Source organism: Ornithodoros turicata, chromosome 1 (genome assembly GCF_037126465.1).
Source record: "Ornithodoros turicata isolate Travis chromosome 1, ASM3712646v1, whole genome shotgun sequence".
NCBI classification, from domain to species: domain Eukaryota; kingdom Metazoa; phylum Arthropoda; class Arachnida; order Ixodida; family Argasidae; genus Ornithodoros; species Ornithodoros turicata.
The window spans coordinates 114,344,170-114,416,258 of record NC_088201.1 but is presented as its reverse complement, the minus strand read 5'-3'; the positions used below and the strand labels follow the sequence as shown (position 1 = coordinate 114,416,258).

At 45.0% G+C, this 72,089-nt stretch overlaps 1 long non-coding RNA gene across 1 annotated transcript; it reads left to right on the top strand.

The window, feature by feature from the left end:
* Positions 1–21,615: 21,615 nt before the first annotated feature.
* LOC135368127 (uncharacterized) lies at positions 21,616–64,361 on the top strand. Its single transcript, XR_010414684.1, has 3 exons — positions 21,616–21,657; positions 23,112–23,174; positions 64,352–64,361. It is a non-coding gene; the product is annotated as an uncharacterized LOC135368127 (long non-coding RNA).
* Positions 64,362–72,089: the final 7,728 nt, after the last annotated feature.

Here is a 72,089-nt window from a genome sequence, read left to right as displayed (position 1 = left end):
TTCGGTAAGTTGATACAAAATGTGAGATGCATGAAAAGGTACGCTTTAGCCTACGACAAAGAAAGCGCGCTCCGAAAAGCTAGCTCCGTTGACAGTCACCATTTTCACATTCTGGGTGATAAGTGCATCTTGTACGAGATGAAACAACGCCGCATCAAATGCACGCACCCCCTTTACGTGGGCTTTGCCATTCTAGAAATATCCAAAGTCCGAATGTACAGTTTCATTACGAGTCGCTCTTTTCTCGCTTGACGTGTCCAGTGCAATTGATCTATAGCGACCCGGACAGCATATTTTTTTCTCTCACGTGTGAAAGCCTGGAAAAGCAGCTGATGAAGATTGAGAGTGAGTTACATCTGCCTTCCTATCCGCCGGACCACCCACTTGTCAACGACGAGCACGCGAATCAGATGGGGTACTTCAAAGACGAGACGGGAGGTGGTGTTATTCAGGAAGTCGTAGCCATCCGAGCGAAAATGTACAGTATTCTCTTGCCTGGCACACACAAACAGATCGCGAGAGCGAAAGGAGTTAAGAAAGACGTGGTGAGGAAACATTTATTGCACGAAGTGTACCGAGATTCTCTGTTCAATGAAAAGTGCACCATCCAGAGTATAAAGCAAACGATGTACACCATTTCACGACTCAAGAAGAGCTTGGTCCCCTACGACGACAAGCGCTATCTCGTGGATGCCGTACACTCCTTCCCTTATGGAAGCTGCGAATACGGTAAGCTTTCCTAGTGTTTTGACGCGTATAGGATTACGATAGTGCTCTCTCTTTGTGCAGCTACGGAAAACCCGGAAGAGAGCCCGAGAGCGTAGTCGTCGTCAGGTATCGAGTAACCACGGAACAAAGAGCTGCACGCGCATGTAATCGAGAATAAAAGTTCTAGTCGAGACATGCTTCTCTCTCTCTCTCTCGCAGACAGGAGAAGCACGGGTCATCGTGGCAGTGTGGTAGCGGAATGGGTGTACGAAAAGAATGACCATTCCGTCATCGTGCTGGTGCAGTGACCCGCGCAATGACGACGCTGCGATGAAGATTCCCCATATCCTTTATGTTGAGGCAAGTCATGGAGGGTGCAGGCATCTATCGACCAAGTCCTTTGTATGAATTCAATAAAGATGTTTCAGTGAAAGAAAAAACAGAGACTCCTCAAAGTTATTTGGACTGTTTAATGCGTTGCATGTCAATAACCAATCGGTATTTCAATAAATCAGGGACAAAGTTGGCGATGTAGGCTGCTTGCAAATGTCGCTGCTTCCGTAGGGCGTGTTTAATATGAGCGATGGCACGATCGAGAAGGTCCACCACGTCTGCAGCGATGTAGTTGAATTCTGCGTTGGACAAGCTCACAAATTCGCTCATCAGTCCCAGGGGTCCGTCAGGAACCGTTATGCAGACGTTTTTGTAACGGGCGTAGATCCGACGCACCATCTCCTGCAGCGGCCCCGGCGAGATCTCTCCTATATTGCCAAAGCCTACCATGTCTATCACGTAGCGAAAAGCAGTGATGACGAGCTCGTTGCGGGAACTTTCGCTGTTGAAACATGCGTGGGTGCGGGAACAATTTTGTAGCGAGTGGTAGCTGAACATCTTCACGTATTGATTACGCGAGCGCGGTGCTCGCTGCCTTTATACAGATAAACGCGCGCACGCAAAGAAAGGAGAGTGAAACCAAAACTCAGAAGCCACCCGTCGCCACTAGGAGCGCGCGCGCAGCGGAGAGTCGAAACCGAAAAGAGCCGCGGGCGGGCGGGATGCGCTAGGAGCGCGCGCGCGCATGCGCGGTCGGGTGGAGCAGAGGGCACTCTGCTCCACTGCTCTGCTCTGAGAGGGTGGAGCAGAGAGCAGAGGAGCCCGCGCGCATCCATAGCTGCCGTGGCGCGTCGCCTCAGTCAGTTTCTCTCTGGCTGTCGCGGAAAGCAGACGTGCGCACCCTGCGCTCGCTCAGTTTCTGGCTGGCTGTCGCAGAAAGCAGACGTATGCTCGGGTGTTCCGCGCTCGCTCAGTTTCTGCCTGGCTGATGAGCAGTCGCCGCGGGGGAAAAGGTGAGTATTTGACGCGCTCCTTTTCTCGCATGTTTGACATGTTTAGCGGCGACCAACGAGTTATTTGACCAGTGTTAAGCCTTTTCTCGCATGTTTAGACTTGTTTTGCGGTGAGCAAGCCTTTTGTTCATGTTGACGCATGTTTAGCGATGTGTGCTCAGTTTGGCCCACCTTGTGCTAGCTGCATAGTGTTGTGACGCTGTGGTTAGGCCTAAGCAATCACCCCCGTAAGCCTTTTTCCCCGATGTGTACTGTTTTCTCCGTGCTGTTTTAGCAGTAGCGGTTAGACCTTTTCTCTCGCATGCCTAGACTTATTTAGCAGTGCTGCCATTTTTACCTGCCGCTAGTATCTTGTTCTCTGTCTTTCTCGTCTAGAGCTATGATGGTGGCGCCATCTGGTGTGATGCCTTGCAACTAAGTGGCCACCTGTCGTCGATCTCTGCAACTGCCCGTCGCCAGCTACCAACATGGCGGGCGCTGGTCACTCGGGTGTTGCGGAGCGGCTTCTTCGCCGCGGCATCGTTGATTTTCGAATAAATTGTTTCTCTCCACTCTATTTCTATCTTTTTATTTTATTTTCTACCTATTTTTCATTTTTTATGGACATAGATTGTCGGCAACGCACAGGGTGGTCTGGACACGTCTTAGATGCTCCACAATTAGTGTAATGACTCCCTGGAGGGTCCTGATTAATGTGGAGGGTCCCAATTAGCTCTAATTGCTAATTAAACGTGTCCAGAAGCCTTGTAGCCTTGCGGACAGTCTGTGTCCAGTAACTACTACTGCTGTCACGGTGCAAAATATTTTCGCTTTCCGGCGAATTATTGCTGCGCAATCGTATTTACAAAAGCAGTCCCAGAAAGCAGCCGCGGACGGCCGACACCATCCTCGCGTAACGCGGAAAAGGCGACGAGCCCCTTTTGCTTCGTTTTTTTCCTCTCATCTCAGCTGTCGCTTATACATGTTTCAACTGTGCCGCTATACGTCACGAATCACGTTCTGGGGATCGCGTTACATGGGGACGACATCTCGTTTCGCTATGCGCTCTTTTCAATAGGGGATAACTTTTGAAAGGTGGGCGGAACATAGGCCTCGCGCGCTCCCTGTAGGTTCCGCGCTCATCGTTCTTTCGCAGGAGCTCATTTTATTCGTTCCAGAACACGCCGCAGCGAAAAACAGAAAACATTTTGGGGGTCACCTCAGCGCTTCTTCAAAGTTCGCGCGTTATAACCACAAAGACGAAGCCGCGAATACCTCATGGAGAAGTGTCGTTCGGAGAAGCATTCCACACACGGTGACAGTGATTAGTTCAATCCGGTGTAGCTACATATCCGAGTTGCGCTTTTTGATGTAGCGTGCACAATACACGCGGTCCTGGCTGTGCATGTGATATTGCATGCATATGATATTCATAATTTCCGATACACGCACAGGCAGGTTAACATCAACACTTCGGGGCCCCTTCTGAGTCGTGCATCACATTGGAGCCGTGCTGTGTATACGCTTCTTTTCTTCGTTTGAACTCGCCTGCTGTTGATACGCTCAAAGTGGGCTCAGTATACACTGAGTCTTCGTCGCCAGTAGGAGAAAATTTAACGTTCTGAGTTACGTCGCAAGGACAGAGTTGCGGCGGGGGAAGCAGCGGATTTCGCACTGAAGGCCCGAAACACAAGATAAAGCGGTTAAGAAACCATATGCAACCCAATAACTGTGATTTGACACTATGGCTCCGCTGATGGACTCGGCAGCAAAGCAAAGACCCACTTCTTCACTTGAACGTTTTTTTTCTTTTTTTATATTTGAGGCTTCCTAACTTAACGGAAAATGTGTGGTGCTGTGGTGTAGCGGTTAGCAATATCTGCCCGGAGATCAGAAGACCCAGGTTCGCTTTCTCGCGTCAGCATTGGGGAAAGTTCGTCGCATTTGGGAACGTTGCAGTTTAAACTGCCAAACGACGTCAGACACAAGCTCAGTCGCTTGCAAAACACTCGGAGAACACACCAGACGTATCTAAATACGTCCAGAGACGAGACGCAACTTACAACGGCTCCAGCTTCAGCTGATGCGCTCCGCGAAGGCTGCGCCGCCGCTCCGTGCTTCCACGTGACAGAGAAGAGCGGAACAGCTTGCGGGTGGCAGCTTGATTCGCACTTCTCCATCACGGGCCGCGCTGTACACGGACATCAGTCACCCCGCCACGACGCCGGCTTTTCTTCGAAATGGGGCTTCTAATGCTGACACATTAAAACGGGCGAACAGGGGTGTCACGTTGTGATTATTTTAATTTCGTCACTTCCCCGAACATGTAACCGATTCCACGCGTTGCTGTATGCCACCACTTAGCCAAGCTCAGGTTCCGTGAATACCCAATGTAAGAAAGCCAGAGTTAAAGGTCAGCTATGCCGATATCCAAAATAGTCGAAACGTTTGTGATATTCTGAAAGCCCACATCCAGCTCTCCCCAAAATGCACCTTCATTCTCTCACTTCGGTACAGTACCATGTCAAAAAACACACATGGCCGTAGCCATTTTTATGACGTAGATGCACCCGAACAGACATTGAGACGTGTACGCACCTTCGTACTTGTCAGTAGATTCCAGCTACGGCTTCTCGCGGCTTCACGTATCTGTGCTTGAAGATGGCGAGCAGCCGGGTTCCACCGTTCCGCGATAAGTAAACAGTGCAGCAGCTGCGAACTCATTCGCGAACCAACCTCTGTGCGATGTTGTGACTGGAATTCGTCGTTTGTGTTTTGTGAGCACGCGTCTGCGTTAGCCCCTTTACAGAACTTGCCCATTGTAGAGTCTGGCGTTTCGACTGCCGTTTTAGCAAGAAAATGCCGACAGCGTTTTATACTTGTAGGAAAAAATTGTGCTATGTATTTGAGAAACCGCATACTGCTATGGGACAAGTTTTACGTACGATTTATCAATGTGCAACACCGTCGACGATGGTATGTGACGACGACAGACGTAAAACGAAATACAAATCACATTTTAAACTTTTTGAGGAATTCTGTGCATTTTTGAGAAGCTTTCTTTGAATCACACACTCCCATGTCATGCTGCGTCGTATGGCACGCTACAAACTACTGCATTTCATGTCTAACATCTGGATATTGTTTGTAATGAGCACCGTAGCACAAAAACATGCACACGAAAGCTCCAGAAGCCATGTGGTTGCACACTATGGCGCCGCAAAAGAAATGCAAGAGCCCATATTGCCACTTAGAAATGGTGTTTTTAGAAATGTGGGGTATGAAGAGTTATGCCATAGCATAGATGCTAGAAATCAGGTGCACCTTATCCTTCTGTAGAGTGCTGTTTCAATTCACAACTCAGCCCATGGCGTGTAAAAGTGTTAGAGGCAATTATGTGACTTGTCGTCCTGGGTGACATCACTGGCCAGCCTCGGAATTAATTCCGTGCTCAGGAATTATTGTACAAATCACTTTGTATTTAATATTTATCATGTAGGACATGATAAGCAATATGTAAGTTATAACCCTGTCTGCAGCATTCTCGATTGCATCTTACCTTTACAGTTGGAGACACGTCACCAAACCATTTGCAAAGGGCCTCTTACAGGGCCTCTGCACTCTTACGAGGGCCGTGTAACTTGAGTTTTTAATTTATAAAATTTATAAAAAATAAGTATACAATAAGTAATAAAAAATTTATATAAAATAAAAAAACAAAATTTATAAAAACTAATTTATAAAAAAAAATAAAAAGGCTTCATGGAAGCAATTCGTCAGCATACCCATTGCACATGAAGCACAATTATATATGCTTGGACATCATCTAATTAATCTCCTGAACCATATGTGTGGCTGCATACGAAATTTTTTATGCGCATGCTCTACCCTTGTACCCTCTCATTGTGCCCTTTTAACTTTTCCACATTTATGTCTGGTGAACAGGGAATATCGCACTAGAAAAGAAGACATTTGTGCATTGTTTGGCAAGGAAATAACTATATTTATTTACATTTTCCATCAATCAACAATGTTGTGACCTGGTGCAAATATTAATGTCAACAAGGAAAGTACTTAGAAATTATTCCTATGTACTCAAATGCACATATGACAAATCTCTTTTTGTACCTCAGCACAGTGCAGTTTCAAAATTAACAAACGGCACAGCATGAGCAATCTTAAAGTATCTCAAGAGGGGAATCACATAAAGCTCCAATAATAGACTGTGCAAACAAAGCTCCAAAAAACAAAGTACTTCAAGAAAAATGTGAATAATAGGTTGCCGTTGTGATATGTACTACGATGCACAGTTCATGAATGGAACATGTTACCTCATTGCATTGCCTCCATGTGGGCACTAGAACAGACAGCTTTTTAGGTCGCGCTATTCGTGTTTTTTTATGGTCTGTTTTTGTTTTCCGTTTTCGCAATAGCAAGCATTGCCATAGTGAAACACAAGCAGCCAAGGACAGGATGAGACATCTACAATGCGACTGCTAGCTCTCAACTGCTATATTTATTAGCAGACTCTGGAATATACACATATATGCTGCTAAGCAAATGACAATTTAACCAGTAGAATAACAGACAGAAAGAAAGGGTTATATATCTCCCCCTCTCCTCATTCGATTTCACAGGCAGCCCTAGTATCATTCTGAGTGTGCCCGTGCGTCCACTTTAAGATAACGTATCTCGGACAGAAGCAAATCCAACAGCGGACTGCTTACACATACAACTGTCTTGGATTTCTCTAACCACTTGTTGTTTAAACGCAGCCATGACCTCTGTGTTCTGGAAATTTAGGCAGCATCCAGAGTCCCTGCAACGTGTTGCCATGTTTGGCTGCCTGTGTTTCACTATGGCTCTCAGATACAACCTACCCCATTTCAACACAGTACGAAACACAGATTTTTTTTTTAATTCCGTGTTAGCGCCGCGAAGCAACTGTGGCTATGAGCGGCGTATAGACGTGGACAGATGAAGAGAGGACAGCAGGAAGGAGTGGGGGATAGGGGGTTAGTATGCGTCCTGGGCTGACTTCAAGGGGAACTGTGCCGACATTCGTCTGGAAAGTCTTCGGAAAACCCAGGGAAAACCTCAGACAGCACAGCCGGTGACAGGATGAAACACAGATTTGTAAATAGCATCTGTTGATTGCACTGTACATACCCCCATATAAAGGATCATAGTGGATACTACATCTTGTGCGATAATGTCAGGAACACAAGAAAGCTAAATTTGAAACCACTCTTACGTTGTAGTAGTAGTATTTGTGTGAAGCTACGCAATTCCTGTCCTGCAAATAATTTAAAGCGTATGTTTCATCTGCCACCGTGATGGTCCCCTGAAATGCAATTCACACTTGGCCGGAACTACCGGTTCTGAAACCTATCTCTGACATGTGTAGCCATCAGGGAGGAAACCCAAGGGCTGCGGTGGAAAAGACAAACACACGCGGGCTATGTTCTCACTGTGTATCAGCTGCTCTGGCTACTAAGAACATGTTCCAAATTAATGTAGCATGGCTTGACATGATACGCCGGCGAAAGCTAACCAGTAAAATTTGTAGTTAAATGTACAATACATAAACACTTGCCATAACATGACAGTTTCCTTCCTGCATTCATGCGCTACCATTCGACCCACATAAAGAGTGTACTGAATTTTTTATTGCATTACACGCTCGTTTGACAGAACTTGAACAAGATTACATAGCACACGATAAAAGTAGAGTGAACATAATTTGCAGAAAAAATGGTTAGGAAGCAAACGTGAAGATGATGCATGATGTAAAACCCCGAGACTAGGGAACACAAAGGGACGTGTTTGTGTCACTCCCTTCGTGTTCCCTAGTCTTTGGGTTTTACATCGTGCATAATGTGCAGCTTTCCATTCACGCTTAATGGCCGTAGCAGTAATGCATGAAGGCCAATGCTAAGTTGTGTTGAGAAACACCACTTTATGTTTGCCATGTCTAAATGAAACGTACCTGACCTGACCCAAATTAACCATTCTGAGTCTGGAACACACAAAGAAAGAAACGCGACACACGCCACAACATTAACACATAGGCAAATGAGCTGTGGCGAGCTCCACCTTGGGACAAAGTCAACAAGTAATTCACCAAAAGTTAATGAGTGCCTGAAAAGTAACATCTCTAACTAGTAGCAGGGCGGTCCACGTTCAATTCACTGACTGGCTTTTTCATGAATTATTTGTTGAAGTTTCGATGTGCTTGAGAACATGAACCGTTCGTCAACCATTGTATCCTCATGAGGTGATGAGGGTTTGTCATCCCAAAGAGACTCCCTTTCCGGCATGTGTCCTTATGGTTGCTCATCACTGCAGAAAAGAAAAAAGAAAAAGAAAAGAAAACATTTAATGACAAGAAATGGATAGTCATATTTACATTATAATAACTGTGCACAACAGAAAGAAGACTTTCGCACAGAAGACTGTACATCAATTTACAAAATTCCAGAATATATAAGACATGTTGTAAGGTAGAGAACAAGTAGAGTTATTGAGTTTTCGAGTTGAGTTGAGGTGGGAGTTGTACCCCCTTTTTATTTGATTATATATGATTGTATAATTATTTTTATGTCTGTACCAACCCTGGCTGTCTACATTACAACATGTTTTATATATTCTGGGATTTTGTAACTTCATGTTAGATATTAACAAGAGCAGCCTTGTCCACGAAAGTCTCGTCTCATTAAAATTTAGATGCCCTCAACAGTCTTCTTTCTGTTGTGATTCTCTATCGCAGCATACCTGCACATTGCTGTTCTACGTACTGTGATTTTGCAGTAAGAGTATAGATTTTGGGTAACAAGGCTACACAGCACTGCTAAGGTATTTTTGCCTATCGAACAGTATGTATGTATGCAGTATGCACACAGTATTTGTGCACCGGTCCCACTAAAAATGTAATGGATGTGGCATTGCTCACGGTAATGCACCAAGTTCAACACAATTATTGTAGAATCCAGGTATTTTAGCTTACGTGTCAATCCAGTACCACATCCAGTGTGAAGTTGTGACAAATAAATAGTTTCCATTTTTCTTAGCTCTCAGAACACAGACAGTGAATTAATAAGCCTACACAATTTTAACATGACTTCTGGGCTATTCTTCACCTTTTATACGCTCCTTGTACGCCACCACTTTTAGAATGTAGGCGCAGTTCTGTTGTTCTACATGTGACCATTGTCGCCCATGCGCCACAACAAACAACACAAAATCATCATCATGTCCCACACGCGTGCTCACACGCTTCTGTGTGTCAGAGGGCACTCTAGCAGTTGTCACGGCAACTAACGACATGACAGGGACCGGAAGCAGATTAGTGGCGCCGGCGTTAAAGGGGTTGTCAGCTATTTCCAAACTTTTGAAGGAATATTTTTTTTTAAATTCCGTGTTAGCGACGCGAAGCAACCGCGGCTATGAGCGGCGTACAGACGTGCACAGATGGAGAGAGGACAGCAGGAAGGAGTGGGAGACAGGGGTGTGGGTTATTTGCGTCCTGGACCGACATCAAGGGGAACTGTGCCGACATTTGTCTGGAAAGTTTTCGGAAAACCCAGAGAAAACCTCTGACAGCACAGCCGGTGACAGGATTCGAACACGTGTCACCTCCCAGTCTCGTCGTGAAAAGCTATCATCTTAACCACTGTGCCACGGGAGCTCGCAGCAAACCACCGACGGCACACAGACGTGCATAGCATGTCGCAACATGGATATCTGGATATCTCGTGGATTTTCGTGAGCGTCCAGTTTACATCCAATGGGTATCCATGGGAGCTGGACTTTACCCCTGTTTTCAGATCCGAGGAATCTTCAGACAATGTTTTTCATGGGCATGTGGATATGAGGTGGATATTGCACTGTGCAGGTATAATAAACCCCGTAATTCAGTAGGTTTTATACTGTGTGTAGCTTTTATGCATGCATCATAGCCTAAAGGTTATTATTCCAGGCCTTATTATTGTTAAAATTGCCCTCACCCTAAAAAAAAACGAAAACGGGCAGCAGGCTCCCTTTTTACCACGTCCACCACGAACGCGGATTTGAAGGGACACCAGAGCATTCACAATCGCCTCAGTTGGCGGAATGGCCGGCGGCTGGAGCATATACTGAGTTCCAATTGTTGGCGCACGCTCATTATAAGTGTATTGGGCGTAAAACGTTTGCTATGGTGAGTGGGGGTGTATGCAATTAGCTCACTGAGCTGCAGAGTCAAGGTATAACCAATAACGTTTCTGACATACGTTCCAAACTAATACCACGTTTTTAATTCAGGCCATTGTCTATAATGTGATTACCTGCTGAGTGGAGCTGTAAAAGTGATCGAATTCCTGTGTTGCCTGACGAGTGTTACGCACAGCTCAATACTTTGCACGGCCAGCAGCACGCGAACGATGTAAAAATATAAAGCTTCTACTTGTTGTCCGATATCTAGTAAGGTTCACAGAAGTTTTTGCTCGCTGTCAGTAGAAGAAATCTGTTCCTGTCGGAAGATGTCAAACATCACCATATCTGTATATCTCCAGGCGACGTCCTGGCGATGTTCCTCAGACGTTCAATCAGTGCCCAAAATATAGTCTACTGGACCTTCCATGGATATCCCGGGGAACACGCGGCTGCTTCCTTTCAAACATTTAAATCGCGATATCCTGCAGACGTACCAGATACATCTGTTATTCACTTGGTAAAACCGCAACGCTGCTGTCGTTCTTGAACATCCCACAGTATCACATGAATGTCCAGGCCGTCGCACGCCCCTAGTAGAAATGTAGATGAATGGATGGTGATGATGGTGAAGTTGCCTGTAGTGCTCTGATCCTACGATGGTGGGTGGATCCAGATGATGTCAGCAGCAGTTCCGGACCGGTTCGGATGTGGACGTGGTCAAGCGAAGAGTCAGTCGTGGATCGATGAAGACAGCAATTTATTTACAGTAATTACATGATGTCTCATAGAGACCAGACTTCAAATTGAGATCCAGAATCCTTTCACAAAGCCAAGTTTCTTCTTTTAAAGGGGCCATGGCGTCATGTCCCGCCCACAAGTGACATCATACTAATGACCAATAAACACATCACGAATTGGGGACAACTCACTTTCCTAAATTAAATATGAATCACATCGCCAGAAACTGACGTGTGAAGATCCCATCCAATCACGGGTTGTACAACTCCCGCAAATCACACGCAAGTACAAAATTCCAGTGATGGTAGTGAAGTGTTACGGTTTCCAGTGAAGCGGGGAGGATTGACAGACACAAAGGTTGGCCGCGCTTTTCTTTGGCTGGGAAGTAGGCCGCTTGCTCCCTGCTTCGTGAGTCCAGTCCCTAATCCACCAGCTCCTTAACTGTACGGCAAAAGTGACTCCCTATTGACGTCCGCAACTCAACGGGCATTGCGTGTTAAAGGTCAGATATCCCGATTTTGAAGTGCAGCAGAACTGAGCGATACTCGCGCTGTGTGTTCGTTAGCGAAGACTAAATATGTGTGCGAAATATCTTGGTGCAACTGTTCGTAGTTTTTTAGAAAACATTTTTTGTAGTTCTCAAGCCCGCTCGTCAGACCGTCGACAAACCCTGCGCACTGGCGCACCGTCACTGCTCTGGGTTTATCTGTCTTTGGCTTGGCATGAACTCTTCGCTTGGCCGCTTGGCTTCTTTCGTTTCGTCCTCTGTGCACCGTACATAAGCGAACAGCTGTTATGTTATTGCTAAGCCGGAAAGAAAGCATGTGAATATTTTTTTGGCACGGCGTCGTTTGGAAAGTGCACTTCCTTGTTCTGACCTTGCCTTTTATGGGCTGGAGCGATATGATACGTGATATGCCACGGCGAAGTTGTCGAGGTGCGACTGTGCTACGCGGTTAGAACAATTCATCGGAGCATTCAAGTGTTATCTATTATAAGCTGTCAAAAGAACAAGCAGTGCGAAGCTCTTGGCTGACAGTGGTGTCTGCTAATTTCCACTGCGAGGATTTCGTCCACGAATGTTATCATAGGTTACGCGCAACTCCAGAATCAATTTGGAATCTCGGAACGAAATCGTCTGGTGACAACCTGATGTGCCCGACGCACAACATTTTGAACGTGCCACGGAGGAGGATCAAAGCAAAAAACGAGAGCAAAAAAGGTAAGTCAGAGGTTCAGATATAAAAAATAGCAAGCTTAATGAATCGATTGTGCAGCTGTCCTACTGCGCTTACTCTGATATAACCACGATTAACAACAATGTGGTATTGATAATCTAACTTGTGGATTACCACAGGTGCACGCTGAAGGCGGAAATGAAGCAGGATCTGGCTTGCATCTGGTGCATGAACAAATTGCTGACACGTTAGTTGCAGTCTACCTCCACCAACACGTATGACAATGTGATGTTATAATTTGAGTATTCACCTATGTTCAACTTTTCATGTGTGCTCGCATGGAGACATCTTGACACCACTTTTAAATCTGCCCTCAAAGTTATAACCTGTGCTTTCAGGGTTAAAAACAAAGGTCTCCATTCCGATTAGCTGCTATCTCCCAGTTCAAGCACTTTTGCTGTCTGGGCACTAGCTCCTGTGGATGGGGTGTTACAAGCTTCACTGTCTGATATAGAAAGTACGTTACATTAGTTCAGTTAATTTGTCTTTTGCACATTTTTGTTACTGTTAGCTGGATTACTGTTGGACATACAATCCTTTCTGACACGCAGAAGCTGATGCCGTCTCTGATAATGTTTTAGAATTTTCACTGTCATCAACGTCCATTGATGAAGGTGCTTTTACTATCTGTGAATATTTTATTGAATGTTTGATTGTATATTTTGCTGCTGTTGTTAATTGTCTGTATGCCTTAAACGCAACAAAGAGAACGCAATAAGAAAACAAAACAAAAAGCGCTTGACACATGTTCACTGAAAGAAAAGTGTCGTTCTTTTTTTCGTTTTTTTTTCTGTTGTCTGTTGACTGCCTCGCGAAACTGTGTGGCTGATAGGAGCGTTGCAAATACAAAGTTTGCCAAATGTGTATTGTCATCAAGCAAGATAACAACCCACAGAACCAGTAAGCGCCCCTGGACAGCCGACAAGGGTCCGAGCATCCGCAGGCTATAGTGAACATCCACTGAACGTCTCGTGGACGCGTTTGTTGGGATGCTCCAATGAGTATACAGCAGCGGACGTCCCACATATATCACTCTGTGAACACCGTGCGCACCCCATCCGCACTCTGTCCACAAAGAGCCGTTTGAGCACCCCTTTTCGCTCTTCACCTTCCGCCTCGTTCTTCTCTCCCGCTCTGTCGTCTGACTGCGTCGCCGCCAAAGGAGAGATCCGCGCAGAATGCTTGTTTTTTCGCAACGCGCAGAAGACACCAGCTCCGGTGGCGCAGCGGTAACGCGTGCGCTTGGAGACTGGGAGGTCCGCGGTTCGAATCCGCGGGCCGGCTGTGCCGTCTGGGGTTTTTCCTGGGTTTCCCTCAGATGTGTAATAGGCGTATGCCGGCACAGTTCCCCTGAAGTCGGCCCATGAACGCAGCTATCCTCCCCCCTAGCGGATTCCGCTCGGTCTTCCACTTCACCCTTTCCTCTCCACCACCTTTCCCCTCCCGAGAAACATGCCGCCTAATCAGGCAGGCAGACCTCTCGGGTTCCTCCCAACGACCCTCCTCCTCCTCCTCCTCCTCGCAGAAGACAGAGCCATAGCCCGTTGTGCGTATGATTTCAAACGCCGATGGCGAGGCTGGAGAAACATGGCGGCATCTGCAATGGCTTGGAGTAATAAGGTAATTTTCAACGCGAACAGCACCAGTACAGCTTGAATTTTGTGAAGAGTTAGGTGCACATGCCTTGTAGGTAACGGATTCTCCGTCGGGGGCCACTATCTATGACCGAAATACAGGCAAACGGCCGTGGTGCCTTTGTTTGTTAGCGCTCGCGTTTTAGACTCCTTTGTCCTTCAAGTCGCTTTAGCCCACTGGCTAGTGAAAAAAACTGCAAATGCAAAAAAATGCAATCGATCCTAGCTAAGCTTGTAATATAGACATATTAGCACGTGTATGCTATTTTTGTTTTGTGGTCCACTCACTGTGTTCTTGACATTCTTTCTGGCATAAACGGCTATACCGCTCAGCATCGGCCATTCATTGCTGCGTGCGTCTCAGCGTCTTCCAGAGAGTGTTGGATGTTTTCTCTATGAGTAGTCTTGGAATTATTTACTGTCATAAGCGTCACAGGTAAGAATGCTAGGTAAACGGGAGGTATGACCAAACGCTGGTATGCGTATGTGTCATAGGCAGAGACCGATGGTGTCTGTATTATGTCTCTCGTTTTTATCAATGTGCCTCGGCGCCAGAACTTGGCTAGTGATTTCCAGAGGCCGGAAGACACAGAAAGGAACAATTTAAAGAGACCGATAGCCATTCATAAGGCGTGAAGGAGCGTGAAGATACAGTTGCGTCGATTCTATGCAAGATGCCAACTAATTATACGGCGAGTAACATGGATGTTTTTTTGTTTCTTGTTTACATAACGTGGCGATATTGGGACCACGATCTGTATGTACGGGAATGATATATTACACCTTGTCAGGCCCTTTCATTATTTGTACTGCTTATGTGCCGGCAGGCATGTACGAATGCACATGTAAATACTAGTCTACAATGAAATAAAGTATTTTGGGTGCACACTTGCGTCCTTGTATTCATTTCATGATTAAAATTATGATATTTCCATAGGCGCGCGGTACCCATGGGACTGGGATAGAGATCCTCCACAGGCCCCTCGAAGATCCGCATCGGCGGTCCTACGACGTCCATTTCGCATGATTTTCTCTTGATTAGCACGGTAGTACGGGCGTAGTTAAAACGTAGCCGGGAGCAAATGTGTACGTTCGTGAGACGTACTCAGCATCCACAGCCCGACGTTCGCTGGATGTTGATGGGCGGTTAATGGTTCTCTCGCCGAACTTGTCAGTCGGGGCATTCCTTGCCGAGTTGGCATCCGCCGATCAGTAATGAAAGGCCGGTAAGCTACAGGCTGCGCATCGTATACTTGTCCCATCCTACAGCTGGCAATACGAGATGTTCGAACACGTTTACAAAATATTGACTATGTGTAGAATACAACCAGCTCTCGTAGTTGACTGAGAAGAAGAAAAATGAAGGTCAGCGCGTTTATATATGGGTAATTCACCTTCCCGTGATTGCGTTTGTGCGTTATGTCGCACTTTCGTGTAGTTTCCCTCCGTGTGAAACTTTTATTTCTTTCACACTTAACTGGTGACACTGCGTCCTCCAAATGCAGAGGGCAACACTGTGATCTGATCTTTGTATTACGTTGTATATGATATTGTTTGATCTGAAAGTAAGACCGTATTGGCTCGTGTACATGGCGCAGTTCACTATTTTAATTCTTAATAACAAATTAGAACGAGAAACACATGGACATAATAAAAATCACGACGCTAGTAATATGTAGAAGAGTGCGAGCGTGCGAATGAGAGTGTCACGAATTATTCGATTACTTCTACAAATACTTGAACGTGTGCACTCATTGTTTTCGCAAGCCTGGGTGCGAAGAGATTCTTATGCAATACATGGGTGCCTTTTATTGGATTTCGTCTAATGTGGAATCATCTGCAAACTCGCATTGTAATAGATGACACACAGTTTTGACTTCATGTTTCGGCCGACCTAACGAACGCCACCTTAAATTCTCGCCATCCCAAGTGTGCAGTTGACGACTGAACCCTCATGTTGCTGTGTTTTTATAATGCACTAAGAGATATTGTATTCACTGCAGCCCGTCAAAGCGGGGATGGGGTCTTCTCTGCTCAAATTGGTTTTATCGTCGTGACCCTGGTCCCTCAAGTTCAATTCAACTTCAGGGAATTGAATTTAATTGAAGTCCTTGTATGTTGACGCGGGTCATCCACTACTGTATCGATCAAATTCATCAGTAATTGGTGCGCATTGCACAGTGCTATTATATGCTCTAAAACTTCTTTGTTGCGTCAGCAAGTGAACACCATGTTAGAGAAATTGTACAGCTAAATGCCTGTTGCTGTTGCACTTAATGTGCCATCCGGGCAATGCATTTTGATTCAAGCATTAAAAAAAAGGAATAATATCCTTCTGCGTTACATATGTTTTCGCAAAGATCTACCCCAAGAACTGCACGCGCATTGCTCCAATATAGTTCTGTTACGAAAATCCAGTAGCTTCCAGTAGCTTTAAAAAACAACCTACCTGGTCAGAAATACACCCACAGGCTTCATAGGTGCAAAGAGTATTGGTGCTGCACATGCTCTTTATGTCTTATGATCCTATGTCAAAAACGATGTACTGAATTTGCTTTTCATACATCCATGTGAAGGGTGGTGATTCGAGGCACAGCGTATATTTGAAGCAGCGTGTACTGGTTCAAGCGAACAAACCGCGCAGCGCGTAACAGTGGGAGCGTATGAGAGCCGCGGCGTATAAGGTGGAGGCAAACAAGGTGGAGGCGCTGTGGCCGATATATCCGGCCTCAAAGTGAGCGCTATAAATTTTGTAAATAAAACTCAAAATTTGCAAAAAAATAGCGTGTATTTATCTGCAACCGGGTTTAAAGTGTACCAGGGAAGTGTCATATCGTCGTTTGTATTTGTGTGGCATTGTCCACTACGCATCGTCATGAAATGTCGCATTATCCCCAACAACGCCAATGTGCATCGTGTTCCTGTAAAAATCACGAACAGCGTGTAAGTAGCATGAAGCATACCGAGAACCCGCATGTGTGTCACCTCTCCGGTGCTCCCACGGTGGTGGCTCTCACATTTTATTCCTAACCACATTTTATAGACTCTATCTAGTGTCTGTCCACTGCTACTTTCTATCCCCTTAATCTAAAGAAACTATATAGAAGTGTGAATAACATAAGGTTACATTGCCAACGCAAGGAAAGCGTGATTACACTCCGGGCTATCATTAATTAATTCAGAAAGAGTATCACATTTTAGCTATACGTGCCATATCGAACTCCTATAATAAGACTAAATACATTTCTCACGGTTTTGAAAAGGCGGTTACTTTGATGATTACTTCAGTTTCGTATATGATTACAGTCACGTTCCGCACGCTTCATGCGTATACGAGGTGAAACTCGGCGCCTCGCCTCGCCACGAAACAGCCATCGCCACTGATAACAACAGACATACACTATCAGCTTGCCCCTTACGACGTAAAATCGCAACCTCCTTTGTTCGCCAGCCGAGCCATCCGAGCGAGCACCGTTGGAACGCCTGTTGCAACGTCTAATGCATTACACAACTTTCGGGTGTTACCAGTGGCGATGGCTGTTTCGTGGCGAGGCACCGAGTTTCACATCGTATACGGATGAAGCGTGCGGAACCTGGTTGCAATGATATACGAAAGTGAAGTAATAATAAAACAAACCGCATTTTCAAAGCCGTGAGAACACATGCACAACAGGCAAAAATATGGAGTGGGACCATCTCAAAGTGGTTTATTGGACAGGTCCCACTTTGTATGTGGGACCATTTAGTGACTCGGACCAGTTCTAAGAGGAACCAGTTTCACGATGGTACCACTTTGAGAGAACCAGTGGAATTGATCCAGTGGACCCCACTGGCTACATGGTCCGGGATCCGGCCACATAGCAGCTGGGACCACTCAATGAATGACCGAAAATGATGTTTTGAAATGCACATATTGTCCAGGTAAACACTGTTTATTCTGCCAAAAGCATACAATGAGCTGAAAGAAATAATCAGTACATCTCTAGATGTAGCGACTTGCAGCGATGCGTCCAGTTTCTAACTGCCACTCTCGCATCTCGTCCTGTCGACTCGCGCCGTTTGAATTTGTAGCTGCCGTGGCGCCCTCAATGGTTAATGGTGGTTAATGGTTAATGCATCTGCATTCAATCAGCCTCTGCAATTACCCTTTGTTCGATTTTCGTTTTCTTCCTTCTGTTTATTCAGCTTAGTTTTTGCCATTGTTGAGAGGATTATTTGACATTTTGCAGGTACTTCATATCCTATGATGATGCACCCTTCAGGTGAGAATATGCGCACGAATTGAAGTTACAGCATATATTTTATCGCAGACGCGCGCACCTGGATAACAAGCAATAAAAAGAGGCCATGCATGTGCTAAACTAGAGAGAGAAAAAGAAGAGAAAAATCATTTAAGATCAGAAATATATACGGAAAGAGTGGACAAGATGAAATCCGAAAGGAGGAAGTTGCCCAACTTGGAATCTCAAGTGGGTTAATTCACCATTCTGGGAAGAAAATCGTACCTGTGAGGCTCCAGCTGAAACTTCTGGAACTACCTTAGACCAGATTCGTATCTCTGATATGTCACCAAAGTGGAACCAACCATCCCACTTGGGAATCCAGCTAGGACCATCCACATTCAACTTGAACAATCCTGGGACCATCAAACGTTCAACTGGAACCATTCTGTACCATCAAACAACAGGAACAACAACTGTTGAACAGGTGTTCAACAGGAACCCTTCTGATACTAGTCCAGATTTTCGCCCGTGGAAGAAAACGGACTGCAGCAACACCTTCTTGGTAACATAAGGCCTCTTCATGCTTCCCCGTCCCTGGGTGACGTAACGCTCGGAGCCTGATCCCGAGTCCGACGGCCTGATGCATGCTGATGCAAGCGTTGTGCAACTTGTCGGTCATCTCTCCATGCTTCTAGTGTCTGTTTCTTGCGTTTCGTGCGATTTTGGCCTGTGCGTTGATAAATGCCTTGTCACGTTTCTCGGGTGACATGTACGCTCCATGTAAAGACAGGCAGTGTTCATTAACTGAAACGATGTTGGTGATTCAGTTACACATGGGCCGGTGCTTATCTTCCTCGCTGTCGAGGCAACTACGACGAGGTCCCAAAGGTTAATGTGTTCTCGTTCCCAATGGATGATACCCTGAAAGAATCATACCTGAAGGTGATTCCACGCGCAGATTTTAAACCGAGCATTCGCTCCAAGGTACGTAAGTAAACATGAAGCCAGTGCCACTGGAATGCGCTGTGGGATCTTGCTCACATGTTGATTGTAACCTATCCTACATGTCATCTACGCGTGCTCATCACGAACTATCAAACTCCAAACACGCGAGGATGGAGAACACGACCCTTCAGAAAGCCCCAGAAAATTCGCTAGGAAGCAGAAGGGAGGAATTGATGAAGAATTCAGTGTCTTCTTATGACGACTTAAACAAACAAGTTAGGAGGCATCTACAGCACCAATCTTGGACAATGAGTGTGACCGACAAGTGTGTGATGTTCCTTCACATTGAAAGCAACTCATCGTTGCACCTAGGTTTTATGGAACCATTTTATTGTTCCAAATGAGTAGAGTAGTTATGCATTACGTGGCAATGGTGCATCGTATCGCATGTGTACCTCATGCACGAAACAGTGCGCCGTACCTCATATTTTATCAGGTTCGCTGTCTTTCTTCAATCACGAGGTCATTTTTTTTATGTACTTCAGGTTCATGCCGTACCTAAGTATTTCTGTGCGTAGAGTGTACAAGCAGAGTTACACAGCCTCTTTTCCTGGTGCTCGATATGGCTAACGGAAATTAACTGTGATATGTCAAAATGCATGTCGTTCTCAACACTAGCTTCCCCTCTAATACACGAGTATCATACCCCATCTTCATGTGGGGAAAGGGAAAGCGAGTACAAATACCTAATCGTAATCTTGACAAGTGACTTATCATGGAATGTCCACATCAACGCTTTGGTTTCCAAGGCGAATAAATCACGAGGTTTAGTGAAACGAAACTTATACTTAGCTTCCACAAACATAAAGGCCTTCGCATACATAATGTTAGTCCGGCCCCAATTATAATATGCCTCCGTTATATGGAACTCGCTTCAAGCATACCTAATAGATAAACTGGAAACAGTTCAGAATAGGACCGCACGTTTGTTACTCATGATTACAAAACTTACCCTAGCGTCAGGGGTATGAAGGAACCAACACTTGTATGTTGTTCTTTGCCGACCAGCTCTTCCAACACTTGTATGTTGTTCTTTGCCGACCAGACGGATGATATCCAGTCTTGCATTCCTTCATAAGTTATACTGTGGCAGCGCTCTCCCACATCCTATCTATTGCCCTCGAGCGCAAATACTTTTTTCCAAGACATGATCATACTCATAAAATGTTCGCCCCTCGCTGACACACCAACGAATTTCTGTTCTTACCTCATCAGTTTATGATAGCCACCTGGAACAGCAACCCATCTCACATCGCCTCGGTACGATACTTGTCTTCTTTTATAACACTTTGTTGTGGCCGTTCATGCCGTGCACATGCAATGTATGCATTGTACTGTTTTGAGTAGTATTGTACTGTACAGTTCACTCCCCCTTTATGTAAAGCCCACCATTTGAGGATCCTTAAAGTAAATAAATGAATGACTGCATGAATGAATGAGAATAAGTGCCACATAAATCCACACAGTGCCACAAATACGACAGATAAGTACCACAGTGGCGAGCAAAAAATGAGCGAATTCACTGTGAGTGTCTAGTTTTGCAGTTTTCAACTATGCAATAACAGGACATACGACGGTTCCATGCAGCGATTTCCAAAGACACTATTACTCGACCTATGCCACTCGGCCGCACTATATATTTTGCTTTATTATTTTTTCTTTCTTTCTCCAGTACAGCGGCAACCAGAAACAGAATACCTGCGGTTCCGATCTTAGTTAGTCTTCATTTGCAACATATGCATCTATTTTTCAAGAAAAGTCGTTATTGACGTCCCGACGACCTGACAGGCATCAGTTGACAAAGTCAGCGAGCAGCACAGCTGCAGTGCCGTCTCTCAGATCATGGCCATGATCTGAAAGACGGCACTGCAGCTGTGCTGCTCGCTGACGAACAACTACGACAGACACAACATTTAACCCTCATTGCGTTAATTGCGTTAACCCTCATAGGCGTTGATGAGGGTTAAATTTTGTGTCTGTCGTGGTTGTTCGTTCAGCCTCTGCCATTTCAGTCCGGGCGACTTTCCGTGACATAAAGATAATCAATAATCCAAAAATATGAAAAGCTTGCATAATATTCCCTGTGGGGAAACAATACGACAAAATCAGGCAAACAATATGTCCGAGAAGTATAACAGGACGGCCAAAAACAAATAGCGAGGTCGGCCTGTCTCTCGATTAACCGAGAAAAAGAGAGGCTGACTTCGTTATTCGTTTTTGGCCGTTACGCACATTATCATATTTTTTTATTAAGAAAGCGTTAGAACAGAAGTGAAGTTCAGTTGGAAATGGTTAAGTACGAAGTTACCTCAGGAGTCATCCACGAATAGCATACTGTCATATCCAAAGCATCGGAAGAGACAGTTCGATTGCTTTTCTGGGCAAATGGGATTTAGGTGAAAGTGTCTGGTTCAACACCAACGTGGTTGTACATTGTAGCACAAGTATGCTCCAAATGGAACAATTTTTCATGTATGTCTTTCTCTCCCAAGATCCAATGGAAATGGCACGCGCCGCTCGCGTCGCTACAGGAATTATGATGTCTTGCAGACATGACATGATAGCGCAAAACGTCAGCCCTTCGATAATTAAGGTGAGTAAGCCAGAGAGCCTCTTGTCTTTTTCGAGTACTGTGGTGCGTGTCCTCCTGAGCGAAGTTATGTAGATGTGTATTTTCGTTCACAGTATTTACAGCAAGTTTCACTGACCATGCATGCATAACGATGTTATGTTTTACACACATACCTTTCTCTGTTTTGGTTTTCCTAATTCCCACACAATTACGTATCCCAGTCGGAAATGAGGGCTGCACGGTGTTAGGAGCAGCTGTGTAGGCCGTGGAGCAAAGGCAGAAATACAATGCAAAGAAAAGAAGCCGAAGTGCAGAGGTGTTAGGCAGTGCGTGCATTTCGTTATCTAGTATGAGGCCGAAAGAGAAAAGGTGAGCGAGAAGGAGATGTGGATATAAATAAGAACATGATTTTGAGCGACCTAGCCTGCCATGTATCCTCATGATAGGATATATTCGGAACATTCAATCATGTGTTGCAAAAATGTTGTTCTTCCGTTTAACTAATTTGATATGATCCTAAAAATACGACAAGGAACTTGCCAGTAGACTAGCGACGAAAAGTTGTGGGGTTCGCCGGACTACATGTTTTCACACTGAACGCCTTAAATGGACTGTACACTTGCCAGTCTTTGCTTGCAATCAGTTTTACATACAAGCATGTAGGATTTGTCTTCATGTTGTTATACACAGAACATAGGTTTTCAATTCTGCGTACTTTCCACACCAATGATTTTGTAAGAATGATATTTTGCTAGCGCAAACTGTGCGTAGAGTGCACTGCGCATACGGACTTTCGCAGAATCAAAGGCAGGTCTCCCTGGATTCGGAGCCAAGTCCTACGTGATAGTAATTAAGTGTATAATAAAGTAGGACCCTCTTACACGTTCACAGCAGAATACCACTTCTTATTACACGTTCTTTGAAGAGTGACGGTGATTCTCAAGTACTATGACTGAAAGAGTGTCAACATGCGGGAACATCAGCTCCCTCTGCTTGCCTTCCCCAGTTTGCGTCATTTGCATCCGATCGTAATTGCTGTCGTCTGTGTTCAGCGTGGTGACGTGACCAGCAAAAAAAGCTTTTCTGTCAGTTCAGTGAACAAACCATCACTTGAAGCAGATTATCGTGGGCGTCTGGATTATTTTCTGGATGTGCCTAGCCGGACACCCTCGACGACGGGAGTTTTGTGTTGCAAAAATCCAAAGGAGAGGCCTTGAGAACACATAGATACCACAGACTTATCACGGGGTGTTTGCTCCCTTTGAGCACAATTACCGCATGCATCAAGGCCTTTCGAGCAAAGTGCAAACTGTTGGCTGCTTACTGCCTGCTGCGATAGGATCAGGACGACCAAGTATACTTGTCTCTTGTTCCATGCCTAGATCGTTTGCTCATTTGAAACGAATGTTGTTGGCGATTTTCTATTCTTCTTATTATTAAATATTTACACAATATTTCTTTGTGATTGCGCGAAGGAGAAGAATAGGTTGTGCATCGGGGTCCGCATATGCTACGCAGTTGCTGAACCATTTGTAAAGGTGAGTGGACGCAAATACGATACTCCTAGATGCAGTTGTGGTACTGGTTAAGGATTCGGTTCAAGAGTTTTTCTCGGATACGATAACATCATTTTGCCCAATACTACATTTTCATTGCTTCCAAGGCTACTCGCTACTCGTTAGACGCATGCAAGAATACTGGAGTCTATGCAGATGCAGAAAGTTCAGTGCAATACACATAATTAAACTGTTGGAATTCATAAAACTTTGATGCGATGGTAGGAGGCCCGACTTTCGCTAGACGGTTGACAGCCTCTGCACTCTGTGAAGATGAAAGTGGTTTAAACCGGTAGCATTGGGAAGGGGAGACATAGATAATTTCCATGACATATGTTTAGCTTAAAGTCAGCTTATAGGTGTTTTTCTCGTGGTATTGTACTGGATCGTTGACCTCATAACGTAGAAAATCCCTGTGATAGTGGCTCGCTGCGGCAGGTGGGCACCAAGCGGGACCAATTGAACCGGGATCTTGCCATTTCATCTGACCTGCCACTGTCGGGAGCATGGGGATACTGGAACAGTCTGCCCTAGGACGAAAAAACCTGCTAGTGCCGTGAAGGGCTGTCTCCTTGTTTTCTCTATCACGGCCTGCTTTCAGAGCCACTTTTTGTCGGCGCAGTACATTATTCCTCCTATGTTAATCCCACTCCACTGTGACGTCACTAGTTATTGCGGGGTTGACCGCAACAAAAACAAGCTCCAGAATTAAACAAAAACACAAAGGGATGCACACGCGTGAGCACCCCCAAAAGTGAGGAGGAATCAAAACGACGCATTTACTGAACGATAAGAATCAGAATTTGGTATGTACACATGGTTTTATGGTTGCACACCATGACAAAACACACAAAACGCAATATACAAGCTACATTCAAAAAGAGCGGTCCGGGATCTACACGAACTGACTGACCATGAGGGCGTGACAACGCTGACCTGTTTCCCCAGGCCGCAAACGGAGGTGTAAAGGATGGACTTGGAAGGTGACTTGAGTGGTCACGTACGTTGCAACACACTACAAATTCCGTCGCTGTAGCCATTGTCGCGATGCACCTACCCAATCCATTTGCGAGGCGGCAGCACCTAGTGGCTAAACTGTATTCGCTGAAACGGAAGTGCGTGCTTTCTAATTGATTGTGCGGCATAGCAGTCAGTAAAACAGATATAACTACCCCCGGGAAATAAACGCATAGTTAAATGACATGCGTGCCTGCGGTGGCCCTGTAGCTCTATTCGTTACCACACAATGCGCAAAAGATCTCGATCACATGCGATAAAAGCCGATTCAAGGGCCTGGTTCCCACCTACAAGTTCGAAATATAAGTTTAATAAAGTTGACACGCTACCCACTCTACACTGCTTCTCCCACACCTGTATCTATCATTCGCTTTATTTGCATGGCGCCAAATCTAGCAGACTTGGCGAGCGACACCCAGCGCGCTTTGGCGACGTGCTACTAATCTCTGGAAGTAGATGCAAGACTTCGTAGACGCGACATAGCCAACATAGCTTTCTTGGCGCTTGAGTCGGTGCCCCGCGCCGATTTTATCGCCCTGTCGCGTGTAGCTGCCGTTTGTAGAGTGTTATAGGATCCAGCCTTAAAATCTCGTTCCTCGCGCCAGCCTTGTGACACGCCTCAGTGAATGACAATTGACAATGAACCAGACGACAGTTTTAGTTTTAAACGAACAGGATAGACAAACACTATCACTAACACGAATGGAAAACACATATGGCGATACTTGAACTATGGGTGCGCACTTCAAACTCAACTTAGCTCACCTTCATTCTCACAAAGGAAAACCCGTGCCAAAGGTGAGCACTACATGTAAGGTCAGATAACATAAAACCTTTAAGATAACATAACTGTAAAACCCTTCGGGTGTTACAGAAATTAACAGAAAAAAAAAAGGGGAAAGGAGAATCGGACTAGCGTGCACGGTGCCCTGGGAATAGTTGTACAGAAATCAGAAATAGAACACTGCATTTTATGAAACTGAAGCACTAAAATTAAGTTGTACATCGTAATGTGACAAGAAGGACAGCTACCTACATGACGATGGGATGAGACGGAACGTCACACTACCATGAGAACATCCATCTGGCTGTCCCACAGTTGGGTCTGGATAACCTGAGTGAGTACGACAAAACTCGATGGTCTGTGCAGAGCCTCAACCTGAATCCGTCAAAACCTCTGCTGGAATATTGCACCTCTCTGTGTGTGTTTAAAGTAGAGCTCTGCACGGGCCGACTTTTTCGAGGCCAAAACTACACGGGTCTTCCTGTTTTTATGCGGCCTGGCCCTACCCGGTGTCCAAGTGAGTAGAGCCCGGCTCTGCTGGGTGACTCGGCGAATACAGCCTGGCTTAGTATTTCCAGTCGTGACGTATGTGTTTCTATCGCTTATCATACCAATTTATAAGTAAATTTATGAGAAGAGAAGACAAGCCCACGAACATAAAAGAACTGGCGGCTTAGCACCGCAACAGCAAGATGCCAAATTAAATTAAATCCAAAACGCACACGAGCAAGCACGTCATCGTTGCACTACAAGTTTTTGTGGAGGTGGTGGTGGTGGTGAAAGGGCTCGCCGTCGTCGGCCTCACAGGGGTGGGCAACGTCACGACTGACGCCCTAGGGGATGTGGAGGTAGAGGATGTTGTCGACATACTCTTCCCAATCCCTACCCATCTCACGACGCTTTGCGGACGGGACCGTGAAAGGAATCAGGAGTCAGGGGAAATGTGAAGTGGCTTTGAGAAAGTCCTGGAGGTTCGAATCATACGCATAATGCAGTGTCCTTTGCATGTTTCTCTTTTCTTTTTCTTTTTCGAAAACATGCACAGGAATGACGCAGGCGCGTGACGATGTGAACTAAAGGTAGAATTAGATGTGTGACCTATATAGGCCCAGGAAACATATTTGTCGGTCCGGGCCCGGACCGGCCCACGGTGCTGGCGTATTTTGTCTGCCCGGGCCCGGCAGAGCTCAGAGCACACAGCATACCAAGTGCTCGGCCCGGCCCGTATGCTTGGTCGGGGGCCGTGCAGAGATCTAGTTTAAACCCCTTGTTGATTGTTAACGCACTTTCGCTGCGTTCCTTGTTATATGTCCCAGTGCTGCGCGGTAGCGGCAGCCTGCCGCACGTCCCGTCCATCTGGTCACTACAGTACAATAGTTTAATGCCAGCTGGTTGACGTGATAATATTCTAAATATTCCCACCTTGCTTCCGCAGCGTATACTAATGGGTTACAACCAATGGAGACTCTGACGGCCACCGTGATTTGACACTATGACCTACAGGTCGTTCTGAAGTGAAGTAGCTTTGCATCGTGGTATTGCATACCGCGTCGTTTCGTGAGGATAATTTGTCCCAGTACATAAATTTACAACAAATCCGGAGGAAACAAATAGGCATGCTAGAAGCGAACAGTTCGACGAACTGATACGGACACTCTCCTGAACATGATGTATATGAAGTTAAACAAACACACTGACACCTCACGTTTTACGCTGCTTCTATTTCTAACCAGATGAGCATGCAATGTACGTACATATCATATGGGTTGATCTACGACTATCGCTGCTCCAAACTCCGCGAAGCTATAATTTATGACCCTGCTACACGTTATGACATCACATAACGTTTCCATGATAGCAGATATGACTTGACACGACTGCTGCTGCTGCCGGAAACTGTAAGAAAACATTATTTGCATTATTTGTGACTCTACCAGACATTGTGATATCTCATGACTATTTCCATAATGCCACCTATGACTTGAGCTGCTACGGACACCGCTGCTCAAAACACTAGGAAACGATTATTTATGGCTCATCTAGACATTATAACATTACCTGCCTGCTTCCTCGATACCAGCTATGACGGCTTCCTACGAGTACTGCTGCTGGTAACCGAATATCCAATCTGGCGGACGAAAACAGGTTAGGCACTGCAGTGCCGGCCGTATGATGTTCACCCTGGGACTCTGTTTCAGCTTTTAATACGCACAAATCGAGATGCTTCATGAAAGCGTAATTAATTTTCTCTGAGGGTCCAGAAGCAAGAAGCTCAAAGTCCAGAAGCGGCTCCTGAAGCTAGATATTTATTTTCGAAACTTTTAGACACAAGCAATCATGAAAAAATTTAATGCACAGGTCAACACTCACATGGGCGTTATCAATAGCTCAAAAGCACACTTCTTTGTTTGGTGTGGTGATGACAAAATGTGCTCATATGATGTTAGCAAAGTGATATTTGTAGAAATATGTGTCGGTATGTCAAAGAAGTACACATGCACATGACTGAGACCTTGCATTGTCGAGTACAATTTTTTAACGCAGCATATGCTGAGCGGCCAATGCACATCCAGCGCTGCAAACGGCATGCTCTGAAAAAACGAAGTTCTCTTTTTCTGTATTGCTCTTGAAATTGTTTCCGCACAACATAGTAAGATATATATTTTAGATCTTTACTCAGTCATTTGCTGATATGCGTATGGTACCCGAGAGAAGCTTTCTCTGTTTATGAACGTCACGGAACATGGTGGATGCTTGCCCACGCTGCGTTAGTACGATGATGTTATTTACGTGAATTGAGACCTAAAAATGCATAGATGTCAGCACGACAAAGAAATGTCGGTTCCTTGATTTATTACAATACAATATCGTTTACCCAGTCCGCAGGTATATATGCCATCCTCACGGGACGTTAAATTCGCTGCGCCGCATGCTCACATTTCAGTGTTGGTTAAAGCGCCCCCCATGTGGCCAAGATTAATCCACAGTCCGACCACTGTGACCACTGTGGCGTCGTCAATGATCATGATTGCCTCTCTACGTTGTGTATGAAATGCTTTAACGATAGATTCATGGTGACATCAGTTGACCGGGAAACTCTTGCGATGGATTACCACACGAAACTTGCTATTTAACCGTTCTTTTTATCATGAAATGGTTAAAGGAAAGCGTAAGGTATTTCCACCAGGCTGAGAAACAAGTAAGAGTGTAAGAGTGCAACATAACTCCTTTCGATTTGGATACATCCTCTTTTTGTGTGTCGGGCTGGAGGGGGGGGGGGGCTTTGCGTAAAAAAAAACAAGAGAAACATGTACCGCTTCCTCTGCCCGGACGCGCTCTCGGACCTGCTGTCGTAGCTTTTTCAAATTGCCGCTAGGTGTCCACGGCTTCGCTGGAGTCGCTACTACATGAATCTTCGTACAGCTTTGGACAAAATTTTACGGAATGCCGCATTTCTCCACTGGAGCGACACCCTGGCAGCGAACAGGAGCCACAGCCCACCAGACTGATGATGTACAGGCATCATACTCAGACTGGTTTTATCATTGTGACCCTGCTGAAGTTCAGTTGAACAAGTCCTTATATGTTGAAATGGCTCAACCACAACTGTGTCCTTCAAGTTCATTAGACATTGGAGCTCCTGGTATAGCACTGTTACCTGCTTTATAACTGATTTTTTATCAGTATGGGGACGGCATGTTTAGGCACGAAATTCTTCAACTTAATGTCTGTTGTTGTTTGCATCTAATTTATCATCTGAGCAATGCATTCCCATTCAAGCGTAAAAAAATGGAACAATGTCCTTCTGCGCATGCCCAAGAATTAGGGACAAAACGTAAAGCAGGCTGCACCTAAAACGGCTCCCATAGAGCCAGTGTATTCTGGAACGAAAAGCGCGTGCTACATATTCCGCTGGCAGCGCTTTGCATTCGTTCTCTAATGACATCTTGCCTCTGCCAGGACAAAACTTTTGAGCATTTTTTTGGGCATGAATAGTGGCATCTTCAAGGTTCCATTCGGGTTCCAAATTTTGAACCTGTAAAGGAGCCTTCAATCGCCCCACGAACGCGTAGCGGCGAAGCCTACGTCCAAGGCCACGCGCAACCACAGGTTTGGGAAATGGCTCGCCGCAGAAGAGACTACAACAGATAAAGCAGACAAAAAAGAAATAACAATACGAGGAGCAAAGATTTGTGTGTTACTTCACGTGGTAAGGGTATAGGATATAAACAACTAAAAACTTGACAGCCGTTAGGAGAACTAACATCGTTGAGGTTGTAATAAAGAGCACACGTGTGTACATTATGGCTGTTACGAAGTCTGTTGGTATCTGCTAAACTGTGAGCAATCAAACAAAACATAAAGGTGTGGTCGGAGTGAAAGGCACAACAAAAACAACAATAAATGATAACGATGAGATGGGCTGTTTCACTGCGGAGGTGCGTACCCTAATCCATTGCACGTGGAACATTATGTGAAGATGATGAAGGAAGACATGTACTACTTTGCATAGGAAAATGTGATATCTGAGGTTCTACGATGTGCTAGGGTTGTCAAACCAAGTTTATCGAGGATAGGTTCATAATTATAGACACCGATGTGTCGGTCACAGAGAATGTACAACTCCAAGGGATTCGATGCTGTCATTCGGTCAATCTCTTATCTTTGAAAATTAGTGCAACTAATTAAGTATACCATTTTAGTTAGCCATCGAACACTCATGCGACTGGCTAGGAAAGATATCCGAGAGGCCAGGTATGTCAGGCGCCCAAACGGCACGTCCGGGACTCTCATAAATTTTTAATAGCAACTGTGGCACCTAACAAAGGACAACCTGTATATCCTCATGTGTTTCCATACTAACTCCCGGAAGAATTCGAGGCTCGTTCGAGTAGACCAAATGTACAATTGTATTTATGAAATAGCGCACAAAAAAAAACTAAAAAATTGGACATGGTTGCAAAATTTGAGACATACCCAAATAAAAGATTTGACTAAAATTGGCGGGCTAAAGTGTGCCTAACTAACCAACATTCAGTTTGCTTGTAGAAACAAGGTATTCTGAGGCACGATAGATCTATAAGTTGAGTGAATGTTGGCGTGGATATGTCGTTGTGACGTAGATGGTGTCGTCTAGACGAAAAAAATGCTGAAGGCTTGAAGGCTCGGCAGTGCAGAGATCCTACGGATACGCATGTAAGATGAGGGAAGTAAGACAATCATGCACGCACGCGCATGACGCTGAACTATAAAACCGATCCATATATTCCGAAACTCCGAGTGGCTGAACACACCGTTTGTATAGACTGCGGTTTTGTTTCTTCTTTCTCGCTCTCTCCTTTTTCCTTTTGTTTTCTTTTTTTTTTTTTGTGGATGGGGGGGGGGGGCCTATTAATCCCTGAAGACAATTTATGATACAGCTATAGGATGTCAGGCTTCCTCGCGAACGCAGGAACCTCTCTAGGGAGGAAAGTGCAATTGTAAAAGGCGGTCACGTGTTCCATTTGTATTATAATACATTACTCTGCTCTCTTTTGATCACAATAATGCTCGTTGCCTTGTCAATGTCATCTGCATTTTTTAGATACTGTAGATGTGTCGTTCATTTGGAAACTGCAAAAAAAAAAAGAAAAAAATTAAGAAGTCACGACTTTCTGTTCTTTGAGTTTGATTTGCGATTTTGTGGCGACTTTCTGTTGTCGTCATCTCTCAAAATCTATCTATCAAAGTTTATCAAAATAAGCACAGTTTCAGACAACGGGAAAAAAAGAACATATCATGCTGCGTTCTTGTCTTTTATTTTCCATACTTAATACAGCTAACGCATTAGTGGCTCAAATCTATCCCTATCGCAGCCTAATGCCGCGTGCTTTTCGACAGCCGTACTCCTGGCTTTTCTTTTCGTCAGTGGAGAGGGTGCTAGCAGGTGTGCTGCTTTATCAGCGTATTTCTTCTGAAGATTTACTATCTTGATCCAGCCGTCGTACATGCTCGTGCTTTCAGCAGACTGATTTGGACTGTGTTGTTCGCTATCGCGTCTTTTTTCATTCGTTCATCTTTGTTTCTGTAGGTGTGAAGAAAAGTTTATTGACTAGTTGATAAGCAACTGCGTGCACCACGTACAAGTCAGTTGTGTAGCATCGATTGCTAGTACGTATGAGTTGAATAAATATGAATGAAGCACGATGAACATTTGATTTACACATAAGAGTTAGTGACGTCTTCATGTTGGGAAAAACTTCGCATGGCTGCATATGCGATGACAATGTCCTCCTTTTAACGTTGAAGCTAAAATAATCGGGGACACTTCAAACCACTTTACTCGAGTTGTGACGCAACATTTGCCTCAGCTTGCCGTCGTTTGGATCTTTGGACGTCGTTCCCGAATTCCGTTCTTAGCTCACCTCGCGTCATAGAGTCCACATCTAACATGCGTGACACGGATGCCACTGCCTCTTAGATGCCACCTTCTTCCCAGTACGTGACGTCACGTTTCTGACATCTCCTAGCCTGTAGCCCAGATGAATTTGCTTCTATGCTTTAACATATTTTAGTCCATCCCATGCTGCGTCCCATTTGTTTGTTCGCCGATGATGTAGGTTCTCTAAGGCACAATTTTTCTTTTCTAGTCCTTGGCTAGAAGGCCATCCCAGTCAGCGCTGCTGCATGTGGCTCACCGCGGCGTGATGCGAAAAAACATGTATATACGGGGTCACGCTCTACTGTCCGTACCCCTTCCATTTGTTTCCCAGATCTAGAAACATAGTTAGGACGTTTAACGTCTCCTGACACAGACCTTTCCCTGCAGTATCTTGCTCAGATTTCTTTTACCACACGTCTGAAAAGATCCCATAAGTGTACTAGTTTATCTCTGGTGTCTGAGGAAAGGACTGGAGTCACAAGGCGTGGTAGATTATCAAGAAGTAAATCGACATCCTTTCCTGTTAATGATGTGAATTTAGCAACTTCGGTTTTGCTGTCAGTGAGCAGTATGACGTTCGCGCTAGTATTCTTTACAATGTCCACCAGTTTTCTCCCGGACGTGAAATATATTCCTTGCTTATTCCCATACAGATTATCGAATACCGTTTTAGCAATTATTCGTTCTATGGCGTACAGGAACTCTGAAGACATATAGGAAGGCCCTTCTGTTCGCACTCCCGTCGCAGACTCCCAGAATTCTCAGCCCCAGAAAATACGGGCACAAGAGCTCTTGCATACAAGAACAATAGCAAGAACGCGCGCAGAGCGAATAAGCTTTGGCAACGTCCTAGCATACTTCCCACTCAAGACAAGACCGCAGTGCAATCAGCTCCAGTAGATATCTTGATGAACAAGGAATGATTTCATTGGATGAAGTATGGAAGAAAAAAAAAAGACACTAAAATCAAACAAAACAATAAGTCGGTCGTTACTTTTGTGCACGGGTTTCGTTGATAGCTGCTTTAATCGCCCTCGCCTTTCTGTCTGTCATGTGGTTAATGCAGAAGCCGTGATGAAGCGGGCAACCCAACAGTTACAAGAATATTGAGCAAGATACTGCAGGGAAAGATCTGCGTCAGGAGACGTTAAACGTCCTAACTATGCTTCTAGATCTGGGAAACACTTTTGCGCCAAAAACCTCCAATTATCATCAGCATCAGATCTGGGAAACAAATGCAAGGGGTACGGACAGTAGAGCGTGACCCCGTATATGCATGTTTTTTCCCATCACGCATCGGTGAGCCACTTGCAGCAGCGCTGACTAGGATGGTTTTCTACCAAGGACTAGAAAAGAAAAATTGTGTCTTAGAGAACCTACATCATCGGCGAACAAACAAATGGGACGCAGCATGGGATGGGCTAAAATATGTTAAAGGATAGAAGAAAATTCATCTGCGCTACAGGCTAGAAGATATCAGAAACGTGACGTCCTGTACTGGGAAGAAGGTGGCATCGAAGAGGAAACAGGCCACGTTTAAGTGTCGAACTCAACCAGCGCGTGTCACGCATGTTAGATGTGGACTCTATGACGCGAGGTGAGCTAAGAATGGAAATCGGTAACAACGTCCAAAGATCCAGACGACGGCAAGCTGAGGCAAATGTTGCGTCACAACTTGAGTAAAGTGGTTTGAAGTGTCCCCGATTATTTTGGCTTCAACGTTAAAAGGAGGACATTGTCATCGCATATGGAGCCATGCGAAGTTTTTCCCAACATGAAGACTCTGATGTGTAAATAAAAAGTTCATCGTGCTTCATTCGTATTTATTCAACTCATACGTACTAGCAATCGATGCTACACAACTGACTTTTACGTGGTGCACGCAGTTGCTTATCAACTAGTCAATAAACTTTTCTTCACACCTACAGAAACAAAGATGAACGAATGAAAAAAGACGCGATAGCGAACAACACAGTCCAAATCAGTCTGCTGAAAGCACGAGCATGTCCGACGGCTGGATCAAGATAGTAAATCTTCAGAAGAACTGCGCTGATAAGACATCACACCTTCTGGCACCCTCTCCACTGACGAAAACAAAAGCCAGGAGTACAGCTGTCGAAAAGCACGCGGCATTAGGCTGTAGTAGGGATAGATTTGAGCCACTACGGCGTTAGCTGTATTAAGTATGGAAAATAAAAGACAGGAACGCAGCATGATATGTTCTTTTTTTTCCGTTGCCTGAAATTGTGCTTATTTTGATAAACTTTGATAGATAGATTTTGAGAGATGACAACAGAAAGTCGCCCCAAAATCGCAAATCAAACTCAAACAACAGAAAGGCGTGACTTCTTAACTTTTTTTTTTTGCAGTTTCCAGGTGAACGACATATCTACAGTATCTAAAAAATGCAGATGACATTGACAGGGCAACGAGCATTATTGTGGTCAAAAGAGAGCAGAGTAATGTGTTATAATACAAACCGACCGCGTGACCACCTTTTACACTTGCGCTTTCCTCGCTAGAGAGGATCCTGCGTTAGCGAGGAAGCGTGACATCCTATAGCTGTATCATAAATTGTCTTCAGGTATTAATAAGCCCCCCCCCCCCCTCCAAAAAAGGAAAAAGGAGAGAGCGAGAAAGAAGAAACGAAACCGCAGTCTATACAAACTGTGTGTTCAGCCACTCGGGGTTTCGGAATATATAGCTCGGTTTTCTAGTTCAGTAGCGCGTGCGTGCATGGTTGTCCTACTTCCCTCATCTTACTTGCGTATCCGTAGGTTCTCTGCACTGCCGAGCCTTCAGCCTTCAGCATTGTTTTCGTCTAGACGACACCATCTACGCCACCGCGACATATCCAAGCCACCATTCACTCAACTTAAAGATCTATCGTGCCTCAAAATACCTTGTTTCTACAATCAAACTGAATGTTGGTTCGTTAGGCACACTTTAGCCCGCCAATTTTAGTCAAATCTTTTATTTGTGTATGTCTCAAATTTTGCAACCATGTCCAATATTTTTTTTTTGTTTTGTGCGCTATTTCAGAAATACGATTGTACATTCGGTCTACTCGAACGAGCTTCGAATTCTTCCGGGAGTCAGTATGGAAACGCATGAGGATATACAGGTTGTCCTTTGTTAGGTGCCACAGTTGTTATTATAAACTTATGAGAGTCCCGGACGTGCCGTTTGGGCGCCTAACATACCAGCCCTCTCGGATATCTTTCCTAGCCAGTCGCATCAGTGTTCGATGGCTAATTAAAATGGTATACTTAATTAGCTTCACTAATTTTCAAAGATAAGAGATTGACCGAATGACAACATTGAATCTTTTGGAGTCATTGTTTATTCTCTATGACCGACACAGTGGTGTCTATAATTATGAACCTATCCTCGATAAACTTGGTTTGACAACCCTAGCACGTCGTAGAACCTCCCATATCACATTTTCCTGTGCAAAGTAATACATGTCATCTTAAGCTGTCGTTGGTCCATTTTCTGCCGTTCATTTTAGTTCTTTCATGTTGCATCCTTCCTTCATCATCTTCACATAACGTTCCACGTGCAATGGGGTAGGGTACGCACCTCCGTTGTGAAACACCCCACCCCACCTCATCGTCATCATTTATTGTTGTTTTTGTTGTGCCTTTCACTCCGACAACACCTTTATGTTTTGTTTAATTGCTCACAGTTTAGCAGATACCAATAGGCTTCGTAACAGCCATAATGTACACACGTGTGCTCTTTATTACAACCTCAACGATGTTAGTTCTCCTAACGGCTGTCAAGTTTTTAGTTGTTTATATCCTATACCCTTACCACGTGAAGTAACACACAAATCTTTGCTCCTCGTATTGTTATTTCTTTTTTGTCTGCTTTATCTGTTGTAGTCTCTTCTGCGGCGAGCCATATCCCAAACCTGTGTTGCGCGTGGCCTTGGACGTAGGCTTCGCCGCTACGCGTTCGTGGGGCGATTGAAGGCTCCTTTACAGGTTCAAAATTTGGAACCCGAATGGAACCTTGAAGATGCCACTATTCATGCCCAAAAAATTGCTCAAAAGTTTTGTCCTGGCAGAGGCAAGATGCCATTAGAGAACGAATGCAAAGCGCTGCCAGCAGAATACGTACGACGCGCTTTTCGTTCCAGAATACACAGGCTCTATGGGAGCCGTTTTCGGTGAAGCCTGCTTTACGTTTTGTCCCTAATTCTTGGGCATGATTGCACATGTTTTCACCAAGATCATCTGCAAGACCGCACGGCCATCTAATATAGTTCTGGTGTGAAAATCCAGTAGCTTAAGAATACAACCTGTTTGCACAGAAATACACCCGCAGGCCTCACAGGTCCCAAAAGTATTGGTGTTCTACATGATCTTTGCGCGTTGTGTCAATGAATGTGTACTGAATTTGCGTTCCGCATCGGTGTGTGAAGTGGGGTGATTGGAAAGATAGCGTATACTTGAAGCAACGTATACTGGTTCAAGCGAATAAAGCGCGCAGCGCATAACACTGGGGGCTACTCACGCTACTTGAACTATACACTATGTCTCCAATCACCACACTTCACACTCCTGTGTGGAAAGCGAATTCGGTACACCTTTATAGACACAAAACACACAAAGATCATGTGCAGCACCAGTACTTTGGCACCTATGAGGCCCGTGGGTGTATTTCTGACCAGAGAGGTTCTTTTCTGAAGCTACTAGATTTTCAAAACGAAACTATATTATAGCAATGCGTGTGCGGTTCCTGCAGGTGAAAACATGTGCAATGCATCAGAACATTATTCTATTTTTTATGATTGAATCTTAATGCACAGCTCAGATGGCAAAGTAGATGCAACAGCAACAGACATTAAGTCGAACAATTTCGTGGCTAAACATGCCATTCTCTTGCTGACAGAACAAAGAAGCTTTAGAGAACATAACAGTACTGCCGAAGGAGCACCAATTTCTGATGAACTTGAAGGGCACTGTAGTGGATGAGGTACTTCAACATACACAGACTTTTTCAATTGAACTTGACAGACCAGGGTCACCATGATAAAAGTAATCTGAGTATGATACCTGTCGATTGTCACTCTGGTGTGCTGCAGTGAATATGATATCTCCCAGTAGATTACAATCAATGGAAATAAAATAAGAGTGCAGTTATCAACGGTGCTACACCCTTAGGATGTCAAGAAATTAAGTAGGCGTCCGTTGAGTCGCCGAAAGATGAAAGTAATTAAAAACGGTTTGTCCTGCATTACAATGCAAATTCACAGTTGATTCCACATTAATCGAGATCCCAGTAAGCGGCATCTATGTTTTGCATCAGAGTACCCAGGTTTGTGAAAAAATCAGTGCAGATGTAGAGGGGATGGGTGTTCCTCTACATGAGTCCTGACGGGCGATGATGGCATGTCTCAGTGGGCAGATAATCGTGGTCTCACGCTAGGACGGTGCCGGTCGAAGTAACGAGCCAGCGCACTTGCGCCGGTCCTTCTCAGGTACCTGCGGACGCGGCTGTAGAGTATGTACCACTGCGCCCATACACCATGTTGCAAGCCCATTGGCCGAGACTGTGCGCGGGCTCCGATTGGTCGGTAATGTTTTGAAATCGCGTTTTGTACGTGCATGTGCGTACAGCGTCTCGGCCGTTTCAGCATAGTTTCTAAATAGCACGGTCGGCATGTTGTCCTCCTGTGTTCGGTGGTGTCGATCGACAGAACAGTTTGTAGAAATATGTTCGCAGGTTTATTCGTCCGTCATTGTGAGTCTACGCGTGTTGTGCTGCTTCTGGACACAACTATTATTCCGCGAACAATCTATCAACTGCGTACCGGAATGCTTCATGAGTTGGATCGTGAAGAACACGTTCGAGCGCCGTTGGATTTCGAGGACTGTCAACAAAGACAGAATTACGTGCCACACAAGCGCTTTTCGCTTCGCTATAATGGATGCACCGCAAGCAGCGATGGAAGATGTCCATCATGAAATGGTACGCACTCATGAGACTGGCTCGGTATTAGGAGTTGAACAGTGTGTTCGTTCTGCTTTATGTTCGAACTTTGTCCCAGTGTGCCGGCAACGCAGTGGGCTTTGTGCGCAGAGTGCACCCATGTATGAGACCTTTGAATCAGTGCTTTTTATCAAATAAATCTTTATCTTTATTTAAAAATCGCTTTGGTTATTTTGAATACCGAGTAACGGCGGTAGACCTGAAATTCAGTGGAAGTCGATAGTAGTCAGGACCGGCCGAAAGGCAGGCCAGGCATTGAGGCCCCTCATTGGCCGGCTGGTTGTGCATAATATCCACCACGTCGCAATTTCCTTGGTCGTGTTCCCAGTGTTGTGTGAAAACTCTCTAGGAGAGGTTTTCGTGGTGCCCATACCGTGCGAGCAACCCAAACACGGGAGAGTTGCTGCGGAGTCCTAGCAAGTTGGCTGGAAAATGACTTGCCACTCACCCTGAACGTGACGGTAACGTCCAGTAGACGTCAGCCAGCGGCGACAGCACGCCAGAAGGCCGTACAGTGCTTCTTCACGGGCGATGCCTGCTCTGACAGCCTAAAATATAGCTGCGTCTCCGAAGTCTGGGCCACCGAAAGCCAGCCGGCAACGACGAATCCAAATTTGAATTGTTTTTTTGTTAATTAACAAAGCCAATTGTTTACGCTGAGTGTGCGGAACCGGCAACAGTTCTACGAACCGCATGGTGGCGCAGGAGACAGTCGAGAGCTCAAATACTTGCGTTAACATGTACCACAGCAAAAGAGGAATGTGGCAACCAATAACACATTGCTCGGCCGTTTCACACATCCTGCAAGGCGGGATACCGTCATAACGAGAAATATGAAAACGGCGCAATCGATGGCGGAGAGAAAAAACATCGTGGGCCAGCTTCCACTGAAGACTGGCCTGGCGGGCATCTAGCCAGCCCGCAGTGATTCAAACGCCAAGACAGCTTGGTCGGTACCGAAGGGACTGCGGGACCGGACTGCAACTCCCTAATAGCTGTATAAAAATCGCTGACAGCCCATAACTGGATGTCAGCGTCAGGAAGCTGGAAGCGTAAACATGTTAGAACATCGAAACAGTCACCGTATTGATGAGGCAGGACTTCGGAGCTAGGCCGTAACCTAGGGCAATGAACTGAACCACCTGGTGGCGCATCCCGGAGAGCACTGCACTAATACGCACGCTGGGTCTTCAGGAGAAGTGCAATGCCTCGAAATAAAAGCGCGGCTGACGTGCAAGGCACTTGTCGAGCACCATGGGCAAGGCTAAGCCGCCCTGGTCACGTGTACAGTGCAAGCGGGATCTCACGACCCACTCTACCCAGAGGAAACCGAACGCGTGCCTAGTGATGGCAGTACAGATTAGTGGTGGTTGCGGTGCAACTACTCCTAGAAACCACAAGCAACTGTAGTACCAGGCCACTAGCAGGTGAGCGCGAAAAGTGATGAGCAAATCGACGAACTTAAGCTGCCGCAGGGCAGCTCTGCAACCATTAAACACACGTGGCCAATTCACCCTAGTGCAATCAAAAGTCACACCGAGAATTTCGACGTCTGGTCTCACTGGAACACGGAAAGGAGCCCCTTTCAGTCTTGCCCCTGAAACAGCTCTTCAAACGCCCTCAAAACAGGCCCTAGGGAACACTCGCGAGAAAGGACCACAGAGATGTCGTCCACGAACGCAAAAACAGGTGGAGGGTACCGATTGGGCAGTGCCAGTTTAATATGAAGCGAACACAGTCTCTCGAGTAGAGGGTTGATGTCGATGGCGTACAAGGCGGGAGAAAGAGAACATCCTTGACGAACCCCACCAGTTACATCAGAGGGGTATGACAGGCCGCCTGTGACAGAGACAACGCTACTAGCGCCCCTATAGAACGTTTCCACGTACCTGACCCAAGCAATGACGTGCCCATATGCCCTCAGCCGAGAGAACAGGTAAGCGTGTCGCACACGATCAAATGCCTTGGATTGATCGAAGGAGGCCTGCACACCGGGGGCATGGCCACTGTTAATCCAGCGAATGGCATCGCGAAGTGCGATTCTATGCAGGTCTGAGGACCTACCTTGGGCAGAACATGCTTTGCAGGGATGTAACACCTTCTCCAACAGAGGCGAAACGCGTAACAGAAGAGTTTTAGCTAGGATCTATAGTCGCTCGTCCGTAAAGTAATCGGGCGGTAAGCATCTGGGTCCAGTTTGCGAGACTTGTCTTTGCACAGAAGAACAGCACCATTCTGCATGCTAGGGCACAGCAACCCCTTGGTTAAGCAGATGTTAAAAACCCGAGTCATGCAAGAACCAATTGCACTCCAGAAGCGCTTGTAGAACTAGACTGGGAGACCATCAATGCCAGGGCACTTTCCGTTCGCCATTGAGGAGACAGACGCAAAAACTTAATTACGCGTGAGCGCCCCTGAGTCAACATGATCCATTTGTTTCGCCGGCACTGGTCACCCTCGGCAGACAACAGGCTCGTCGTAAGGCGACTCCTGATAAAGGGCCGCGCAAGGCTCACGCATTGCTTCCTGAATGTAACCTGAATCAGAGATAATTGAGCCGTCAGATGACCGGAGCTCAGTGGCTCCTACGCCCATATTTTCTGCTGCGTAGCGCGTGAGTAACACACAGGAGCAATATCAACGACTCAAGAAAGATGTGAGCCCATGTGAATCCTCAAGAGACTTCATTGCGCGCCCGGAAAGGCAACCAGTCTCTTGAAGGAGGACAATGCCGACACCTCCCAGCTTTGCCAAATCGACAACCTCCACCTACTTGGCTAGCCTGCTAAACCCCCTGACCTTTAAGTTGCAAGACTGAACAGGGACCTTAAAAAGAAAGGAAATGCAGCGAATTTCACACTAGGACTCATGGCCCATTTGAGAGTCATCGTGCACTTGGGAGCCGTCGGAGGACACACGCATACGTTTAACGACAGAAGCGGGAAAATCCCTATCACCCACGTGCACTGTCTTAGGGTCCTCATGAATCACCAAGCGCTCGGAACCTGAGGACGCAACACTGTCACCCTCGTCACCGATAGCTTCGGTAATCTGTGAGTTACACGATGCTCCAACAACAGCACTCGCGTGCTCAACTGGAGAAGCAACTCTTGCATCAAGAGCTCCGCCACTGACTACGACAGCTCCAACACTAACTGGACTTGCAAGACTGGTAACGGCGCTAACAGCAGAGACACCTACAACGGTGTCACCGGCATGGGCACCACTAACTGCATCTCCACTAACATTATGACTGCCACCATTAACTGCGAAAGGCTCTTCAGCCACACTAACGGTATTGTGAGCCACTCCCGTTCAAACATACCACCTACCAACATGCCATGAACAGACCAACATGCTCCAACGGGAGCAGCTGATAGCACACCGCCACCAAACACGGGATGCCCATGTCATAGCCAAACATTCGGAAACAGCATGATCCCCAACCAGAGTGCTTACACGAGGCATCGCACCTCTCATGCTCAAAATCACGACAACGAGCACGCACCGGAACCGCACAATCTGTTTTGAAGTGGCCCTCTGCGCCACACCGCATACAAACTCGTTTGATACCGTCACATAGTTGACGGTCAAACGCTTACCACGCACACTTATGAAGTTCGGAACTCGGGCCCGCGTTTCCATACGAGCGCGCCGGTTGCCCGCTTCAATAGCCTCTAGCTCCTTCTGAGGGAAAATCTCTCCAGATACTTTGGTGACGGGACCGTACTCAGTAAGAACGGCCTCCACCGCCACATCAGCGATGCCACCTGGCACCGAGATGACTGATACTGGGAGCAAGTTGGACTCCAGCGAGATCAACTCGATCGCATTGCCATTCACCGTCAGCGGGCCCAGGGATTTTAGCTTATCGGCACCAGATCTGGACTTCACAGTCAGGTCGCATGCTCCTCCAGCAACGTGGCGCATGCTTTTCATGACTTTCCCTACCTTATTCACAAAAGTAGGAAGTTCACCCGTGACACAGGCGGAGGCAGTGTCACGGAAAACTCTCAAGGCCGAAGGGCCATAGAACTAGCTGGCGAAAAACTGAAAAGGTTAGCCAGCTGTAGGACTCGGCAATCCAGAAGATGTGGGTTCGAGTCCTAAAGGTGGCTAACCTTTTCAGTGACTTTCATCTTTCTTCGTTAATTTCTTAGGCAATTTGAGGCTCTGTATCTATTTGTCCCTTCTATGTTGTTCCAGCCTCAGAACATCAGCTCACTCATGTTTATAGAGGTGACCTCCATGTACGCAATATAAAAAATTATCGATATTTTTTTTTGTAATTGAGAATTTTTTTTTCTTCTTCGAATGGGCCTCTAACGGGTCCGCTCTGCGCGTTTCCAGCATGGGTCTTTCTCTATTTCTTTAAATCGTTCTTTCGATTACTAATACATTTTCATCGCAAGGGTGACATAATAGATAGGAACATTGCCATGGTTCGTCACGTTACCAGTCGCCTACGAAGAAGCCGTCTTCCGCCTGTCGGGTCATAGCAAGAAAGAAAGAGATGTAAGCAAGGCATTAGCTTACGGTACTAAAGAGTTCAATTGATTCTGTCACCAGCACTGGATGTATCTTTATCCTCAGATTGCTGCGGTGTGTTTGGTATTGTACATATTGCGAATCTCCTTATCGACGATAGTTTAGTTGATGGCTCTGTTTTCGATGTACACCGATACGACATAGGTGTACAACTAGGGGATCACCATAAAAGACGTTGGCAGCACGGTTCTGAATGTGCGGGACTGAGTACGACGAGTCAGTAAGAGTGCATGGCAACGCGGTACTAGGGTCCTCACGAAGCGTGATGAGTCTACTCCTAACAGGTAAACGCAGTATTCTGTTGCTCTTTATGCACGGATTACATGGGGTTGATGGCGATTACACAATGACATATGCACGGTCATTAACGTGTCGTCTGTCCCTCTTCCCTTCACGCTTGTCCCGTGGGCTTTATAAGTTGACCTCGAATGAGTTTAGTGCTTGAGCTGAATTCAACTAGGTGTCCCAACCGAAAGTAATCTTTTAGTGTCAATTATTCGGCCACCTGGAATTTCTTCGCGTTATCCCATGGACACCATGCGACGCCGTGCGAGGAAGTGTCAATCGATTGGCGTCCCAGGGCAGTCTCCAGCGGCCATATGACGGCCAGATTCTAACACCACACGACTTAGCTTTGTAGGTGCATCAAAATATGAAGCGGTGCATGCGTTCTGGGTTACCAAAGAAGGCATCGATTCAAAAGAGGCTCGCCCACCATTACAGCTATACCGTCGTTGTGCCAGGAACAAGAAGCTTTCACAGCTTTCAGACCGCAGTTGTGGCGCGAAACCTGCCCAGACATCTTTTTCCCACCGTTGTCTTTGGTCCATAGCAGAGCACAAATGAGCCTTGTGTGTACCAAGCGTCCTGAACCAGATATATGGTGACAAATAGAACTTGAATGGCAAGTGACTCAGAGAGAAAAAAGAATGCTGGAAACGCACAGGGCGGACCCGTTAGGGTGCGATCGGAGAAAAAAAAAATCTAAACTATTTCGAAAAACGCCCTCGTGATTTTTTGATATTCTGTACATCAGGGTCGCCTCTATAAAATGGTGCCATTTTAGGCTGACCTACTTGGACCTCATCATTCCGTATGTTTCGCTTGAATGTAGGCTATTTTCTCAGCAATGATTATTTTCACGATTTTTCTCGCAATGACTATTCCAGCTGCCGAGTTGGCGATTTTTCGCTGTGAAGTGCTGAACGTCTGGTTGCTTGAGAAAAATATTCATCAAAATTTGAATGGTATATGTCCAGTAAAAAAAAAGAAAAACGAAAATTACAGCAAAAAAGTCCTTCTTTGGTGCTTCCACAGACCCTCACTCTTCGGACATGTGAAGCTGATTGCATGCAGAGCGCGAAATATTTAATCACCTTTCAAACGACGCAAACCGCGCGTTTCTATGGTGTCTCAAAGCGTCCCAGCTGCCTGTCAAGCTGAGGGTAGTTTTCGTACAAACGACACACTTCGGAGACGCCTAGCGGCCAAATGCCGCAAATTTCGGTTGAAATAATTCGCACTATGTCATTACGTATGGCCGTAAACATCCACATTTTTTGTTTCGTAAAATTCAACGATGTGCGAGCAGGGTCCCTGGATCCTTTGGCGTGGAATCTGCCACTTGTCATAACATGACAGTTTCCTTTCTGCATTCACACGCTGCCATTCCTTTAACTTCATGCTGGAAAAAAGCCATTGTTGTTCCCATACATAAAGGTGGTGCGCCAGCTGAGGTATGCACTTACAGGCCCATCTCCTTGTTATCTTGTTTCTCTAAGATATTTGAGAAAGTGGTGATCAGACATTTCCCTTTTTACTTTCATTCGTTTCTGTCTGATTCGCAACATGGTTTCACTACTGGTAGGTCACTTGAAACTAATCTTGTGACATATATTAACACTCTTAGCTTGCACATTGAAAACCATATGCAGGTTGATTCTGTGTATTTTGATCTGTCTAAGGTCTTTGACACTATTAATCATGAATTATTGATCACAAAGTTGTCACTGTATGGTATCTCACTTGCACTGCGCAAATGGTTTTCTTCCTATCTTCGCGGCCGGTACAACATTGTTCGATACAAAGATGCATATTCTCATCCGTACGACATGAGATCTAGTGTGCCCCAGGGATCTATCCTGGGGCCATTACTATTTAACATGTTTGTTAACGACTCGCCAACCTGTGTACGTAACTGCCACGTCCTGCAATATGCTGATGACATTAAGTTATTTCGAGTCATTGATAAGAGTCACGACTGTATCGCTCTGCAAGATGACATTTCACGGATCCATCGTTGCTGCTCAAACAATTTGCTTAACCTGAAAAGTTCTAAGACAGCCGTCATCTCTTTCACTAGAAAGCAGCATCCATGTCACTACACTTACTCCCTCGACTCTGTTCATATCAGACGTGAATCGTCCATTAAAGACTTTAAAGGCCTTCATCTTTACAGCTCTTTAACTTTCCACACGCATGTAACCTCTGTGATGCTTAAACTCGGCATCATCTCGCGGATCACTAAAAACTTTCAGGATCCTCCTTGTTTCTTTCGCCTATTCTTCTCCACCGTACTCCCTCTTCTTGAATTTGCATCAGTGGCCTGGAACTGCCTCAATATCACTCAGTCCGCTGAAATAGAAAATGTTCAGCGACGCTTCATCTCTATTCTTGATCTTCGTCATCTTGATTGCAGCACTTACTATGACTACGATCATATTCTGAACAAACTTTCTATCCCCACATTATCTCTTCGCAGAACGATTCGTGACCGTCATTTCTTATATAAGCTCATACATTCTGTCATCGACTGCCCCGAACTACTATCGTGCATCAACTTCCGAGTGCCCTCACGTTCTCTGATTCTGTTTTATATCCTCACTCTTTTGCAAAGCTCCATCCAATCAATCGTTTACAACTAATCTTTTACTCCGTGTTACAACACCATGATATTGAGATTTTTGCCCCTTCTCGTGAGTTTCTTACTAGTATTAGTGCCTTAGTTTCTATTGAACGTCTTTTGTTTCACTGTTAACCTTGTTGCGTTTTTGAATATTTGATTGTCTTTGTTTTCATGTAAAACCTTTTGTGGTGCACCAGTCAGAAGACCCTAGTAGTTGTTTTTGGGTACCCAAACAAAAATTAAGTTATTGTTATTATTATTATCCCTCCCACTTTAAGGAATCACTGAAGCATGCTACCACATTGCGTGCCATTACACGCTCATTTGACATAACTTGAACAGGACTACATAGCACAGAATAAAAGTACAGTGAATATAATGTGTGGCTTTCCATTCACGCTTAATGGCCGCAGCAGAGCTGCAGGAAGGCCACTGTTAAGTTGTGTTGAGAAACAGCACTTCCAGTTTGCCATGTCTAAATGAAAAGTACCACTCCTGACTCAAAGTAACTTTTCTGAGGCTGGAACAAACAAACAGAAAAACACAACATAAGCAGCAACATTAACAGATAGGCAAATGAGCTGTGGCGATCTCCACGTTGGGACAAAGTGAACAAGTAATTCACGAAAAGTCAATGAGCGCCTGAAATGTAACATTCCAGGAGGGTGCATGTTCAATTCCTGGTGCTAGCACTGACTGGCTTTTTGATGAATTATTTGTTGAAGTTTCCATGTGCGTGAGAACATGAACGACTCATCAACCATTGAATCCTCATGAGGTGATGAGGCTTCGTTATCTCAGAGACACTCCCTTTCTTGCAAGTGTCCTTAGGGTTGCTCACCACTGCAGCAAAAAAGAGAAGAATTTAATGATAAGAAATGGATAGTCATGTTTACTGTATAATGATTTTCCACAACAAAGACAAGACGGTTGAGATCATTTTAATGAGACGAGACTTTCACGAAGAAGGCTCCACTTCTTCAGGTCTAGCATGAAGTTCTGAAAAGAAAAAGAATACAAAATACATGTTGTAAGGTAGAGAGCAAGAAGAGCTAGGGTTGGTACAGACATAAAAATAAAAATAGAAAATATGTAATAAAATAAAAAGGGGTACGACTCCATCCGTCTCAAACAGACAAGGGATGTATTGTGTAGCATAATACATGAGTAACCACGGTGGCCAGGCCAGTATTTGGCACAGAAAGTATTTACGGGCGACACATTCAGGGCAACAGCGCTACAGTGTCTTGTCAATTTCTCCCTTGCCGGCCTGAAACTGATGGAGTTGCACCCCCTTTGTATTTTATAATGTATGTTTGGATATTTGTTTTTTTTTGTACCGACCCTCGCTCTCTATCTCACAACGTATCTTATATATTCTCAGATTTTGTAACTTCATGTTAAACCTAGTGCAGCCTTCTGCACGAAAGTCTCGTCTCATTAAAATTTATATGCCCTCAACCGTCTGCTTTCTATCTGCTTTCTGCTTTCTGCTGTGCTGCTCTGCGGATCTGCTTTCTGCTGTGAATCATCTCTATCGCGGGATACTTGCACATTTCTCTTCCACGTACTATGATTTTGCAGTAAAATTATGGACTTTCGATAAAAACACTACACAGCAATGCTCAGTCATTTTTGCCTAGTGAACAACACCACTAAAGATATATGAGTGTAGCACTACCCACAATAATGCACCAAGTGGAAGACAAGTATTGTACGACGGGCGTTCAAATCATACAAGGACTTTTCATTTTTCGTAAAAGTAAAATGAACGTAGAGGCGAGAAATTTGTTTTATTTTTCAACGTAATCTCCAGCTGCACTAGTGCACTTGTCCCAGCGTTTCACCAGGGCTTGGATGCCAGCAGCCTAGAAATCTTTACCGGCGCGTAGCAGTCATGATCGGACCGCATTCTTGACCTCGTCGTCGCAGCTGAAGTGGCGGCCTCCAAGGAACGCCTTCAGCGACCCGATGAGATGGAAATCGCTCGGGGCAAGGTCTGGACTGTAAGTGGGATGTGGCAGCAAGTCCCAGCCAAGTTCCTGTAAGGTGCGTGCCGTGAGCTGCGCGATATGCGGGCGCGCATTTTCCTGTAGGAGGAGGACTCCTTTGGTGATGAGGTCCGGCCGCTTTTGCCTCGGCGCCTTATGCACATCCCTGAAAACCTGGCAGTACTACGCACTATTGATGATGGTACCACTGGGCAGAAAATCAACATGAACAACGCCAGCCTGGTCCCAAAAAACCGTGGCCATGACCTTACCCGCAGACGGGGTGCTTCGGAACTTCTTAGGAGCTGGCGAGCACGGATGCTTCCACTGTTTTGATGTGCGTTTAGACTCAGGAGTGAAATGGTCCACCCACGTTTCATCGCACGTGATGATCCGATCAAGGAACGGCTGTCCTTCAGTGTGGAAACGGCACCTTAGCTCTTGGGAGATCTCCAGTCTTCTCTGCCGGTCAAACACGGAGAGCTGCCTCGGGACCCAACGGGCACTAACTTTCCGAAACTGGATATGTTCATGAATGATAGTGTTCCACGTTCCCACAGAAAGGTCCGTCTTTCGAGCCAGTTCGAGACACGTTATCCGTCGGCCCTTGAGGATCAGGCGCTCCACAAGTTGGATGTTCTCAGGAACTCTTACACTGGGCTCTCAGCCGCCCGGGCCGGGAACGTCCTGCACTGCTGTACGGCCGTCTCGGAACCGTTGGCACAACTCAAACGCTTTACTGCGGCTAAGTGTATAGTGGGCATACGGAGCTTGAAGTCTTCTGTGAATTTCAGATGACTTTAGGCTTCATTCACGAGAAACTTCGTGACAATTTGCTGTTCGATGTGCGCGCTCACCTCGTTGTCGGCCAACTTGTGCAGCACGTGTCTTCTGTTTTGCACAAACTTTGGACCACCAAGTGGTGAACGCGGAGCCCTGCCGCATGTGAAAATTACGAAAAAGAACTAGCGCGAGCGATTCGTACACTCAGGAGACAGAAAGTCCCGGTTTGACTTGAACACCCCCTCGTAGAATGCACGTATTGTAGCTTACATGCAAATCCAGTACCACTATGTAGTATGAAGTTGTGACAAATAAATAGTTTCTCTTCGCTATCAGAACACAGGCAGAATTAATAAGAGTAGACAATGTTAATATGAATTCTGTGCTATTCTTCAATAAAACATTCACATATAGTAAAGGGACCTTCGTCAATGGACGTTGATAACAGTAAAAATTGTAAAAGGTTATCGCAGAAGACATCAGCTTCTGCGTGTCAGAAAGGAATGTATGCACAACAGTAATCCAACAAACAGTAACAGAAATGTGCAAAAGGCAAATTAACTGAACTAATGTAACGTATCTTATATATAGATATATATATCAGATATATATATATATATATATTCCGGCTATTTTTTCATTTTATACTTCACTGGCTTTGCACTGGGCTTTCAGTGAGTGAGTTATCTGACCCTGACGGGAGCAGTCACGTGTTACGTGACCTTCTGACGCCATCCACTCAAACGTTGCCTGCCTGCGTACTGTTGATGAGGCCCAACAAGGCCGAAACAGCTGTCCAGTACTGGCATGGCGACGTTTGAGTTACAAACATATGCTATACGTGCAGCCAAAGAGCTCCGGCTATTTTTCTTTTATTTTATACTTCACTGGCTTTGCACTGGGCTTTCAGTGAGTGAGTTATCTCACCCTGCCGGGAGGAATCACGTGTTACGTGACCTTCTGCCCTATTGAAAAACTGTACAGAAAATCTCACAAAATATCTCTTGCGTTATTCTAAGAGATTTTATGTGTGATAATTGGACATTCTCACAGAATTTCTCACAAAGCATTCTCTCAGAATTGCCCCCCCCCCCAGTTTCCTACAGAAATCTTACAGGATTTCCTTTAGACTTCTTACCAGGAGAAACCAGGAGAATAAGAGCCACAGAATCCATCACGTGTGCTTTCCATTCTTTATTGAGATCACTTGGGAAGCTTTCAATACGAAACACAGATGAATCAAGCCATCGCTAGATATCACACAAATAATAAACCAAGGAACTTGACGAAGAAAGATAAAAGTCACTGAAAAGGTTAGCCAGCTGTAAGACTCGAACCCACATCTTCTGGATTGCCGGTTCAGGGCTCTACCAATTGAGCTAAGCTAACACGCCTTCTCAGTGACTTCCAGGGTGCGTCACCGTGCGTCAGGGTGGAACGTGATGTCCTCCCGTCAGGGTGAGAAACTCACCTCTGAAAGCCCAGTGCGACGCCAGTAAAGTAATAAGTGAAGAAAATTGGCAGAGGCTCTTTGGCTGCACCTTGAACATATGTTTATAAGTCACAAACGTCGCCACGCGAGCACTGGACAGCTGTTTCGGCCTTATTGGGCCTTCATCAGCAATGCGTAGGTGGGCGACGTTTTGGCGAATGGCGTCGGAAGGTCACGTGGAACGTGATGTCCTTCCTTCAGGGTGAGAAACTCACCTCTGAAAGTCCAGTGCGAAGCCAGTAAAGTATTAAATGAAGAAAATTAGCAGATGCTCTTTGCCTGCACGTTGAACATATGTTTATAAGTCCCAAACGTCGCACACCAGCATTGGACAGCTGTTTCGGCCTTATTAGGCCTTCATCAGCAGTGCGTAGGTGAGCTATATATAGGTGGGTTCTATATATGGATATTCAATAAGGATAAGAAGTGGAGACAGTGCTTCAACAGGACAAGATAAAAAAGGGGTACTTTATTAAAAACTAAGAGGGGGTATGCGACGTTTCGTCAGCGGCGCTGACTTCAACCGGAATGGGGTATTATGGTGACACACGACAATTCGAAAGAATGAGAGGGGAGTATGTACAAGGGGAGAGGGCAGTACACGTGCTGTGTCAAACAAAGGTAAAAGGGTACAATGAATCACAGGCAGTCCTGTTCTTCGATGGAGGGCAATGATTTCCTGGGGTGACCAACCGGGGAGTCTGAGAGAGGTACAAAAGAGTGTATGTATTCCGAGAGAATAAGGAATTTAGGTTGCGAACAGTTGAGAGGGCGCCGGTGACCTCGTTAATCTGGCTTTTAAATTTATAAATAAGGAACGATTATCTTTGCTCTCTAAGGCGTTGGGATGGAAAACCAGGTTGCAGAACGAAAATGGCTATGTCGTTGATTGAGTGGTCAGGTTTACCTAAATGTCGAGACACTGGCAAGTTAGGTTTCGTTGAGACGTCAGATCTGTGATCAGGTCTGTGTGAAGCGGATGCTGAAGGATGACCGATATATTGGGCCTTGCACTCATTACATTGAAGGAGATAAAGGACGTTAGGGGAGTTACATTTAAATAGACCATTAATTTTTGTGCGATAGTTAGAATTTGTGCTTTCTACTATCGTAGCAGTTTGCATTAATTTGCAGATCTGGCATCTGCGTCCGTTGCATGGCTGACAACCGTTATGTTCCGACGGCTTGTTTAACTTGGCGTTCACAAGTCTATCTTCGATGTTCATTGCTCGGCGACAAGTAACGCGTTCTGGTTCCGGAAACACCTGTCTCATACGATCAGATTGGGTAAGGATTGCATAGTGCCGTTTAAGTATGCGGTTTACGTCCGGGGCATAACCGTTAAAGCTAATAGTGAGGTTTACTGAAGAATTCTTATCGGCTCGGGGCTGTCTTTGGAATAGGTTCTCTCGATTGGTTGATCTAGCTCTGGCTATGGCATCTTTTACGGCCTGATTAGGATATTTTCTATCTGTGAATATTTCTTCAAGGCTTTGGGGATGATTATCTAGTTCATCATCGTTAGAACTTATTCTCCGGTAACGCAGCGCTTGACTCTAAGGGGTAGCTACCTCAGTGTGTCTGGGGTGGCAACTCTGGAACGATAGATACTGCTGGCAGACGGTAGGCTTTCGATACAGACTGGTGGTTCCATTGTGTCGTTTAACTTCCACGTCCAGAAAATTAATGACTGAAGAGGAGTAATTGAATGTAAATTTAAAATCTGGAAGCACTTGGTTAAAATCGTTAACAAACAACTGAAGGTCGCATTCGGAGTGGGGCCAAATAATGAATATATCATCTAGGAATCGCTTACATAGGAGTGGCTTCAGTGCACAATTTCTGAGGAACGGTTCTTCCAAGGATGCCATGAAGATGTTTGCATAGTTCGGGGCCATTTTTGTTCCCATTGCTGTACCAAGGGGATGAAACTCGCGAGTTCACTTGCGGACTAAAGTGAGGCGCTGCGAGCCTTTCGCGTCATCAAACGTCATGAAACGTCAAAATTTGTACGTCGAAGCCCGAGTTCTCTACCGAGAGCATCCCATTGGCTCCTGCGGCCGCTCCCCTGGTATGCGAGCGCTCATTGGTCGGTTTGAAATTTTAACCTTTTCGTGGCGCGCGTGAGCCGGCACCGCCGTCCCGGAGAAGAGAAGCTCGCTGTAAGCTCGGGTGCCGGAGAAGAGAAGCTCGCTGTAAAGTTTCGAAATATGGTGCAGCGGGGACGCCCGCAAAGCATCTTTCCCGGTACCGCTTTGGATGGTTTTTAGTGCCCGTCGATACCGACTCTGCAAAACTCGAATCCTCTTGTATACTTCTGCAAGTAAATTCAGTGATACATAAGTGGAAGGCAGGTCTGCTTCGCTTGCTTGGCGCGACAACGATTCAAGAAGGATCAATACTGTGTTTTTCCACTCGATGCAGGTAAGTCAGTTCCTATTCCATTCTGCCGCTATGCTATAGCGTAGCATAACATAGCACCGCAACTGTGGCGTATACGCAACATTTCGGCCGGTAGAATTTTTAGTTTTCACGTTTTCTGATCCTCGTTCTGGTCTTTCTTGCTCAGGTATCAACTAGGTACTGCTCAACTAATATCTGCTTCAGAAAAGCATCTGCATGGACGCAATAGAATGGATATGCCACCCTGAGTGGTTGGAACATCATCTTTCGGCTTAGCAGCTGCACAGGTTCCTTTGTGACGGGTCAGCCTTGACATGTGACACTACACAAGCAGCAAAGGGATATGGACATGTTTTCTGTCATGCTGGATTTGTGAATGTGTGTGTCTGTGCAGTGAATTTACTGATCTACTGTGAAATCTTCCACGTGAGACATATCAGCTAACAGTGAATACGAAGTTGCTTTGGCATATTACTCGAACTTCAGAAACAATGTTCATGTGAAGTTTGTGTTTGGCGCAGATACAGCAGACTGCATATGTGTGATTTGGAAATACCAATCCCGAAAAATAAAGCACCTTGTGCAACAGAAAGAGCCAACGCTTCCGCGTTTTATTTATTTCACTGGATGCGAACGAAAATCCAGAACCGCCAAAGCGGGGGAGAGAACAGAGGGGAAAGGGAAAAAGTACCCGTCGGCAGCGTCGCTTTACGTCACCGGTCACCAAGGGAGACAAAATAAAACAAAGCAAAAACCTACTCTACCGAGGCCCAACGATTGGCCCGACGTCAGAGGTCACGTGAGTTTTTTCCCGACAATAGAAATATACTACACGTTCATTCCCCTGGCTGTACCATGTAGTGTTTTTCGTCGAATTCGAAGTTATTGCATGATAGAATCACATTCAGGAGTTCCGTGAGGACGGACGTATCATAACCCTGATCGGGTTGATTCTTAAACGCACACTCTGCTGCTGCTATTCCATCTGAGTGGGGAATATTAGTATACAGGGAAGTGACATCTAGAGTTGCTAAAAGACAGTTAGGGGGAACGTTTATTTTACATATGTCTTGAAAGATATGGTTGGTGTCCTTAACGTATCAGTCGAATTTAGACGGGATGGGCTTGCTGAGATGGTCCACGAATGATGAAAGATTCTCAGTGGCTGTGCCATCACAGTAAACAATCGGCCTTCGGCTTTCTTCATCTTCAAAGCCTTGAAGAAACATTTGCAGATAGCAAATATCCTAATCAGGTCGTAAAAGATACCATAGCCAGGGCTAGATCAACCAATCGAGAGAACCTATTCCAAAGACAGCCCGGAGCCGATAAGAATTCTTCAGTAAACCTCTCTATTAGCTTCAACGGCTATGCCCCGGACGCAGACCGCATACTTAAACGGCGCTATTCAATCCTCACCCAATCTGATCGTATGAGACAGGTATTTCCGGAACCACTCCGCATTACTTATCGCCGAGCAAGGAACATCCAAGATGGACTTGTCAACGCCAAGTTAAACAAGCCGTCGGAACATAACGGTTGTTAGCCATGCAACGGACGCAGATGCCAGGTCAGTGCAAACTGTTACGATAGAGGAAAGCACAAATTATAACTATCGCACAAATATTAATGGGCTATTTAACTGTAACTCCCCTAACGTCATTTACCTCCTTCAATGTAATGAGTGCAAGGCCCAATATATCGGTCAAACAGCTACATCCTTCAGAATCCGATTCAACAACCACAGATCTGACGTCTCAAAGCAACGTAACCTGCCACTGTCTCGACATTTTAGTAAACATGGCCACTCAATCAACGACATAGCCATTTTCGTTCTGCAATCGAGTTTTCCATCCTAACGCCTTCGAGTACAAAGAGAATCGTTCCTTATTTACAAATTTAAAAGCCAGATTATCGAGGAGCCCGGCGTCCTCTCAACTGTTCGCAACCTAAATTCCTAATTCTCTCGTAATACATACATTCTTTTGTATCACTTTCAGACTCCCCTGTTGGTCACCCCAGGAAATTATTGCCCTCAAACGAAGAACATGACTGCCTGTAATTAATTTTACCCTTTTACCTTTGTTTGACAAAGCACGTGTGCTGCCGTCTCCCCTTGTACATACTCCCCTCTCATTCTATGAAATTGCGTGCGTCACCATAATACCCCATTCCGGTTGAAGACAGGGCCGCTGTCGAGACGTCGAATACCCCCTCTTAGTTTTTAATAAAGTCCTCCTTTTATACCTTGTGCTGTAGAAGCACTGTTTCCACTTCTGGTCCTTATTGAATATCTTCATTTTTCGTCGTCAACCGCATTGTTCTATATATATATATATATATAGACAGTGAAGCTTGCACAACCCCATCCACAGGAACAAGTGTTTGGACAGCAAAAGTGCTTGAACTGGGAGATAGCAGTTAATCGGAATAGCGACCTCTGTTTTCCACCCTGAAAGCAGATATTGTAACGTTGAGGGCATATTTAAGAGTGATGGCAAGATGTCTGCATGAGAGCTCCCATGAAAAGTGGAATATAGGTGAATGCTCAAATTATAACATCGCATTGTCATACCTGTTGGTGGCAGATAGACTGCAACTAACGTGTCAGCAATTGCTTCGTGCACCAGATGCAAGACAGACCCTGCCTTCAGCGTGTACCTGTAGTAATTCACAAGTAAGATTATCAATACTGCTATGTTGTTAATCGTGGTTACATCAGAGGAAGCGCAATAGGACAGCTGCACAATCGATTCGCGGAGCTTCATATTTTTATATCTGAACCTCGACTTCGTTTTGCTCTCGTTTTTTGCCTTGATTCTCCGCGGCACGTTCAAAATTTGTGTGCCGGGCATCTCAGTTCAGACGGTTTTGTGCCGAGATTCCAAATTGCTTTTGGAGTCGCGCGTGACCTATGATAAGATCGCGGATGAAATCCTTGGAGTGGAACTCAGTCCGCACGGCTGTCGCTGTCAGGCAAGAGCTTCGCACTGCTTGGTCTTTTGGCAACTTATAATATGTAACACTTGAATGCTCCGATGTTCTAACAGTGTAGCACAATCACATTCTCGACAACTTCGCCGTGGCATATAACGTATCATATCGCTCCAGCTCATAAAAAGCAAGGTCAGCACAAGGAAGTGCGCTTTCCAAACGACGTCGTGCCAGAGAAATGTTCGCACGCTTTGTTTCCGGCTTAGCAGATAGCAGCTGTTTGCCAATGTACGATACATAGAGAACGGAACGAAAGAAGTCAAGCGGCCACGTCAAGAGTCTATGCCAAAGACAGATAAACCCTGAACAGTGACGTCGGTGCTCCCGTGCGCAGGGTTTGCCGACGGTCTGACGGGCGGGCGGGGAAACTAAAAAGATACTTTCTAAAAAACTACAAACGTTTGGGCCCAGACATTTCACGCACATATTCGGTGTTCGCTAATGAAAACACAGCGCCAGTATCGCTCAGTTCTGCGGCACTTCAAAATCGGCATATGTGACCTTTAAGAAAGCTATGCGGAAATGTACGCTCTACATCGTTGTATGTTATTCCGGCGAATTTCGCAAGCTACCTAGCTCGTTTTGCGTTTATCCTGTCTTAGCTGTCCAGGCATCTGTTCGTTGCGTTACTCACTGCTATCGTTAGAGAAGTGGATCCTGATTTATCCCTAAACTTGCCCAATCGGCTGCCTCGCAACTTTGCCTCCATTATCCACAGGCTCAATTAGTGTTCGACTTCACACCATTCTTTAAATACAGGCATAGTCGCTCTGACACAATGTTATGCTCCAGGTGTGCTTCCTGGTGGGAGGCTCCCTGTACTACCTGCACCACGGTAACTGCCAGGATTATTGGCGAAGTTACCGCATCCTGATTAAATTGGACGATCTGTACGATAGCGGTTCCTAAAAAGCAAGAAGCCAAACGCATCATTACTTTGAAGTGGCATCATGTTGTGGATCTTTGGTGGAGCTTTGGAAAATAATTGCCCTGACGAAGGAACGAGTAAACAGTCAAACACAACACAAACCTTTTTGTATTGATAAACTGCCAAATACAATAGGGACACCGTAGGACTTGGGACCTCACTGTAAGGCGAGTCCTTAGTGAATTTCCCGCATGGTACGCGTACCACTGTATTTTCATCTCTCTGACAGCCGCCCGCAACATCCAGATTTTGCGTCAGCCTCCTCAACACCCTAATTAGCTAGAATCTTACACGTGTAAGCTATCTTGATTTAGCCCGTTGGTTGCTACCGGTTTATTACTAACCGACTTATCGCGTCATGAAATTCGGCATAATTTCGTTGCATCGTAAATGTTGACCTAGCTACAAAACCGAATTTGCAGACGTTTTCACGTGAAAAGGAGGGAACTGCAAACGTTAAAAAAATGATTAAATGACTTGGAAATATATTATGATATTGAAACGATATGGCACCGAAGATTGATATATTATACAACTGTCATATTTTATGAAGAACACGATCAAAGATGATGAAATATGCAATTATATGACACACGGAACATTGTAGATTGAAGTCAGTCAGATTGGTAACGTATGGGGATACGTTAGGGTATCCGTTAGAACTTACTCTACAACGTGTTACCCAATAAAAAAAAACATATATTACATATATTTTTCCTGACTTTTCACAAGCAGATAATGAAAGCATTATTGACTACCTGTCTTTTCATTTTGATTGCTTTGTCCCCACCCATCATCCCGAAATATAAGTTGTTGTTGTTTTCGATTGCTTTGCTGCAACTTCTGTGTTGAGTGAGGGCAACGAGATCTGGGCGATGCTTAAGAACATTGTATTCGACTGTGTCAAGAAATTCGTGCCGAATCAGAACAAAAGAGTTGGTCGGACCCGACCTTGGATAACACGTGATGTGACTCACCTTAAACGTCGTATGAACAGGTTATCCAAGCGAACTCGCTATGCTCATATTGCTGAACATATCAAATCCCTTCGAAGGCAGTTATATAGCTTAATCCCAGTTTTACAACAGTACTCTTGGTATATTCCTGTCCATTTCCCCGCAGAAGTTTTGACGTTACATTCAACCAGAACGCAAAGGACCAGACAGAGAGCCACCGGGAGGCGCACATTCCTAATTCATATAATGCGTATTTTTCATCTGTGTTTTGAAAGGATGATGGCAGGCAATGGCAAATCACGTCTGATAAGTTCTCACATATTCCTCCCATAGAATATATTTTCTTTACTTAGAATGGAATTCTCAACCTTCTTTTCAATTGGATACAAAGGAAAGCCTTGGACCCGATGACATTCCTAATGCGTTCCTAAACAATATACTCAATGGGTGTCGCTGTATTTAGAAGTGCTCTCGCCAGAATATATTCAACAGGTACTCTTCCTGATGAATGGAAAATAGCAAAAGTTATCCCAGTGCCAAAAAAGAAGAATGCAACGTTATTAGCAGACTGCAGCCCTATCCCGTTGCTTTGCATTTGTTCAAAGGTGTTTGAGCACATATTGCACTCGCCTCGCATATATCCACCTTTTGGGAACACCATAACTTAATCAGTGTTAATCAGTACGGTTTCGGAAAGATCACACTACCCTGCTATTCCTCTACGACCCTGCTATTGATCGAGTTTACATATTACTTGTCTAAGTGTATTGATGAAAAGAAACAGGATGACGTAATGTTCTTGAATCTCGAGAAAGTTTTTGATAAAGTGTCACATGCGAAATTATTGGTACAGTTAAGAGTTCTACTAAAGAACCCGCGTCTGCTAACGTGTTTATCCTCATATATAAGCAATAGATACATATTTTTTGCCTGTGATGCAATTACCTCCGGTCTTTCACCAGTGACCTCAGGAGCACCGCATGGGTCAGCTCTCGGCCTCCTATTGTTTCTTATTTTTATCTGTGACATAACTCAGAATACTAGTGCCAATGTCAAACTTCTCGCAGACGATTGTATTCTTTATTCCGAAGTTTCTTCGCAATCAGGTCAAGTGAATCTCCAAGAATCTTGTGTGATGTGAGATTACAAGAAGTGTGATTACTACATGACGGAAAAGATGGCAGATGTCCATTTATGGTGACAAGAGTGTGGAAATGAGCATAACTAGCAAGCAATCCCGCCTCGACTATGATTACAAGATTAATGAGTCAGTACTAACCTCTGTTAAAGAACACAAGTACCTAGAACTTACATTTCAGGATAATCTACGATGGCATAAACAAATTCAGACAGTGATGAATAAAGCAAATTTTATACTGCACTATTTGAAAAGGACGCTGCGAGATGCTGACGTTAATGCCAAGTTGACAGCTCATAGAACATTGGTTCGATCAGTATTAGAGTATGCTTCAGTAGTGTGGTTTCCTGAGACGGCTTCAACCATACAGAACCTTGAGCAAATTCAGACGAGGGCCATACGCTTCGTATTTAACAAATACTCTTGTGGAGTGTCTGCCTCGGGGCTTCTGCATGGGTCTGGCGTTCCCACTCTTGCAGAAAGGAATAGCCGTTTACGCCTAAAATTGTTCTGGCATATTCTTCGCAACCAAACATGTATCCGACGATTACATGACATGACACGAATGATTACATCATATTTGCTCAGCGCAAAGCGCGCTTGTTTTCCGCACCCTAAGTATATAGAACAGTTTAGATTTCGAACAAACTGGTCATAGCGCTCTTTTTTCTCTCTTTGTACCCGTGATTGGAATTCTGTGCCAACAGAGGTCATAGTATATGACACTTTGTTTTCATTTAATGCAGCCTTTTTTGATTGATTACTTGACAGGTCAGGTATTGTGACTGGTTTCGCTTTTTTTGTGCCCTTTCTTCTCCTTTAACATTTCTTTTCCATTTCCGTTGCAATTGCACTAATATTGGACGTGTGTATTTGCCCCTCCTTCTGTGGCAATCGCCATAATTATTATAAATAAATAAACAAAAATAAAAGTCTACCTGTGCCACCATTCCATGATCAGTAATTACTCAATGCAGATGGAACATTTTGTCACCTACATATAAAGCTCCGAAAGGCATCCAATCGTGCTAAATTTAAAAGCCGTTGAACATCGTAGCGCAAAGTTGCAATGCAAAACGTACGAATCCCGTGTTCAAAACAATCAAGATTGCGGTGGTACGAAGGGCTGATGAAACGCAGCTCCCTGTAGACGTCGACGTCACGCACAACACTCACGCGGCATTGCAATTAACCCTTCGGCAACAACAGCTGCTTCAGTGCTGTGTGGTTGGGGAGTAGCGTCTCAACTGCTCTTCGCAACACTGTCATTTCGATTGTGCTGAATACGGGATTCGTATATTCGGCATGATAACTCTGCACTAGGCCACTCAATCGCTTGCAGTTTGCAGGATTGAATGTCCTTCAGAACTCTATTTGTGGGCAACCCAATTTGCCATATGCATTGAGTAATTGCTGAGTGAGGATGGTACGCCGGCAGATTTTGACGTTTATATGGTAACACACTGTAAAAATATCCTTTTGGCATGAGCTCCCGGGATCTAGTCATCTATTGGTATCGTAGTGTTTGGGACAGCGGTAGTCCTAGAATGTCAAATGGTAGCGGATATAATGAAAATAGTGATGAAATGTCAGAGTGTCTGCAGCAGTCATAAATTGTTGTTGTAGTGTTTGGGGCAGAAGTAGTTGTATAAGTGAAGTCATAGCTGCTATCACGAAAATATTGATGGAATGTCCTGCCAAACAATAATCAATATGATCGCATTATACTCGTAAGAAGACAATTTTGCCATTTGCAACGACACAGGTACGCCAAGTGCCACCATTACATTCGGTCAGATGTTCAGAAATGCGCACTAAAGAGTGATGCAGCCTCTAACAAGAAGTGAACGCGTTAGCGGGTAAACGCGTGTTTTGGAACTAGGCCAATGACAGCCTATGGTCGGGTGTGCCGTTGCGCCGAGCGCAAATCATCTACTGTCGCGGAGCAGGGACCACCCTTCGCCTGCAGCAATGCTATCGCATTCGTACGCATTTCGCATTCATTGAGATTCCAATGGTGGTGGCGGTGCTGGTTTAAGGGCTCGCCGTTGTCTGCCTCACAAGATTCCAATACCGCTGCCACCATGTAAGTGTGGCACCGCCATTTACAGCAAACGCAAAAGTGTAACTTCAGTAGTGGGAGGGCTGGCCAAGGCTACAACAATGAGAAACTACGGCACCTCTGCCCTGAGCCCTGCGCGTATTTTTCCCCGCGCGGCGCGTGTGCGGAGGGTTGTCCGCGCGCTTATCGGCGGGGGAGGGCTGCGCGTGCGCTCATCGTAACGTATTTTTCAGCCTGGGCTTCTTTGGCCATACGTGGGCGACTTCACATATTTTTCCGATACAACAGGTGAGCGGTTTACATGCAGAGACATGCAAAGAAGGGTCATACACAAAAAGTACAAGTGAAAATACATTTATTAATGCCAATTGTAATGCCATTCAATTTGAGATATCTTTATTAAAGCCAATAGTGCTGGGAATTGTTCCAATTGTGATGCCAATCAGGTGAAGGAGAAAAACCAGCCGAAAAACCTTCACCACCTTTAACAGGGCGGCGCTCGGGTGGAGGGCTGCTGTGGTGGGCGAAGCGTGACCGGAGGGCTGCGTGCGCGCTTACCCTTCACCCTGGGCTGACTTTTTTCACCATTTTCCTACTTGGGCCGACTTCCTTCCCGCGACAGGTGGGCGGCGCTCGAGTGGAGGGCTGCTGTTGTGGGCGGCGCGTGGCCGGAGGGCTGCGTGCGCGTTTACCCTTCAGCCTGGGCCGCCGACTTTCGTCATTTTTCAGCCTGAGTCGACTTGAATCGTAATTTTTCCAGCTACAACAGGTGTGCAGTAGGCTGTTTACATGCAAATGATAGCCATACACAAAAGTACAAGTGAAAATATATTTATTAAAGTCATTAGGAATTATGCTATGACTCTGCGTGAATGGGAAAAACTTAGCCAAAAATCTGAAGCAGAAGAAACGCAATACACGTAACAAAGAATATACTTATTACAGGTATGATACAATAGCATTGAATAGGTATCACAAATCAAACACAATATTTTTTTTATTAACAGGAATCATACACACAAGTTTTCGATGAATCAGAACGGACACCACATTTAATCAAAGAAGATATTCTTAATCAATATGATTACAAACAAAATTACAAGTTGTATTATAAAAAGTCTAATATTCCTATACGTGAGAACTATCAGTGCAATAGCGGGAAGTTCTGATAATTGTATGCAATTAACTGTGAACAGCAGAGGCCCAGGAAGACTACAGGACACGAACACAAGAGGCAATAAAATCTATACCACTACAAAGAAGATATTCCTAATCAAACAACAGAGTAACCTATCATTCAGAAAATCAGAAGAAAAATCAAACTCATCAGAAAATAGACATGTTAAAAATGAACTTCACCACATAGCACGCTCCTAGCCAACAAACATGGAAGACCACGGAACACGAACAACAAGAACGACACGAACACAAGGGGAAATAAAATCTATACCACTACAAAGAAGATATTCCTAATCAAACAACAGAGTAGTCTATCATTCAGAAAATCAGAAGAAAAAATCAAACTCCTCAGAAAATAGACATGTTAAAAATGAACTTCACCACATAGCACGCTCCTAGCCAACAAACATGGAAGACCACGGAACACGAACACAAGAGGAAATAAACTCTATACCACTACAAAGAAGATATTCCTAATCAAAACAACAGAGTAATCTATCATTCAGAAAATCAGAAGAAAAAATCAAACTCCTCAGAAAATAGACATATTAAAAATTAACTTCACCGCATAGCACGCTCCTAGCCAACAAACAGAACAAGGAACGACACGAACACAAGAGGAAATAAAATCTATACAACTACAAAGAAAATATTCCTAATCAAAACAACACAGTAATCTATCATCCAGAAAATCAGAAGAAAACATCAAACTCATCAGAAAATAGACATGTTAAAAACGAACTTCACCACATAGCACGCTCCTAGCCAACAAACAGATCAAAGAACGACACGAACACAAGAGGAAATAAAATCTATACCACTACAAAGAAGTTATTCCTAATCAAAACAACAGAGTAACCTATCATTCAGAAAATCAAATGAAAAAATCTAACTCATCAGAAAGTAGACTTGTTAAATGAGCTTCACCACATAGCACGTTCCTAACCAACAACCAGATCTGATGATATCTGCCCCGATTTGTTGAAGACGGGTGCCGATAGATGTATGGAAGACCGCGGAACACGAACGACAAGAGGAAATAAAATCTATACCACTACAAAGAAGATATTCTTAACCAATATGATGACAATCAAATTACAAATTGTATGAGAAAAAAGTCTAATATTCCTATACGTGAGAACCATCATTGCAATAGCGTGGATATCTGTCATAACATTTCGAGCGCAATAGGGAATCTCAGTTTCATATCCCAACATTACTCAACTTTTAATTTCTTATTATTTACCAGCGGCATGGCCGAGTGGGCGTCCGCTCGTTGGTGGTAACCAAGGTCGTACTGAAGACTGGGAGGTGGTGGGTTCGAATCCTACCGCCGGCTGTGCTGTCTAAGGTTTTCCCTGGGTTTTCCGAAGACTTTCCAGACGAATGTTGGCACAGTTCCCCCTGAAGTCGGCCCAGGACGCATACTAACCCCCCTGTCGCCCACTCCTTCCTGCTATCCTCTCTCCGTCTGTTCACATCTGTACGTCGCTCATAGCCATAGTTGCTTCGCGGCGCTAACACCCAATCAAAAAATAATAATTTCTTAGTAAGTGAACAGCATAGACGTGAGGAAATAACGAGAAGCAACACAATCAACAGCTACGATTAATAGAGAGCCAAACCTGCGCACCATCCAACACATAGAGAAATAATAGCTAATCAATCTATCAAAGGCGAAATAGCACAGACTTAACGCTGAAGAACAGAGGAACACGCGGCGACACGTAAACAACAATAGAGGAAAATAATCTATCATTGAACCATCATGAAATCGACCAATATACAATTTTCATTCTAACAAACACTACGAACCTTGATTGAGGTATCCAAGACGTAGAAAATATGCACTGTTTTCACTCTTTTCCTCAAAGCCAGGAGACTTTATGTCTCTATTTATGTGACCATAGCACCGCGCATGCTTTATCACTCAAAGGGTTAGGGGCTATATTACTTCGTCCAGCAAACGGGGCGCTCTAGAGGTCAGATAAGAGAGTTCAAAGGCGATATATTTTATTGTGCAGCGCAAATAGATGTCGATATCACTCGCGGGGGTCACTATCTTTTCGCATCCTTTCCCTGAAACGGAAATCATTCGTCAAAGTGGTTGACAAGTCGGCTAAGTTTGTAGAGGTGCGATATTGTTATTGAAGATGTAGAGAAAGTCCAAATTATTAATTGGTAGCAATGATACTCAATCAAGAAACGAGACACAAATTTAATAACATCAATTTTTGTAATATCTTGCAACAGAAATTTCTAATGAACCACACAGAAATATGAAATGGGAAATGCAACTCAGATTTATGAGGCATTCCCATCTTAGAGATCCTTACTTATGTCAATCGAGTGAACAATTGAAACAAATGCAAGACAATAATTATTTCAGGCAGGAGGACTTTTCCCATTCACGCAGAGTCATAACATAATTCCTAATGACTTTAATAAATATATTTTCACTTGTACTTTTGTGTATGGCTATCCTTTGCATGTAAACAGCCTACTGCACACCTGTTGTAGCTGGAAAAATTACGATTCAAGTCGACTCAGGCTGAAAAATGACGAAAGTCGGCGGCCCAGGCTGAATGGTAAACGCGCGCGCAGCCCTCCGGCCACGCGCCGCCCACAACAGCAGCCCTCCACTCGAACGCCGCCCACCTGTCGCGGGAAGGAAGTCGGCCCAAGTAGGAAAATGGTGAAAGAAGTCAGCCCAGGGCGAAGGGTAAGCGCGCACGCAGCCCTCCGGTTCACGCTCCGCCCACCACAGCAGCCCTCCACCCGTGCGCCGCCCTGTTAAAGGTGGTGAAGGTTTTTCGGCTGGTTTTTCTCCTTCACCTGATTGGCATCACAATAAACGATTTCAGAAATTGCATGGATGGCCCACCAGAGAGCGCCGTGTTGCGAATGCCCCACTGCACCTTGGGATTTAGTTTTCATGAGTCAGACAGAAGAAGAAGAGCGCAAACGGTTTCGGTTTTCCCTCCTTCCTGCGAGCAACAGTCAGGCAAGCACGAATGCAAACCATTTCCCACGACGCATTGCGCGATGCGCGTGACTTGGGCGACGGAAGGGCCCCGTGCGGAGCACAAGGGCAATATCTGAAATCGCCTATTGGCACAATTCCCAGCACTATTGGCTTTAATAAATATATCTCAAATTGAATGGCATTACAATTGGCATTAATAAATATATTTTCACTTGTACTTTTGTGTATGACCCTTGTTTGCATGTCTCTGCATGTAAACCGCTCACCTCAACAGGTATCGGAAAAATATGTGAAGTCGGCCCACGTATGGCCAAAGAAGTCTGCCCAGGCTGAAAAATACGCTACGATGAGCGCACGCGCAGCCCTACTCCGCGGATAAGCACGCGGACAACCCTCCGCACACGCGCCGCGCGGGGAAAAATACGCGCAGGGCTCAGGGCAGGGGTGCCGTAGTTTCTCATTGTTGTAGCCTCGGCCAGCCCTCCTACTACTAACTTCATTGCCTTCGTCTACAACGAAACATCGCCGTCACTTGTTCTTCACGCGACCCCATAACAGTGTGAATTTTTCAGAACGTCACAGCCTTCAAAGATGCACTCTTGACTTGTATGGAGAAAACGTACAGAACTTTGCAGACGTTGGATCCGGTAAGTGCAATTAATGACCGCAGATTTAGTAGCGCATTCAAAGAGTTGATGATGTTGATGTTGAAAAAAAAAGTATTTTGAAATACTAAAGCAGCATTGAAATATTATTTTGTGCGTGTGCGACCCGTGCCCATTTAATATGCATATGTGGCTCCCTGTCCAACTGAACGAACACTATATAAGACCTTATAATATTTATTATACAACCACATACTTCATTAGCTCATTCTTTGTCAAACACTGTCTTTAGTTGATTCGCCCCTAAAACTTGTAAGTCATAAACGATACTGCTAGATACGCTCCTCAATATAATTTTCCATCAACGACACTTCGTCCATCTGTTGCAGGATTCTGATCTACTGGAGGATATAGTTAGTAGTAGTTGAGGTAGTGCAAAAGGCGAACACACACTTAAGCCTGGCAACACCCAGCTGCATACCTCCGTTAAAGAATGGCAGCTGATAAGTTGATGAAACTGCACCATGAAGTCGAACAGGAGCCCGCACCCTCCAAGTGTGCGGTTAGACAGTAGTGCGTGTGTGTGTGGGGCGGGGGGATTTCTTCAAGTAACGTCGTATTAGCCCAGTCGGTGAAATATTATAGGTCATTATTATTGGTCAGGTATATATATAGGTCATTTACATAAAGAATAACACAGGACCGATTTTGGAGCCCTGGGGGAAGAAGAAAGAGAGATACCGATGACGGTGTTATATGCGGTGAGACGTAGCTCAACTAGCTGTCTGAGATTATGCTAGCTCCAATGAGACATAAACAGAGAGAACCATACCGATACACGTCTTGGATCCACAGAAGTTTCCTTTTGGATACTAAAGGGTCGGGTGAAGAGCGCAATATTAAGATGTCGGCGAGAACCGTACATCCCAAGGGCGTTCGTGTGTTCGTCATGACGTCCACGATGATGGTGATGTGATGAAATTGCCATTACTATCATATATTAGTATGTGTTAGTTATGTGTGCGGGTCTCCTGGAACGAGGGCTGTGGTGGTGACACTGCGCGAAACGAACCGCAAGAGGAAGCCGTGCAAAAAAACTTACAGGAATAGAGATTGGCTAGATGGGTACGTACGGATGGAGCAGACGAAACAGCGAGCCTTGTCCTGTGTTTCGTTTCTTCCGTGCCGTCTTGGCTCGCACTTATCCACGATGAGGAACTTTTGTAGTATATCGCATCAAGAGGTCCATCATTTTGAGCAAACTGGCTTGGACCTCATGTCTCTTTTTATGATATTAGTTTATCAGGATATTGCACCAGTTCAAGCAATATTTGCACCAATTCACACAAATTTAATCGCCTTTCATGTGAAGGACATGTCTGCTGCTTACAACGCGAACATCACCAGTCTAATGCAGAGTGTCAGGGTAAGTGAGAGTTCTACCGCGACCATGCAGCGGAAACTCACTTGTTTCATAACTAGTGGCATCAACATAATTTGGTTGATATTTTTGAAACGAAATACGTCTGTAATCTCGTTTAATGCATCGCTTGTTGCATGGCTTGTATTTTCTCATCCTTATGCTCGTACCGAGGTTGGATCGCAAAATGGCACGCGTACTATAGCAGTTGAGAAACACCGATTCAAAGGTTCCCGCATTTTAACTCGGTTTTCACTGTTTTGATGCAGGACGAAACGCTACTTTGCAAACCTGCACCCTATAAGCTCAACAAGTATTGGAAGTTCAAAACAATGTCTAATGCAAACTGCGGCCGGTCTTATGCGATAATGAGATCTTAAAGCATCGGTTTCAAACATGAGTGACGACTGTGAAATGTCTCAATTTCGGTACTATTATTGCGTGCATTGCACAAAGGCAAAAGGAGCTGCGCCAACGACCCGATGGTCATTTAGGGTTCTTATAAATTACGGTTTTCATAGTAGCAACGCCCTGTGCACGCACGCTGGTGTCTGTATTCAATCACATAAGGCCGCTCTAACGTTCACGTGAAAACACTACATCAGTCTGGTGCGCACGACATATGGTACAGGAAAGGACCAGGATCAGCGTAGTGCCACACTAGGCCACTCTGATGGGCATTCCAAAAACACCATGTCTGTCTAGTGCGCACGTCATGAGAGTCAGATAATGCCATAATCTTTCTGACGTCACACCAGATCACTTTGGTGTAAACCTCAAAAACACCACACCCTATAGTGTGTACGCGAGGAATACCAGAGTACACCAAACTTCACGCTTTCGTCAGAGTTCTGGTACACTAATCATACTGTACGTAGATAGTTGGGCTTGCTTGTTAAACATGTTTAAGGATACGTCGAGCGACGTTACAAGGCCAACGCTGGACAGGCGCAGACTAACAACTGTAATTGCATAACGGTAGACCAACATGCATAGAAAGCGGACGGGCAGGAAAGGGAACAGGTAAATGAGGTAGGTGGCCCAGGAAGACAAGTTCTTCTTCTCTTGTCCTCTCTGACGAGAATTGGCATTACTGGGATATCTATGTGATTGACCCCTTCCCTTTCCTGCCCCTCCGCCTGATATGTGTGTTTTCCTTCCGTTAGGCGATTACAGGTGTTAGTCTCACCTGTCCCGTGTTGTCTCTTTTTGTAACTTCGGTCTACGTCTGTTTAATACATATTACTCGTATCATGTACTCCTCAACAAGAGCGACCGCATATCAACGGTCTAGTATTCGCATCTACTTCGTTTTTGTTTCTGTCTGTATGTCATGTCTGTAGGCAGACACGCTTGCACGAGACGACTTGCGGTGGCCTATGCAGATGTACAGGCTAGGAAAGAGTTGATGTTAACATTACCTTGACTTTGCGGGAAAACGCAGAAGGAACACAGGACGAGACGAACACATATACTCACGTACCTGCAATGAAGCTTTAATACACAAAGTGCAAAAGAGGCAGGCTAAAAAGAAGGCGTACATTTCGGCGTCACTGCGTAACTGAATATGATGCACGTAATACGAACCTCTTAACGGTCGACGGTAGCGTCAATAACTGCACAAAGGAGCGTGTGTGCTTGCAGAGAATGGAATGGTATTCCAAAGCAACACACATTACAAAAAGTATGATAAAAAGTAACACTATTGATACCAGTACCAGTAAATTATATAGAAATGTAAACATACAACGTAAAAACAGAAGTGAATAACGTACGGAACAAAATGTGTTTGAATCTCTCAAAAGGAATCACTCAAGATTAGAGAATTTATCCAGAGGTATGGGACCAAGGAGGGTGACCAAGCCTTCTGCCAGGACAATGCTAGTTGACTCACTATCCTTTTGTAGCTGCTATTAGGGAGGATTCTAGTATGGTGCGAGGCACTTTGTCTTTGCAGGAGATTAAACCCTTGGTTCCAGGAAGGTCTGCAGAACAACCTGAACAGGCCTCGATATGTTTAAAAAGTTCAGAACTACTTGATTTTTTTACCTGCTTAGCGTGTTCCCGAAGCCTATCAATCAGGCAACGGCCACGGCACGGCAGGAACCCCCACATCAAAGAAGCATACGGTACACGCATGACTTTTTGCAGTCTACACTCGAAACCTAGTGACGGATAGGTGCCGTCTAATCAACTGGCACATTAAAAAAAAAAAGGAATGTGCCGGATAACTTAATGAGGCCCGCGGTGCCTGCTAAAGCTGCAGGTGCTCTGTGTCCCCAGAAACAACTGGTACGACATCCCTGCTGACGCCAGGAGCCACAGTGTACCTGACGTATTGAAGGGTTACTCGTACCCCCAATACACATTGTGCTGACAGAAAAATGACCCCCAGTTTTCGGCAACTGCTTATGTAACACTTGTCCGCTCTGTCTTGATGATGATGATGATGATAATAATTGTAGGTTATTGGCGCAAAAGCGACTTAGACCATAGAGCGCCAAAAACTATGGTTGTAAAGGACTCCACTTAGAAGTAAAAGTAAAACTGATGGAATTAAGAGAGAGAAGCAAACGTAGACATAGAGGTGGATATAAAAAATTGAGCGAAAAGTTACAAGTTCCTAAGCATTCCTATATCTCTAAAGAAACTCAAAATGTTCTCGAATGGAACAAAAGGTTATCACCAAGTTGAAGAGTTGGGTGAAGAGGTAAAAAGTACTTGTAACACTCAGTAAAGTGACGATTTCGATTAGGTTCGTCTTTTGGACACGATATCAAAATAAGTACAATAGAACTGGGCTCGTCAAACAGAGTGCACTGTGGCGGCTCCTCCCCACGAAGTAGAAAGCCGTGTGATAGGTAAGTGTGTCCAATTCTGAGCCTGTGCCTCAGGACATCACAGAAGCGGTGTTCCAATGTGTGCGTGTGATGAGACTGATGTGTGGCTTTATTAGGTGAAGTTTGTTCTGTGTTTGTGAATCCCAGAATTCTTGCCATTTTGCGTCAATGGCGCATTTTAGCACCCGTCTGAAGTCGTGAATGGGCATGTCAAGTGGACTGATGTCTAAGATAAGGGCTGCTGAAGCAGCTCGATCTGCCTGGGATACCCACATACCCATGGGCACCCAGCAAAACGTTAGGCGATAACCTCTATTTATGACTCTACTTAGCAAGGAACGCGCTCTCTTAACCAACAGATTCTTGGTTCTCTGCAGACTATGCAGGGCGCGTAGAGAGCTCAGAGAATCTGTGTAGATTAGAGCCGATCTAATGCTGGATTGCAAGATAAAATTCAGGGCTAAGATAATTGCGTACACTTCGGCAGTAAAAATAGATGCGACTGGATTTAGGCGATGCGACCTTGTCACTTCTACAGAGACCATGGCACACGAAACACTGCTAGTGGTTCGTGATCCACGTGATTTCCACGTGATCCCCAAAGGAGTGTTTCAATTCCTCAAACTCCTGTTGAAGAACCAGGGGTGATGTGTCCTTCTTGTCATGCTTTGTTAGGGAATAATTGTAGCCGGGTTTTGGCTGCCACGGGGGAATTTCTAGACCGGATTCTAAGATCCAGGAATCCCGACAAGAGAAATCATAGAGTTCTTGATATCACACAACCTCATGCTGAACGGACGTACAACTGATGATCTACTTATGAAAAGTCCACAAAACTGTGTGCCCTGGACACAAGACAATGCAGGGTGTTGATTATAGCTTTTAATTTTAAGGGCGTAGATAATACTGAGGTAGCAACGACGTCTCTCCAAGGACCATTCGTTGCACTCTATATACAAACTCTGCACTGGTGAGGTTCGGAAAGCTCCAAGCGCTAACCGTAGCCCTTGATGATGTATAGGGTCAATTAATTTAAGGACAGATGGTCGAGCGGAACCATATACTACAGAACCATAGTCCATCTTGGATCGAATTACTGAGATGTATATTTTGTGCAGCATATATCTGTCTGCTCTCCAGGTCTTGTGGGATATAACCTTCATGAAAGCCAACGATTTCATACATTTTGTCTTCAGTTCTTTGATGTGTGGCAAGAAAGTGAGTTTTCTGTCAAAGACCATTCCCAGGAATTTGTGTTCGTCCTGGACTGCAAGGTCCCGACCATTGATGGACAGTCTTGGGTTTGGAAACAGTCCTCTTTTCCTGCAAAATAGGACACACACGGTCTTTTCTGGAGATAATTTAAATCCCTTTTCGTCAGTCCATCTGACAAGTCTGTTTATCGTCAACTGGAGCTGCCTCTCACATGCATTCAAATTTGTCAAGGACTAGGAGATTTGCACATCATCGACGTACAACGAGTAAGACACAGAAGGAGGAATTGCGGTAGCTATTGAATTCATTTTCACAATAAAAAGAGTCACGCTGAGAACTGAACCCTGAGGGACTCCGTTTTCCTGAACAAATGGCTTCGACAGGGTGGTACCCAACTGTACCCTGAAGGTTCTCCCGTGAAGAAAATTCACGACACAACGTAAAATTCGGCCCCTTATGCTTAAGGAATGCAGATCTGGTATGATACCATACCGCCGTGCAGTATCATACGCTTTTTCTAGGTCAAAAAATACCAAGACACAGTGACTCCGCCTGACAAATGCCTCTCTGATTGCGGTTTCCAAGCGGACAAGATGATCTGTAGTAGAACGCGCAGCTCGAAAACCGCATTCATTATTGTCTAGGCAGTTATTCACTTCGAGGTAATACACCAGCCTGTTATTAACCATTCTTTCAAAAGTTTTTCCAATACAACTAGTGACAGCAATGGGCCTATAGCTTGTAGGGTTTGATGGGTCCTTTCCTGGTTTCAGGAGAGGATTTACTGTAGCGACCTTCCATGCTGACGGCATTTGTCCACTACTCCACACGTCATTGAAAAACTTGAGCAAACCTTCTTTGGATTTTTCTGACAAATGGACAAGCATGGAGTACGTGATTCGATCTGGACCCGGAGCACTAACATTTACTAATGATAGTGCCTGCAGGAGTTCACGGGCAGTGAAAGGTTGGTTATATGCACAGTTCTCATCTCCCGTTGTTGTGATAATTCGTTGCTCTTCACGCCGTTTGACACTTAAGAATTTCGATAAAAGAGATAGGGCGCAGACTAACTGGTGCATGATGATGGAGGAACGAATAACCGAGAGACACGGGACACGAAGACAAGCACAAGAGTTCTCAGACACAGTAATGATTTAATAACACACAAACCTCCTAAATACCTAACAACTCCCGGAGGGGAGGGAGAGGGATAAAGGATGGCAGTAGATTGACTCCATTCAATGCCGTGCCAAAAGGTTGCACTGTAAAGCATAAGTCTGCGATTGTACCATGCACATGTGCTGTTGTTTATTCTATTCCCTTAAGTTGTGGTTTTTGTTATGTGGGGCAGACTGGATGTTGTTTAAATGACCGCCTTCGAGAACACCAGCTCAACTTAAAAAAGAGCCATATCTCCAGCGAGCTAGTTGAGCATCTTCGGCAATGCAGCAACTGTGAGGCCATTTTCAGCGAAACCGTGGTGTTGTCTAGGGAAAGGGATAAGTGGAAAAGACTTTTGAAAGAGACGGTGGCGATAACGCAACGTGGGAACAGTGTAAATAGGCCATCCTTTATCCCTCTCCCTCCCCTCCGGGAGTTGTTAGGTATTTAGGAGGTTTGTGTGTTATTAAATCATTACTGTGTCTGAGAACTCTTGTGCTTGTCTTCGTGTCCCGTGTCTCTCGGTTATTCGTTCCTTCATCATCATGCACCAGTTAGTCTGCGCCCTATCTCTTTTATCGATCATCTTACCAAATGCAGGATTCAAGTCTGTTCCCGTGTGTGATATCTCCCCTGATCATGAACTGTTTCTGTGTCATATTGCGCTCATCAGCCTCTGCAAAATCGGCTCGTCATTGCTTCCTTGGAAGCGGATGTCTGTGTCCTAAAGTACGCACTTCATCACAGGATTGTACCGCCCGTTCCTCTAGCGGGGTCTTCTTCAAGTATGTTACCGTGGCGTTTCTCCCAGCGAATTCTTCGTGCACATAAATCGTATGTTGTTTCCCACATCAAATATTTATACTGCATTTCTTCCATCATATGGACTGAGCTTCTTGGTAACCGATATCGTTCCCATATTTTCTTCCGACAGTGGGTCTTCTTAAAAAATCGGAACTTTGCAAAGCTGTGGTTTTCAAGGAGAGTTCTGCTTCGTCCTCACGCTGTGCCACCCTCTCAATATAACCCTGGGCAACAATTCAGTGGCTCTGGGATCAATCCCTGC